Source organism: Ursus arctos, chromosome X (assembly GCF_023065955.2).
Source record: "Ursus arctos isolate Adak ecotype North America chromosome X, UrsArc2.0, whole genome shotgun sequence".
Taxonomy (NCBI): domain Eukaryota; kingdom Metazoa; phylum Chordata; class Mammalia; order Carnivora; family Ursidae; genus Ursus; species Ursus arctos.
In genome coordinates, this window is record NC_079873.1 from 62,129,996 (window position 1) to 62,202,084 (window position 72,089).

Below are 72,089 nucleotides of genomic sequence, written 5' to 3' on the forward strand. Positions count from 1 at the left end.
GTCATTACAAATTCTTCTGCCCATTTTTAAATTGGATTATTTTCTCTTTCTTTCTTTCTTTTTCTTTTTTCTTTTTGGTGTTGAGTTCTGTAAGTTCTTTTTATATTTTCGATAGTAAGCTGTTATTAGATACATCATTTATATATCATCTTCTATTCAGCAGATTGTGTTTTTGTTTTAATGGTTTCCTTTGTTGTGGAAAAGCTTTTTATTTTGGTATAGTCCCAATAGTTTAATCTGGAATTCATTTCCCCTGACAGAGGAGACATATCTAGAAAAAATGTTTCTATGGCTGATGTCAAAGCGATTATTGCCTATGTTTTCTTTTATCCATTTAGTAACCCTATGACTTTTGATTGGAACATTTAAGCCATTTACATTCAAAGTAATTATTGATAGGTATGTACTTATTGCCATTTTGTTACTTGTTTTATGATTGAGTTGTAGTTCTTCTCTGTTCCACTCTTGTCTTGCTCTCTTCCCTTGTGCTTTAATGACTTTCTTTAGTGATATGATTTCTTTCCCTTTTCTTTATTTTATTTTTTTTTGCATTTCTATTCATGCTTTTGATTTGTGGTTACCATTAGGTTATATGTAACATCTTATGCATATAGCAGTCTATATTAGTTTGATGGTCAATTAAGTTTGAACCCATTCTAAAAGCACTAAATCTCTTTACTGCCCCTACCATGTTTTATGTATATGATGTCGTACTTTACATCTTTTTATATTGTGAATCCCTTGAGTTATTTTTATAGATATGATTTATTTTACTGCTTTTGTGCTTTAATGTCTATTCTGGTTTTATAATTGATTAATCTACTATTCTTAGTATTTTGGAAAGTAACTGTGAAAATTTTTACTTTTCCGATTTTCTTACTCTTGATTATGGCCTTTTTTTTCCCACTGAAAGAATTATCTTTAAAAGTTTTTTTAAGCCTAATTTAGTGGTGATAAACTCCTCTAACTTTTATTTGTCTGGGAAACTCTTTATCTGTCCTTCTATTCTGAATGATAGCTTGATAGCTTTGCTAGATAGAGCATTCTTGGTTGCAGGTTTTTCCTTTCAATGCTTTGACTATATCATGCCACTGTCTTCTGGCCTGCAAATATTCTGCTAAAAAATCAGCTGATAGCCTTGTGGGGATTCCTTTGTATGTAACTGTTTTCTCTTGCTGCTCTTAAAATTCTCTCTTTATCACTACTTTTTGCCATGTAATTACTATGTATCTTCGTGTGGTCCTCCTTGGATTGATTTTGTTGGGGTCTCTCTGTGCCTCCTGCATCTGGATGTCTGTTTTCCCTCCCAGATTAAGGAATTATTCTGCTATCATTTCTTCAAATAAATTATCTGCTCCTTTTTTTCTCTCTTCCTTTTCTGGTATCTCTATAATGCAAATGTTATTATATTTGATATCACTGACTTCCCTTAACCTATTATAATTTATTATTATTATTTTTTGCTGTTCAGTTTGATTGCTTTTCATTATTCTGTCTTCCTTCTCATTGATCCATTCTTGTGCATTTTCTAGTCTATTATTTATTCCCTCAAATTTATTGTTAATTTCTGTTATTGTCTCTGATTGTTTCTTTTTTATATTTTCTATTTCTGTTGAATGTCTCACTGAGATCCTCTATGCTTTTCTCAAGTCCTTTATGACCACTATTTTGAATTCTCTGTCAGGTATATTGTTTTTGTTTCATTTAGCTTTTTGGCTTTTTCCCTTTTTTTTCATTTGGGACATATTTTTCTATCTCCTCATTTTGTCTAACTTTTTTTGTTTCTATGTATTTTGAAAATCAGCCATGTCTCCAGATCTTGAAACTATTGGCCTTGGGAAGAAGAGGTCTTATAGTGCCCCGTAGTGCCATGTCCCCTGTGCACCCAAACCAGGTGCTTCACTGGTGTCTCCTATGTGTGTTGCATGTGCCCTACTGTTTGGTTAAGTTGTGTTTGCCTTCAGTTCAGTCAGCTGCAATGGCCCTTGTTGCTGTTGCAATAACAGTTTGTTCCCTGTGTTCAGTCTGGGGCAGTCTGGGGCATCTTGGGCTTATATTTGCATCAGATCAGAAGTCTGCCCTCAGCCCATTTGCTGAGGCTTGGATTGCATTAAACTGCAGGTTGCTATTGCTATGTTGTCTCCTGAGAGGCTTTTCTTGGTGGGTAGGTCCTGCTGTCAGACCAGATGTCTGCCCCAGTCACCTGCTGAGTTTTCAGTGACCTCGAACTACAGGGTTCTCTCTTTATGCTTCCTTCTGTGAGGTTTTTGTTTGTGGGCAGGGCCAACAGTCAGTTCAGATATCTGCTCCCAGACTACTACTGGGGCTGCAGTTGAACTGGTGTGGGATGTTATCTTCCCCTCTTTCCAGAGTGGGCAAGTATCACTTTGGAGTGGTGACAGTTACTACTGGGACTTAAAGAATGAGAACTGGCCAGCCACTTTGGAGGAACTCCTGCCAAGTGGGTTGGGTTGGATGGGGCAAGTCTGTAGGAGACAATGGATGTGGTGACCTTGGTGTTAGCAAGCTTTGTGGCAAGTGTTTATACTGATTCCTGCAAGTATCTGGATATCTAGGTTGGAGTGTGGGTTACAGAAATGGTGCCTGCCAGCTTTTCTGTTCTTGGATAAATTTCTTAAAGATCCTTGTCCCCCCAGTGTGAGTTCTCAGATTAGTAAAGAAATCTCCTTTTATATACCCAGGTGTTTTTCAACTTGCTGCTTCTATGCTGTATCTTGCCAGAGTTGTTATATTGTTTTTTTAAAAGTAGGGATTCATTTTCCTATCACTCTCCAGCTTTTCCAGAGCTGAGCCTGCTGATTTTTAAAGTACCTGAAGTCAAGCCCCACTGATTGTAACAACTCATGAAGTTAAGTCTCACTGGTTTACAAAGCCAAATGTTTTGTGGACTTGTCTTCCCATTGTAGGTCCTTCATGTCTCAGGTGCCTGGTTTGGGGTCTGTCCCTTTCCCTTCTTTGAAATTATGGTATCCCTCCCATTTGTGTTTAGTCTCATGAGAAGTTTGGTTCTCAACTGGGTCTCTGACTCTCCTACTATATTTGATGCAGTCTTTTCTCTATAGTTAGCTGTGGGGAGTCTGTTCTGCCAGTTTTGGGTCATTTTTTGGGTTAGCTGCACTGATGTGACTGTTATTTACTTGTATTCATGGGATGAGGTGAACTTAGGATCCTTCCACTCTGCCATCTTCCCAAGCTCTCCCCCATTTTGCTCCTTTAGTGTCAGACAAAGGCAATCTAACCCAGGTTGTGCACATGAAGAAGAATAGAACAAGTGAGCTTCTTTTCCTACCTCTAGTGCAGTGGTGCTTACTAAAAAGGGCCCACAATTTTACATTGTTCTGAAATCCAATCTCACCTTTCAAGCTTCTGAATTTTTCACTATTGGAGTTACTAAAGGGTTAGTAAAGTTAGATATTGAGACATATATTTATCTCCAAAGACCACTTAAAAGTCAATTAAAAATGAAAAATCAGGGGCACTTGGGTGGCTCAGTTGGTTGGGCATCTGCCTTCAGCTCAGGTTGTGATTCCAGGGTCCTGGGATCGAGCTCCATATTGGGCTCCCTGTTTGGCAGGGAGCCTGTTTCTCCCTCTACCCTTTGTCCCTACTTGTGTGCTCTCTCTCTTTCAAATAAATAAATAAATAATATCTTTAAAAAAAAAAGAAAAATCATATTATTAGAGTGAAAGCCAGGAGATTTTGACAACCAAGAAAATCAAAGTTTACAGTCTGAGACGAGTATACAAAACCATTTATGTTTATTCTGGAGAATAAAATACAAAGCATTGCCTTAATATTTGAAATTATTTTTTGAGATACTGAGCTTATATTGGCTGAACAAAATAAAAAAGCCAAGTGTATAATGAAAATGAGCTTGAATAGCTGAGTTTTCAAAGGACTGTTAGAAACCAAAGGAATGTATGTGAAGACTGTGGCATGGTAATGCCACAGAGTATTATATAACATTAGAAATTATAAACATTTAAGTCTTTCTAATGTCAATATTCGAGGATAGTATAAGGTATTCTTAAGACATTTTTCCAAATAAAATCATGGGCTTTAGTTCATGGTTCCTATATTCATGTATTTAAAACATTAAGCGTATAGTTTATTTAAACCTGTTTCATAAAATAAATAAATCATTGAAACAAACCCCTCACTTCTCCTTATTTTGAAGGTAGAAAATGGTCTTAGCAGGATAGCATAACAAATTAAGAAATTAAGTTCTGGAGTCAGACTGCCTAGATTTGAACCCTAGTTCTGATCCTTACTAGCTGTCTGACAATGGGCAAGTTACTTAATTTCTTTGTGCCTCAGTTTTTAAATCAGCAAAATAGGAATAAAAATGGTATCACAGGGCAATTATAAGCATTAAATGAGGTGATACAGATAAAGCACTTAGAATAAAAGTTCATTAATTGTGAGGTACCATGGTTTAAAGGCATAGTTTTCAACCTCAAGGAATTGATAATTCCATAAAGTGATGATTCCACTTTGGGAGAAAATACTTACACGTATGAAAAAAATGGAAAATAATTAAGTTTTGAACAGTTACATATAAGATATAAACATAAATGATGTAAAGAATAACAACAAATTTGTGGTTAGCTTGTAGGTATGCTTCTGTGCGGGAGAAAGTGGGACTGCTAGCAGAAGTGAGAACATAGGAAAACACCTAGAAGTTGGAATAAGTAAGACACACGATTCTTTTATATGCATTAGAATTTAACTATGCCCATATTTTGTTCTAAATCTTTCCATCAAAATCCTAGAGGAGAACATTGGCAGCAACCTCTTTGACATCGGCCACAGCAACTTTTTTCATGACACATCTCCAAAGGCAAGAGAAACAAAAGATAAAATGAACTTGTGGGGCTTCATCAAGATAAAAATCTTCTGCACAGCCAAGGAAACCGTCAAAAAAACTGAGAGGCAGCCCACGGAATGGGAGAAGATATTTGCAAATGACACTACAGATAAAAGACTGGTATCTAAGATCTACAAAGAACTTCTCAAACTCAATACACAAGAAACAAATAATCAAATCAAAACATGGGCAGAAGATAGGAACGGACACTTTTCCAATGAAGACATACAAATGGCTAACAGACACATGAAAAAATGTTCAAAATCATTAGCCATCAGGGAAATTCAAATCAAAACCACACTGAGATACCACCTTATGCCAGTTAGAATGGCAAAAATTGACAAGAAAAGAAACAACAGTTGTTGGAGAGGATGTGGAGAAAGGGGATCCCTCTTACACTGTTGGTGGGAATGCAAGTTGGTACAGCCACTTTGGAAAACAGTGTGGAGGTCCCTTAAAAATTTTTAAATAGAGCTACCCTATGATCCAGCAATTGCACTACTGGGAATTTACCCCAAAGATACAGACGTAGTGAAGAGAAGGGCCATATGCACCCCAATGTTCATAGCAGCATTGTCCACAATAACTAAATCGTGGAAGGAGCCGAGATGCCCTTCAACAGATGACTGGATTAAGAAGATGTGGTCCATATATACAATGGAATATTACTCAGCTATCAGAAAGAACAATTACCCATTTGCAGCAACATGGATGGGACTGGAAGAGATTATGCTAAGTGAAATAAGTCAAGCAGAGAAAGACAATTATCATATGGTTTCTCTCATCCATGGAACATAAGAACTAGGAAGATCAGTAGGAGAAGAAAGGGATAAAGAAAGGGGGGTAATCAGAAGGGGGAATGAAGCATGAGAGACTATGGACAATGAGAAACAAACTGAGGGCTTCAGAGGGGAGGGGGGTGGGGGAATGGGATAGACCGGTGATGGGTAGTAAGGAGGGCACGTATTGCATGGTGCACTGGGTGTTATACACAACTAATGAATCATCGAGCCTTACATCGGAAACCAGGGATGTACTGTATGGTGACTAACATCATAAAAATATTATTAATAAAAAAAGTAAAAAAAATCTTTCAAAATTTAGAATCCATGTTGTAAATATGATTCAGTATATTTAAGTAACAAAACCGTCTATAAGAGCTTTAAAATTATTTAAAGGTAAAACTTTAACATATGTTTGTGTGTTATGATCACATTTGAGGTTCAAAAATGCCTTGTGAAAAAGGCAAGACAAGTATTATTATTACCATTTTACAAATGAGGAGGCTGAAGATCAGAATTTACGTCACTTGCTGAAAGTTACACCACTAGTAAGAGAGACCAGATTAGTAACCAGGTCTTCCAGCTTCTAATTTAGTGCTCTTCTCTCACGCTATAGTTACTGAATAGCAGAAAGCTTAGAACATGAGAAATGAGGACTGAATGTTTTGATAGATACTATGTTTGATCTTCACCTCAAATAAGGAAAAAATGGTATAGGATAAAAGTGTAGATACTGCCAAGTCTCAGGTATATTAAAAAGTAAATGGGCACCAGTTAGTTATACTATGCCTCGGAGGTTCCTCTTTCTTTTTGTTTTGAGTGTTTTCTTAAGGGGTTACAACATTAGAAGTGATAAAATAGAAATAACACGCACATGGCAGATTCAGATAGAATCCTTTCATAGCTTTTTCTTCACCATTATCATTTATTTCTTCTGAGGTAAGTTGCCTTTTGAAACACAGAATAAAGAAACAGACCACACTTCAGCAAAAGCTTGCCCATGAATATTATATTTCAGCCATAAACAAGTTGTTGTGTTTTAAGAACAAAGCTTCCACTGTAACATAAAACCCACTGTAAACATCTCCTTGATAGTCCTGTCAACATGCCAATAGAGAAGAAAAAGTATAAAATAATAATAAAACTTGTATTTAACTTCCACTCATAAATGCATATCATAGAGCAAAATCTCTGACATAGTTATATAAATATAAGTACTTCTTAAAACAGCTTGTAATATCAACATTCAAATTTTTCAGAAATCCACTGTAGCCTGTTTTGATCCCAATAATAAGCATGTAGAAAAGTAGAACCCTTTCCCTCTTCTTTAGATAAATTTTAAATTACTTCTGTTCATATACGGGAGTGCCAGTTGTCTGGTTTTGAAGGAAGAATTGTATGTCATGTAGGGAGAGAATGCCCTGTAAGAACTTCATTAAGCAACAAAAACACCACCATTATCTTTGAGGGCCTGGGTCAGGAGCAGAAGATAATTGGACGCAAACTCCCTTTTGACCAAGTTCATATTTCTAGTTTCCAGACTGCACATCGCATGGAGTCTTTGCATGGGTTGCATGGATACTAGGGTGTTCTAGCACTTGCATATTCTGTTTTGGAAGAAATGGCCCTACCTTGCCTAGTCAGTCAATACTACAAAGGAAGAGAGTGACAGGACATTTTATGTAGCTCCTGGGTCATTCCAGTTCTCATCTGATGGCATGCATGCAAAGGAATATGTTAGGATGATTGGGGACTAATTGCTAATTTTGTATCTTCAAAGGCTAGTTCTTATCCTTTGTGAAGCTTTTATTTGAGGGAAAAAACTTTGGTCTCAGATCCATTTTTTACAATGCCAAGACAAGAATATTCTTCACCTTTCAGTAAATGATCAAAAAACCACTTATGATTTAGTTAATAGTTGTGGACTGAATTTTTAACACTTAAAATATCTTCAGGACCTGTAGCAGCGTGGATTCATAAATGAGATATGTTTATAGGCATACATTCAGTTAAGTATTTGTAAATTATTAATGGAAATACTCATTTTTATTGTAGACAATTTGAGGTAATACTTGTTTGGAAAACTCTTTTCATTGATTTTAATGGGTTTAAATTATTCTTTACATGTTTCTTCTCCTTTTTCTGGCAAAGAGGCCTTTTTCTTGGGTACGTAAGTCACACTGGACAAGGAATGCTTTCTAAATGTAGAGAGTCTTCTCCTAAAGTTCCCCCCTGAAAAGAAATATAGGAGAGGGTCAAAGCAACAATTTGATGCAGCCAGAGACAAGGTTATGACCACTGACTTTTGCATTCTAAGAACAGAATCACAGGCTTTAGTTTCATTGTGTAAAAAATGAAGGTGAATGGTGCGTTGAATATGATATGGCATGAAGCTGATCAAAAAGGCGGCTGTCACAACTATGATCATTCCTATAGCTTTTTTACGGCTTGATAGATTTTTCTTCATTGAATTTTTAAGTAAGGTTAAAATGATCATTGTGTAACAGACAATTATAACAACAAAAGGAATAATAAATCCGACTAACAATGACACATAATGCAAGACCAAAACATGATGTTTAGCCTGATTGTTCTGTGGAGGCTCAAAGCACTTGGTATTATTTTTCTCATCTTTGTAAGATGTGGACATTAAAAATGGAGAACTGGCCAGAATCACAAAAATCCAAATGCCAACGCACACAAACCTGGCTTTCTTCTGTGTGACCAAATTAATGTTCTGGACTGGAAAAACAATTGCAATACACCGGAAAAAGCTCATGGCTGTCATAAAGAAGATACTACAATAGAGGTTGACATACAAGGCATAGGTGCTGAGGCGGCACAAAAAGTCACCAAAAAACCAAATGCCTTTGTGAACATAATAGACTACGCGGAGAGGCAGCGTACACACGCAGAGCAGATCTGCTACTGCCAAATTAATCATGTATACTTGGAAAGCTGACTTCTCATGATATGTTTTTATGAGGACATAGAGCACAAAGCTATTGCCAAAGAAGCCCACAACGGAGATCATAGAGTACAAGGTGGAATACACTTGATTGCGGAAGTCATCAATAGTGTCACTGCACGTGTTATTATTGGCAGAAGATGCTGTCAGATTCCCGACTCCATCCATGTTTCTCTAGGAATGTCTGCTTGATGCCTACAATATATATATACATATATATATATATATAAATTCTTGTCAATTTTTATCAGACAATAAATTACAGGAAGTACTAAGATTTCACTTTATATTGTCATTATATATACTTTTTGCCCATGGCAGGAAGCACAGGTGGTGGGGCAATAAAGAGGGATTCAGCTGCACCTTGCCTCCAGGAGAAAGGTTTGCATCCTACAGGCATCAAGAAAACTCTTTTCCCCTCCTTTTCCACCCAAGTTTGCCTAATGGACTTCCTCTTAATCTTCAAAACCTAGCTAAAATAGCTCTGCTTTTTCTTTAAGTCATATTACTCTAGTACTATTCTGTAAATCTTCCTTTTAATTGAGTTTTTCTTTCGATAAAAGCTTTAAGGATAGTCGTTTTTCATAAATATAAATATCCACCTGTCTATCATCTATCTATCTATCATCATCATCATCATCATCTATCTATTGGAAGAGCATTGAATTCTCTTGGAGAATAAAATCTAGGTGAAAATACTTGGTTGCTTGAAGAAGAGGGCTTCCTACATAACATCTGCTGGTTGATGCTCATCTAATTGTTTTAATGAAGGAAAAACATTCTGAAGAGGTAAAACACATTTTTAAAAAAATCTGCACCAAAGTTAAGGCTCTGAGGAAAAATGTAGCATAACTAGTTAAAAGATACTTTCTGGGTAAGGATATTGTAGCTGTTTATTCTTGTTCTCTTCCTAGACTCACTCTCAAAGCCATACTATTCAACCATACATGGTCGTTTCTTGTATACCAAGAGGTTGTTATTGGTCTAGCTTAGTTAAGCTACATCAAGATAGTTAATTAAGGCAGTAAACAAGCTCTGATCAGATAGATTTAGGGATGAGGCAATGTGGAAATAATGATTTCTAGTGTTCCCCCAGGATTTTTTATTCTTTAAGAAAGTGAGAGCAACTCATCAATATAGAATATGGTGGATAATTTTTTGTGTGTGGATAATCTTTGCTTGAAGTCTGATTTCTTGGCCTTTTACACAGCTCTTTCTCCCCAGTAAAAGATAGAGTTGGGTTTGTAAGGTGGAAAACTACTTGGACATGCAAGAACTCCCAGCAATGGAACAAACAGCTATGGTGGTGCTTGTAGGTGGGATATAACTTCCAGGTTTACTACTGATAACAACTTGGCTAGTTGTTTCATTTTTTCCTTTAATTAAAAAATGTCATGATTTTTCGCCAAGAACTGTTGGTATATGACAAAAAATTGAGGATGAATCATTCTGAGGGTGGATATCTAAGATCAAAGAGAAAAATGAGTTGACTCTTCCCAACTTCTGCATTATTTCTCAGTTTGCTTTCCAGTTACTTGCCTCTTTCACCATTGGTTCCCCGAACTTAGGTGCAATTGTGGAAAGGAGAGAAACTGCCTAAACTAAATGAAGTCTTTTTCTGTTAGGCCTGATACTAGGTTTTCCAAATTGGTCAGAGTTATGATGAGGCACTAGATGGCGCTGTGGAGATTTTTGATTCTAACCTTTGTTTTAAGAACTACACTTGAGGGGGGGCACCTGGGTGGCACAGTGGTTAAGCTCAGGGCGTGATCCTGGCGTTATGGGATCGAGCCCCACATCAGTGCCTGCTTCTTCCTTTCCCACTCCCCCTGCTTGTGTTCCCTCTCTCGCTGGCTGTCTCTATCTCTGTCAAATAAATAAATAAATAAATCTTAAAAAAAAAAACGAACTACACTTGAAAGGTATTAGACAATTACCATCTGTCTTTCTTACCACCATCAATCCTCATTACATCCTTCTAAAAAAACTCTAGAAAAGTTTTCCATATATTGGAGCTTCTTCCAATTCTATCAGATTCTGTTCTAAAACCTTCAATGGTCCCTGAGGACTTTCAGAATAAAATCCAAACTTCTTGGCCTGATAATTTAAGGCTCTCTATAGTATAGTTGCAACTAAATTTTCCTAGCTTCTCTCTCACTTTTTTCCTTTGCACACCCTATAGTCAATGAAACAACTATTTTACTATGCTAGGGATATGTACTACATGTTTTCTCACCTGACTGTCTTTTTTCATGCTGTTTCTTTTTCCTGAAATACTCTTTCCTCCATCTAGGTATATGCAAAAACTACCCACCCTTTAGCTCAAATTACACTCTTTTTGGGTGTAAAGACTTTCAGACTTTCCTCATCCCCCTTCCAAAGTAATTTCTATCATTTCCCCTTCTAGGGAACTCTAAATTTCTCTTTCAGATCAATAATTTGTATTCATATGTTATCTTCCCTTCCAGACCATCTGGTTGATATATAAGAAGGCATGTCACACAGGGCTAAGACATATATACTTTGACCATAAGTGCTCAATAAATGCTAATTGAGTGAATGAATAAATGAATGATGAACAAGTTTGTCATTTTAAAGTATTATTTATCATTCAAAACCACTTACAGTTATCTTTGCATTCCAGTATCATTTAAAATCTTTTCAACCTCAGAACCTAAAGTAAAGTTGCTTCCTAAGGTATTAAGGAAGTAGCTAAATCATAATGCTAACTGTAAGATTAAAAAACATACATATCTTGACACAGAATAATAATCTATTTGTTTTTCTGTTAAATATTATAAATTTGACATTCCCAGATCTTTGAATGAACGGTGCCAAGTAAAACTGATAAATAAATTAATGCACAACAGATGGTCATTAGTCCCACGAATAAACTTTTCAGTCCTTACAGATCAAAATAAGCTTTGCTAGTAATGTTGGTATTTAGGTTCAATGGTTTATTTATAACTAAGTCAAGTCAATGACTTATATTAGGTCATAAAAAGAAAATTGTAAAACTTTCAAAAAGTAATGAATCTTAGAGGGGTAGAGATCATTTAGTCTAAGCCACTCATTTCACAAACTACAGCTTTGCTTGTCTTAAACAGCATTTAATTTTTTTTTATAGAATTTACTGTGATCCCCAAATAATAAGACCCACACCATATGGATTCAGAGATACCTAAAGTCCTATCCCTACCTTCAAGCGGCTTATAGTCTGGTGGGGGAGAGGAGTGATAAGTCAGAAGTATGGAAAGATTATGATACAGTATGGTAAGAACTATCTTAGAACAAAGCAAATGGGCTATTAATTGGTTAATATAAACAAGCAATAAACACGCATAAAATTAACTTTTTGTGCAGATGACAAAGGAATTTACTTTGTTAAGATAATTTGCAAGTTGAAGAAACAAGACTGATTTAGAAAATGGAACCATACCTCTTTCTGACACTGCAGTGCCTTTCAAGAATGCTCCTAGTTAGTGGTCAGTGCTTCTTATGATGTAATTTCAGATGAAGCCTAAGATGAAATCACAAGATTGAAGAGGAAGTCAATGACCTTAGAAGCAGTCCAGAAGGGTCATGGGAACTTATTGGCCTTAAGTACAGATCCAGGGTGTGTCATGGGACATCACAGCTTTACTGAGAGATTTAGGGCTAGTTATTGGATTCTATGCTTCCTTCTTTCTCCTACATTCATTTTTACATCCCCGGGGGATAGGGGTGGAACTTGCAATGCGGACCAGGGCTGATCACAGATTTTTGTTGCTGTGTGCAGGAAGCTTCTGTATCTAAAGATGAATCCAATATTATAAAAATACCTCTCTCTCTATGAAACCATGATATTTCCCCTATTTTCTCTTCTAAACAGTTTGTTATTAAGTTCAAAGAGGAAATAATTTGGAAGTTCATATCCAAGGATCTAACTTGATAGGAAGAAGAGTTAGAACATTAAAAATATCAAATATATCTGTCTGGAATGGCTTGGGGACAGTTTTCCTTGAAGGAATGATGAATTAGAAGACCTTGGACCCTTCTTCCTAAAATTTCATAATATCAGTTATTGTTTATATCACTGATATGTTATATATTATATACCTTCAGAAATCAACTATTTTGTAGTTTATATTATTAACTTTTCATGAGTATATGCTTCTTCTCTTCAATTAAACTATATCAGAAAATTTAACAAAGTGTAACGAATCTCCAAGAAACGAATAAAGAAGGGCTTTTGTGAAATGGTAGCAAACTGAACACCCCCCCCCCCCCCGCCTCCAAGTTTGTATTCCCCTATGGCAATTTTCATCCCTGTCTGCAGGGACCACACAGGCTGGCCACTTCCCATTTATCTGTGGCCTAAGTACCTAAAAATAAATACCTTCCAGTTTATTCTTAGCAAGTATAAACACACCAGACCTTTCTAAAGGAACTCTGCTGAAAACAAGAAAAAAAGAAAAAAAAAAGGAAACCAAAAGGAAAATAAAGGAAATTAAAAATATGAAACATAGGCAAGTTTTAAAAGTAGGAAAACGAACCTACAGCTTTAATATTGCTGTTTGAGTCCACTCTGTATTCAGATAATCATTTTTTAGATCTTCTCCAATTTATTTTCCCTTTTTGAATTTTCCTCCTTCTTCCGGTAAGGAATTGATACAGGTAACTTACTACTAGTCTGGGTGAAGTATGAGCTGCAGGTGGGGAACTAGTCAAACTGAGTTGGCTTTTATATCTTTTTAGTCAGTCAATAAACTTTTTTTTGTTTTTTGTTTTAGCTTGTCCTAGGTCTCTGTAATCAATAAAGGTATACTGACTATTGACTGAAAAAAATCTCTGAACCTAAAATTATATGATTTCATTCATCTATGGAGAAAATTAACTTTGCTCTGTCACAATTTTATGTTTAGACAAAGCTTATATTTTTTCCTTGTGTTGAAAGAGAAAGAAAGTTTGTGAATTTCTAAGACCAATCTATGAGAAGTGTAATATTACCAGGCTAATGTACTAGTTATCCATATCCATGGTAGCTGTACAATTATAGTTTAGTTCACTGTACATGCCCAAGTGATTACATGTCACATTGTCTGGGCAGCAGTGTTTCCTCAAGTTTGGGATTCTGAGGTATCTTCTATTATTATTATTATTTTTTAAAAATTCTGAGCTTTGCATATAACAGGCACTCCATACTTTCACTCTTTGCCTTTCTTTTTTTCCAGTTTCCTAGAGGACTCTTGTCTCTGACAGCAGCTTCTGCCAAAATTGGATTCCACCATTCTTATCGGGTGATTGCGTGGGTAGACATCAGGCAAAAAAGTAAAAGTGTGGATATATGATTTTTGATTTTAATTATTTAATTCAGGATTTACTCAGATCTTTTATTTGGATCACCTTAAGTCCATGAGTGTGTGTGTGTGTGTGTGTGTGTGTGGCCTCCATTGAACCTATAACCTGGTCAAGCTCCAGTGAATGAGGGAAATAAGAGACTCAGAGATAATCTGAGAATACAAGGTCCCAATTCCTATACCATGCTCTTTATTGTTGCTGCATTAGAACTACCTATGAGTAAGAATGACTTATACATTTTGTGCTCCCTAAGTGTGGTCTGGGTAGAGCTGGTGATCTGCTTACCCAGGCTGCTGTCTTCTACTAAATGAAGATGGTAATAGTGCTTCTTCTTTTATTTCTAGTCAAACAAAAAGCCATTCTTGTTCCTTTCAATCCAATTTAGTACATATCTCCGTTGAAGTCCTGCAGTGTTTTGTTTGTATTTTGCTTGACAATTTTCATTTATTGTTTTGAGTCATAGTCATCTCTCTGGTTTTTCAATGTAGACTTCTTCACTATTCCCACCCCAATTCCACGGGACTTAAAGAGCAATAACCAAGTCTTATTCTTCCTATATTTCATGTTGTAGACAGTTTAATGTGTTTTAAATATTGGTTGATTTGAATTAATCAATTTTCTATATACTTTCAGTAGTGTCTTATCAAAATCAGAGGGAATCCTTGCATGGAGCAAAACAATGAACATGGTGGAAAGTTTGTAAGACTGATAGACACAAGACCTGGATCATACCTCAGGCTATGGTGGATGATTAATTGTGCGACCTTGAGTAAATTACTTCCTCCCTGTGATCTCTTCACTTATCTGCAATTCAATAGGTTTATATTAGATATCTCTGAATTTCCTTTCAGTTTGCCATTCTGTAAATCTGTTAAGGGCAGGGTATCATTTTCCTTGGTTTAGTTTAATCTTAGAACAAACCAACAACAACAAAAGAGCAAGTAGGATGAGAGATCTATGACTTTAGTGAAGAGGACTTGATTTTTTAATAATGTTATTAATAATGCAAATAATGTTTGCAAGCTTGATTTAAGTCTAGTAGGTGTTCCCTGCATTTTAGGTGAATATCTGAGAGAAATACTCAATTCCTCTTTGATCATATTAACTTCTCAGGATTTGGTCAGGCCCTCTAAAGGCAACACAGAAGTTCTAGCTTTGATGGTGGCTTCTAAACTAAGTGCTAATCTTATGATGTGAAGTCGTCCCACTTTCTAGGACATCTTTCTCACTGGCCTTACCCCTTTTGTTATACAATAACAAGTTACAACATCTCTTGTTCTGGCAGTATTATCACCATTCTTTAGGTCTTCTAACAGAGAAACTTTTAAAGTCATCTTTGTTGTTTCCTTTTTGTCATCTTTTGTATGAGATGCCCATCATGCCTGATCATACGATGTTAGGGTTCCAGGACCAACAATATATCCATCCATATCTTGGCTAATACATGAAATCTATCCTGCAAAGTATCTAAAAGCCTTAATTTCTGTTAAAGTGACTTTATCTGATACTGAATTTTCCTCTTTTTCCTCTTTATTTCTTTTCATTACTGCTACTACCTCTCCATTTGTGGCTCTCATTACCTCATACATAGATGACATAATTACCTGCTTTTTACATGCACCTTGTATTTTAGCCATGCTGAACTGTTTGTAATTTCTGGACATGTTTCTCATACCCCATTAATTTCAGGCTCCTTTGTCTCAAAATCATCTTACACACTACTACACTGGTCATTCTTTCTTTAAAAAAAATTTTAAATTATTTTTCGCACTGGTCATTCTTTAACCTTCTGTTGCACTCGTTTTTTTGGCTGCTCAAGAGACTACAATGACTATAATAAAATCCTAACCCTATATTTCAGGCAACCTCCTTCACAATCTAACTTTAGTTTCCTATCCAACCTTCTGTCTTACAGAGAAAGGTAACAATGACAGAAGCCAAAGAAGTATTACTAGTTGGTGAAAGAAAAAATCCACTAGTAAGTACTAAGGAGAGTCTGGGGCTCCCAGAAGGAGAGCTCTGAAATAATCTGTGGCATCTTTTTGGATGTACGGTTTTCTCAAACTAAGATATGCTGTAGAATGAAAGTGACAGCTTAATTATTGGAATAGTGACTCTTGGCAAAACTTGGGTCAGGGACAAGGTTACCCTGACATGCTAGTTTAAAATTCTGATTGTTTTGACAGGCATAGTCCTTGAGTGTAGTATAGGGACCCACCAAAGTAAGCCAATATTCTTGCTCTTCAGGTCACTGATTTTTTCTCCCTGAGAAAAATGCCTTATGGTACCAAGTGATTTTTTTCTCCCTGAGAAAAATGCATTATGGTACCAAGGTTTAACTTGTTCTTAATGTTATCCTGTCATCATTTACAAGTATCCATGGTTTTTACCCAACTCCTTCCCCCAAGGCCCACCATCAGCCCTGCCCTACTTGAACTATCTTTTGAGCAATGAAACCTCTATTTTGACCTTGTTATTTAGCCAATCTAAATAAATCATAAAGATTTTTTCCTTATAAGTAATATCTTGAGAGGTAGTCAAGTATACTTGATGTTTCTAATAACCCTAATCAGGGAGAAACCAGGGCCAACTTTGATCAACAGAATGACAAGTGGGAGTTTGTTTGTGTTCTGGCATTTGGACTCTAAAATGATCTTAGGAGATGACCTTAATTCTGAAATTTGGCTCCCAAAAGACTGTGAGAAAATTTTTGAAAACACGCAAACAAGAATAGCTGTATTAATCTAAATTTGGGGGATTTTACACTATTGATTGCATTTTGTTGGAATAAAGCAAAATACAGATTTTTTAAAAGATTTTATTTGACAGAGAGAGACAGCAAGAGAGGGAACACAAGCAGGGGGAGTGGGAGAGGGAGAAGTAGGCTTCCTGCTGAGCAGAAAGCCCAATGCGGGGCTCGATCCCAGGACCCCGGGATCATGACCTGAGCCAAAGGCAGATGCTTAACGACTGAGACACCCAGGCGCCCCAAATACAAATCTTTTTACTTGGGAAAAGGACTCACTTATTTGGGTTATTAAGTGCCCAAGGAACCAAAATAGTCTGCATTAGGAGAAAGATATACATTCTATAAGGAACAAGAAGATAATGTGGAAATTTACACTGAGCCTACTTTGTTTTCCAAAATATAGGAAGACAGTGAAATAATTCAAAATTAGAGGAAAAAGAACATGGTTGATCTTAAGATAAGTTGGTTTTAAAAAATGTATGTTTTTGAGAAAAGTAGATATGAGTTTTGGTGTTGAGGGGTTCTTCAGTTTATATCAGGGAGAAGCAAGAGGACTACAGTTGTTTAAAATACCCAAAACTCCACAGTGAGGTTATAAACTCACTTTATTTTAAAGTTTAGAATTTGAGGGGTGCCTGGGTAGCTCAAGTCATGATCCCAGGATCCTGTGATCAAGCCCCGCATTGGGCTCCTTGCTCAGCAGGCAGCCTGCTTCTCCCTCTCCCTCTGCCTGCCACTCCCCCTGCTTGTGCTCTCTCTTTGTGTCAAATAAATAAATAAAATCTAAAAAAAATAAAGTTTACAATTTGAAAAAATGTCCAAATAGAAAATATTTATATTTAAGAATAATCTTAAGGAAGAATGTGGTCATTGATTTTAAATGTTTCCAAAAGATGAAAGAGAAAGTTCATAAAATGGTGACTGGATTTGGTAATTAGGAGGCCAGTGGTGACCTTAGAGAATACATTTACAATAGAATATTAAGTTTAGAACAAAAATACAAGAGTTAAAACTTTTAATGAGACTTTTTGGTCTCTATTTAGATAATCATTATCAATAAAAAGCGAAAAAGGACGAAAGAAGATATATTAGTTTTCTGTTGTTGTATAACAAATTATCATAAACTTAAAACAACACCCACTTATTTTCTCTTAGTTACCATGGTTCGGGAGTTCAGGTATGAGTTATCTGGGTCCTCTGCTTAGGGTCTCACACAGCTGCAATCAAGTTGTTAGCCAGAATTCTGACCTCACTGGAAGCTAAGGATCCTTTTCCAAGATCATTGGTTGTTGGCGGAATTCATTTCTTGTTACTGTATGATTGAGGCCCTGTTTTCTTGCTGACTGTTGTCCAGGAACCACTCTCAGCTCCTAGAGTTCACCCTCAGGCCCATGACACATAATCCCCTTCATTTACAACATGGTTATTTGATTTGCTTTCTTCCAGGATATCAGGAGAGTCATCGCTCTCTTCAAATCTTTCTGAATTCTTTCCATGAACTTTAGGCCTTTTATGGGTTGGGGAGCTGGTCTTCTTTTGAAGGGCTTCCCTGATTAAGTAGTGGTACCCAGGATAACTTCTTGTTTGGTTAACTGAAAACCAACTGATTGGTACACTAACACATGAATGAAATTTCTCATATTCATAGTCCCATCCACACTCAAGGGAGGTGATTATATAGGGTTTGTTCACAAGGAAGGAAGAATCCTGGAGCCATCTTTGACTTCCACCTACCAAAGAAGAAATGTCTGGAGGGAATTTCTAGGGAGGAAAGTGTGGCCCAAAGGCAAGCTAGAAAAATCTGCAAAAGAGTGGTAGCCATAGAAGTGTGGATTTATACATAGAAATGCAAGGATAATTGGTTAAAGTTCTTTAAGTGGGTGCTCATTTCATCTCAGACAATTTTTTTTTCCTGGCATGGTGGGAGTGAAACAGTAGTAGTCCGCATATAAATGGTCTAACAGAAAAAGATGATCAGAAATCTTTGCCTAGAGTCCAGGTGAAGTCCCCTGACTAACTTATAGGAAAAGCTAACTGAAGGTTTCCAGATAAAGGCAAGAGTTTTCAGTATGGAAAGAAGCTCTTATAGAAAGGCACGAAATGCCATTAAATAAGTATTCAATGGGGAAATAGATCATCCAGTTGCTCAATATTGGGTAGCCTTTAGTGTGGAGGAAAAAACTATACATTATTTCCATAAATATTACAGAACAGTAATGCAGTTACATTCTTCTCAGGAATATATACATTTTTTTTTAAAGATTTATTTATTTATTTATTTGACAGAGATAGAGACAGCCAGCGAGAGAGGGAACACAAGCAGGGGGAGTGGGAGAGGAAGAAGCAGGCTCCCAGCGGAGGAGCCTGATGTGGGGCTCGATCCCAGAACGCCGGGATCACGCCCTGAGCTGAAGGCAGACGCTTAACCGCTATGCCACCCAGGCGCCCCCAGGAATATATACATTTTTGAGACTTTGGCAAGTACATCCCCAGGTATCAACTCTTAGTGAATAGAGTGAATTGGAAGTGGTCTATGACTATGTAAGTACATGGCAGATTAAAAGTTAACTAAATTTAATTTAATTGAACAAAACTCTTCCTGTTTTAATTATTTGATTAATGGCTTATTGTTTGTCATGAATAGAAAAAAATGAATTGTCTGCTGAGTCGTGTCTAAATTACCTCAAACTATTAAATATTCAGCTAAACTTACTGAGGTTAAACAGAAATTTTTGAAGGATAGGGCTAGAAACTGAATCTCTAAGTTTAACTTTTATATCTACAAAGATCAGTAAAAATACAAGATCAGTTTGTAGTAAATACTAAAAGAGGAGCAGGAATATGACAGCAGAGTAAGAGGCCCACAAACACAACTAGATAGCTCTCAAATCATCCTAAATACTACAGAAATTGACCTGAAGATGGACAAAAAAACTCACAAAGAAAAGGGAGAGGAAACTGAATTGAAGAAGGCAGGAAGTGCTGAGACGTGATTTAGGGAAGAAACAGATTGCAGGTGTTGTGGAAGAGAAGGAGCCATGGTCCTTGGAGAAGAGCAAGAGAGAGGAGCACACAAGGAAATGCATGAGGAAAATGTTTCCCCAAAGTCATTGGTGCGGAAAACAAGAGGGGCTGAATTTCATGAGTTCTTACAACCAGTAGGTTTGCTTAAAGCCTAGAATTTAAAAGGTCAGCAGGCTTGGCTGGGATAGAACCCAGAAGGCACTGCACTGTTCCAGGAGAGAAGACAGGCAAAAAACCTGGGGGGGGGGGCAGGCAGACAGGGTGGAAACAGCAATCTAAAGAGCATAAAGAGTACTTGGGGCACACAGTGGGGAGATTATTTGCTCTTCTCAGAGCACATCACTGAGAGGCAGCATTCATGGTGATGTATCTCAGGGAAAAAGGAGCTGGCTGGCAACATTTCCCTCCCCCACCCCTCAGCATAAACACAATGGCACCTACAGGAAATAGCACAGCATCGACACTGGCTGCCTAAATTGCTTATACCAGCCCCACTCCCCTGTGCTCTGGTGGAACTGCCCTTCTTCGTCATGCTTTCCTCAGTCCTAGTGTGGCAGACCCCTCCACTAGAAGATCAGCACTAATCCCTGTGCACACCATTTTCCAGACCAGAGAGTTTTGTAAGACTTCAGTTCCAGTACAGGTGGTGACAAGTCTCATTTCACAAGCAGACCGGAGCACACCTAGCTAAAATTTTCCACAAAGGCCAGGGACCAAACACTGCCCACAGCAGTCAAGAAAAACCTGCAGATGACAGTCTCAAAGGATAGAGAAGCCAGAACAGAACAGCAGAGAACACGCAACACACACTGGAGGCATTTCCTGAAGCACCAGGCCCTGGGCCCTACATGATCTCTTCTTCATAAGGCCATTACTTTAAGGAACAGGAGATATAACTGGTTTTTCTAACATAGAGAAGAAAACAGAGACTGGGACGAAATGTGAAGACAGAGGAATTTGTCCCAAAAGAAAAAAACGAGATAAGGCCACTGCCAGAGATCTAAGTGAAACAAATATAAGTAACATGTCTGATGGAGAACTTAAAGCAATGATCATAAGGATACTCATTGGGCTTGAGAAAAGACTAGAAGACATCAGGGAGACCTTTACCATAGAGATAAGGGAGTTAAAAAAGATCAAACTGATGAAGAGTACAACAAATGAGATTGGAAACAAGCTTCATGGAATGAACAGCAGGCTAGAATAGGCAGAGAAACAATTAATGACATAGACAAAGTAATGGAAAGAAATGAAGCTGAACAAAGGAAAAAGAAGAATTATGCAAAATGAAAATAAGCTTAGGGAATTCAGTGACTCTGTCAAATATAATAACATTTGTATTATAGGAATCCCAGAAGAAGAAAGAGAAAAGGGGGAAGAAAATTTATTTGAAGAAATAGCAACTGAAAAACTGTCCTAATCTGGGGAAGGAAAGAGACATCCAGATCCAAGAGACAAAGAGAACTCCCATCAGAGTCAACAAAGTAAGTTAACACCAAGACATATTGTAGTTAAATTTGAAAAGTGATAAGGAAAAAATCTTAAAAGCAGCAAGACAAAAGAATTCCTTAACTTACAAGGAAAGACCCATAAGGCTAGCTGGAGATCTATCAACAGAAACTTGGCAAGCCAGGAGAAAGTGGCATGATATATTCAAAGTACTGAATGGGAAAAATCTGCAGCCAGGACTCCTCTGTCCAACAAGTCTATCATTCAGAACAGAAGGAGAGATAAAGAGTTTCCCAGGCAAACAAAACCTAAAGAAGTTTTTGAGCACTAAACCAGCCCAGCAAGAAATATTAAAGGGGGATCTTTGGTGGAAAGGAGAGACAAAAAGTGATGGTATAAAGGCAGGAAACTCAAAAGCAGTAAAAATGAATATTTCTATAAAAATCAGTCAAGAAATTCACAGAAAAAGGATATGAAATATAATAACATACACCAAAAATGTGACAAGGAGAAGAAAAAAGAATGGGTTCAAACTTGAATGACCATCAACTTAATATGGACTGCTATGTGCATAAGAGGTTATATACACCTATAATGGTAAGCATATATCAAAAACCACTAAAAAATATGCAAAGAATAAAGAGAAAGAAATCCAAATTTATCACTAAAGAAAATCAGGAAACATGAAAGAGAGAAAGACAAGAAATGATCATAGAAAATCTCTAGAAACAAGAATAAAAAAATAAAATGGCAGTAAATACCTATCTATCAGTAATTACTTTGATGTAAATGGGCTAAACATGCCAATCAAAAGACATAGGGTGTCAGAATGGATAAAAAATAAGACCCAAGTGTATGCTGCCAACAAAAGACTCATTTTAGACCTAAAGACACTTGCAGACTGAAAGGGAATTGAGAAACTGTCGTGCAAATGGATGTCAAAAGAAAGCAGGAGTAGCAATACTTATATCAGACAAAATAGATTTCAAAACAAAGACTGTAACGAGACAATGAAGGGCACTATATAATAATCAAAGGGACAATCCAACAAGAAGATACAACAATTGTAAATACTTATGCACCCAGTATGGGAACATCTGAACATATAAAACAATAACAAACATTAAGGAACTCATTGATAATAATATAATAATAGTATAGGACCCTAACACCCCACTTACATCAATAGGCAGGTCATGTAAGCAGAAAATCAACAAGAAAACAATGGCTTTAAATGACACATTGGACCTGATGGACTAAATAGATATATCCAAAACATTCCATCCTAAAAGTGCAGAATACACATTCTTTTCAAGTACACACAGAACATTCCCCATAATACATCACATATTAGCCCAAAACACAAGCCTCAACAAATTAAAAAATATCAAACTCATACCATACATCTTTTCTGACAAGAATGCTATGAAACTAGAAGTTGACCACAAGAAAAAGTGTGGAAAGACCATAACTACATGTAGGTTAAACAACATGCTACTAAACAATGAATGGATCAACCAGGAAATCAAAGAAGAAATTAAAAGTACATGAAAACAAATGAAAATGAAGAGCACAATGATCCAAAACTTTTTGGATGCAGCAAAAGCAGTTCTAAGTGGGAAGTTTGTAGCAATATAGGCCTACCTACAGAAGCAAGAAAAATCTCAAATAAACAATCAGCCTTACACCTAAAGGAGCTAGAAAAAGAACAACACACAAAGCCTAAAACCAGTACAAGGAAGGAAATAATAAAGACTAGAGCAGAAATACATGATATGGAAACTAAAGGAACAATAGAACAGATTAATGAAACAGGAGCTGGTTCTTTGAAACAATAAAATTGATGAACTTCTACCCAGACTTATCAAGAAAAAAAGAGAAAGGATTCAAATAAAATCAGAATGGGAGGAGAAATAACAATCAACAAGACAGAAATACAATCAGAATGTTATGAAAACTATATGCCAACAAATGAGATAACCTGGAAGAAATAAATAAATTCCTAGAAACAAAAAAATTACCAAAACTGAAACAGGAAAAATAGAAAAACTTAGAGACTGAAAATCAGCAAAGAAATTGAATCAGTAATAACTCCCAAGAAACAAAACTCCAGGAGCAGATGGCTTCACAGGTGAATTCTACCAAACATGTAAAGAAGAGTGAATACCTATTCTTCTCAAACTATTCCAAAAAATGGAGAATAAAAGAGAACCACCAAATTCATTCTATGAAGCCAGCATTACCCTGATACCAAAACCAGATAATGACACCACTGAAAAGAGAACTAAATGATGAGAATGAAAATGATGAACATAGGCACAAAAATCCTCAATGAAATACTAGCAAACTAAATCCAAGAATACATTAAAAAAATAATTCACCATGATCAAGTGGGATTTATTCCTGGGTTGTAAGGGTGGTTTAATATTTCCATATCTATCAACATGATACCTCACATTAAGAACATACCTCAGCATAATAAAGGCCATATATGAAAAACCCTCAGCTAATACCGTCTTCAGTGGGGAACAACTGAGAGCTTTTCCTCTAAGCTCAGGAACAAGACAGAGATATCCCCTCTCACCACTTAAATTCAACATAGTAATGGAAGTCCTAGCCATAGCAATCAGAAAACAAAAAGAAATAAAAGGCATTGCAATTGGCAAGGAAGAAGTAAATCTTTCACTATTTGTGGATGACATGATACTCTATATGGAAAACTTGAAAGACTCAACAAAGAAACTGCTAGATCTCATAAATGAATTCAGTAAAGTCACAGGATACAAAATCAATGTACAGAAATCTGTTTCATTTCTATACAGCAATAATGAAGCAGCTAAAAGAGAAATTAAGGAATCAATTTCATTTATGATTGCACTGAAAACTATAAGATACCTAAGAATAAATCTAACCAAAGAGGTGAAAGATCTGTACTCTGAAAACTGCAAAACACTGATGAAAGAAATTGAAGATGACACAAGGAAATGGAAGACATTTCATGCTCATGGATGAGAAAAGAAATACTATTCAAATGTCTATACTACTCAAAGCAATCTACACATTTAAACTAATCCCTATCAAAATACCAACAGCATTTCTGGGATGCCTGGGTGGCTCAGTTGGTTAAGCGCCTGACTCTTGATTTAGGCTCTGGTCGTGATCTCAGGGTTGTGGGATCGAGTGCAGAATTGGGCTCCACATTCAGTGGGGAGTCTGCTTGAGATTCTCTCCCCCTCCCTCTCCCCCGGCTCATGCTCTCTCTTTCTAAAATAAATAAATAAATCTTTAAAAAAAAATGCCAGTAGCATTTTTTACAGAACTAGAACTAGAACAAACAATTTGTATGGAACCACAAAAAACCCCGAATAGCCAAAGCAACCTTGAAAAAGAAAAGCAAAGCCAGAAGCATGACAATTCCAGACTTCAAGTTATATTACAAAGCTGTAGTAATCAAAACAGAATGGTACTGGCACAAAAATAGACAAAGAGGCCAATAGAACAGAATGGAAAACCCAGAAGGAAACCCACAATTATATGGTCAATTAATCTTGGAGAAAGCAGCAAAGAATATCCAATGGAGAAAAGACAGTCTCTTCAACAAATGGTGTTGGGGAAAATGGACAGCAACATGCAAAAGAATGCAACTGGACCACTTTATTATACCATACACACAGATAAATTCAAAATGGATGAAAAACCTAACTGTGAGACCTGAAACCATAAAAATCTTAGAAGATAACAGAAGCAGTAACTTCTTTCACATTGGTCATTGTACCCTCTTTGTATATATGTCTCCTCAGGCAATGGAAACAAAATCATAAATAAACTATTGGGACTACATCAAAATAAAAATCTTCTGTACAGCAAAGGAAATAATCAAAAAAACTAAAAGGCAATGTGTGGAATGGGAGAAGATATTTGCAAATGACATATCTGATAGTAAAACTCAACACCTCCAGAATGAATAATCCAATTAACAAGTGGGCAGAAGATATGAATAGACGTTTTTCCAAAGAAGACATACACATGTCCAACAGGTACATGAAAAAATGCTGAACATCACTTATCAACAGGAAAATGCAAATCAAATTACGTTACAACAAGATGTCACTTCACACTTGTCAGAATGGCTAAGATCAAGAACACAAGAAACAACAGATGTTGGTGAGGATGTGGAGAATGGAGAACCTTCTTGCTCTGTCAGTGGGAATGCAAACTATTTCAGCCACTGTAGAAAATAGTGAGGAGGTTCCTCAAAAAGTGAAAAATAGAAATACTCTATGATCCAGTAATCTCACTAAAAGGTATTTACCCAAAGGATGCAAAAATACTAATTCAAAGGGAAACATGAACCTTGATGTTTATAGCAGCATTATCTACAATAGCCAAATTATGTAAACAAAAAATTTGTGGAAACAGCCCAAGTGTCTATTGATCGATGAATGGATAAGAAAGATGAGGTATCTATAATCAATGGATTATTATTCAGCCATAAAAAATGAAATATTGACATTTGCAAGTACATGATAGAGCTAGAGAGTATTATGCTAAGTGAAATAAGTCAGAGAAAGACAAATACCATATGATTTCACTCATGTGTGGAATTTAAGAAACTAAACAAATGAGCAAAGGGAAAAAAGTGAGAGGCAAACCAAGAAACAGACTCTTAACTATAGAGAACAAACTAATGGTTACCAGAGGGGAGTTTGGTGGGAGGATGGGTTAAATACGTGAGGGAGATTAAGGAATGCACTTGTGATGTCACCAGATGTGTGGGGGTATTGAATCACTGTATTGTATGCTTGGAACTAATATTACACTGTATGTTAATAACTTAAAAAAATTAAATAAGAAAATATAGTAAGTGCTAGGCGTATTAAGAGGAAATTAAACTGACTTTCTAAAGAGAAGAACCCACTAGACTGATTTAAAACTTTAAATTCTATCCTTCATAACATAATAATAAAGCAGAAAAATGTGGTATATCTATAGAACTTACTACTTTATGCCTAATACTATATTCAATTTATTAAAAATATATTCTATACCTCTATTATTTCTATTTATGTACTTGGCTCAGCTCTTCTCACCTGAAGCTTTTAGGGCAGGTAATATGACTTTCTCATCTTTGTTTTCTCAGCAAGCTTAGTCCAGACCTTGGACATGGTAAGCCCTCAAAGGTGTTAATGATTAGTATTGAATTGGCAGGAATATGTTTGAGAATGATATTTGATCTGTGTTGTTCTGAGACTAATATAAGCCATATTTCACAGGTTTGGCATTGGCCCACCACTGTTACTGATATCCTCAATAATAGGCAAGGAAACATAATTATTATTTTATGCAGATGTTACCAATTCATAGGTAGGAGTTAGAATTTTGAATTACTTTGAAAAATATATAAATATATATTTATATATATATATTATATAAAAATATATAAAAAAATATAACATTTATGTGTTAGAAGATGTAACTAAGGTGAATGCCTAGTAAGTTTGTGTAGCTTTCTTCTCTTTCTCTTTCTCTCTCTCTTTCTCTCTTTCTTTCTTTCTTTCTTTCTTTCTTTCTTTCTTTCTTTCTTTCTTTCCTTTTTTCTTTCAAGGTTTTTTTTTTTAATTCAGGTTAGTTAACATATAGTGTATATTAATTTCAGAAGTGAAGTAGAATTTAGTGATTCATCACTTACATATAACATCCAGTGCTCATCACAACAAGTGTCCTCCTTAATACCCACCACCCATTTAACCCATACCTCCGTGCCCACCTCCCCTCCAGTACCCCCCCCCCCCAGTTTGTTCTCTATAGTTGAGAGTCTGTTTTATGGCTTGCCTCTCTCTTATTTTTTTTCTATGTTCATCTGTTTCATTTCTTAAATTCCATATATGAGTGAAATCATATGGTATTTGTCTTATTTCACTTAGCATATTTCACTTAGCATAATACACTCTTTAGCTCCATCCATGATGTTTCAAATGGCAAAATTTCATTCTTTTTTATGGCTGAGTAATATATTCCATAGATAGATATAGATATAGATATAGATATAGATATAGATATATATCCCCAAGAGTTGTTTATCCATTCACCAGTTGTTGGATACTTGGGCTCTTTCCATAATTTGGCTATTGTTGATAATGGTGCTATAAACAGTGAGGTCCTTTCTAATCAGTATTTTGTATCCTTTGGGTAAATACCTAGAAGCGCAATTGCTGGATCATAGGGTAGTTCTCGTTTTGACTTTATGAGGAACCTCCACACTCTTCTTCACACTGGCTGAAACAGTTTGCATTCCAAACAACAGTGTAGGAGGGTTCACCTGTCTCTGTATCCTTGCTAACATCTGTTGTTTCCTGTGTTGTCATTTTTAGCCATTCTGACAGGTGTTAAGTGGTATCTCATTGTAGTTTTGATTTGTATTTCCCTGATGATGAGTGATGTTGAGCATCTTTTCATGTGTCTGATGGCCATCTAAATCTTCTTCAGAAAAATGTCTATTCATGTCTTCTGCCCATTTCTTAACTGGATTGTTTTTTGGGTGTTTGATAAGAACCTTATAGATTTTGGATACTAACCTTTTATCAGATATGTCATTTGCAAATATCTTCTCCCATTCCAAAGGTTGACTTTTAGTTTTGTTGATGGTTCCCTTTGCTGTGCAGAAGCTTTTTATCTTGATGAAGTCTGAATAGTTCATTTTTGCCTTTGTTTCCCTTGCTTCAGGAGAAATATCTAGTAAAAAGTTGCTACAGCTGATGTCAAAGAGGTTACTGCCTATGTTCTCCTCTAAGATTTTGGTGGTGTCCTATCTCACATTTAGGTCTTTCATCCATTTTGAATTTATTTGTGTGTATGGTGTAAGAAAGTGGTCCCATTTCATTCTTTTGCATGTTGCTGTCATTTTTCCCAACATTGTTTGTTGAAGAGACTGTCTTTTTTTCCATTGGAAGTTCTTTCCTGCTTTGTCAAAGATTACTTTACCATAGAGTTGAAGGTCCATTTCTGGGTTCTCTATTCTGTTCCATGGATCTATGTGTCTGTTTTTGTGCCAGTACCATACTGTCTTGATGACTGCAGCTTTGTAATATAACATGAAGTCTGGAATTGTCATACCTCCAGCTTTGCTCTTCTTTTTCAAGATTGCTTTGGCTATTCAGGGTCTTTTGTGGTTCCATAGAAATTAAGAATTGTTCCAGCTCTGTAAAAATGATGGTGGTATTTTGTAAGAGATTTCATTAAATGTGTAGATTGCTTTGAATAGTATAGACATTTAAACAATATTTGTTCTTCCAATCCATGAGCATGGGTTGTTTTTCCATTTCTTTGTGTTATGAAAGAAGTTGAAGATAAACACACAAAAAATGGAACTTTCATAGTGTTCTAGAGTTTTCAGGTACAGGTCTTTTACCTCTTTGGTTAGATTTATTCCTAGATATCTCATAGTTTTTGTTGCAATTGTAAATGGGATTGATTCCTTGATTTCTCTTTCTGTCACTTCGTTATTGCTGTGTAGAAATTCAAGAGTTTTCTGTATGTTGATTTTGTATCCTATGACTTTGCTGAATTTGTTATCAGTTGTAACAATTTTTTGGTGGAGTCTTTCAGATTTTCTACATAGAGTATCATGTCATCTGAGAATAATGAAAGTTTGCCTCCTTCCTTGTCAATTTGGATGCCTTTTATTTCTTTTTGTTGTCTGACTGCTGAGGCTAGGTCTTCCAGTACTATGTTAACTAATAAAGGTGGGAGTGGACATCCATGTCTTGTTCCTGACTATAGAGTAAAAGATCTCAGTTTTTTCCCCATTAAGGATGGTAATTAGCTGTGGGTCTTTCATATATGGCCTTTATAATGTTGATGTATGTTCCCTCTAGCCCTACTTTATTGAGGAATTCTATCAAGAATGAACGCTGTACTTTGTCTAATGCTTTTTCTGTATCTATTGAGAGGATCATATGTTTCTTATCCTTTCTTTTATTAATGTGGTGTATCACATGGATTGATTTGCAGATATTGAACCATGCTGGCAGCCCAGGAATAAATCCCACTTGATTGTGGTGAATAATTCTTTTAATGTACTGTTGGATTCAATTTGCTAGTATTTTGTTGAGAATTTTTGCATCCATGTTCATCACGATACTGACCTGTAATTCTCCTTTTTAGTGGGTCTTTGGTTTTGAAATCAAGGTAATGCTGGCCTCATAGGAGATTGGAAGTTTTCCTTTTCTATTTTTTGGAACAGTTTGAGAATAGGTATTAACTCTTCTTTAAATATTTGGTAGAATTTCCCTGGGAAACCATCTGGCTCTGGACTTTTGTTTTTTTGGGAGAGTTTTGATTACTGATTCAATTTCTTTGTTGGTTATTGGTATGTTCAAATTTCCTATTTATTCGTGTTTCAGTGTTGGTAGTTAATGTTTCTAGGAATTTATTCATTTCTTCCTCATTGCCCATTCTGTTGGCATATATTTTTTCATAATATTCTCTTATAATTGTTTGTATTTCCTTGGTGTTGGTTGTGATCTCTCCTCTCTTATTCATGATTTTATTTATTTAGGTCATTTCTCTTTTCTTTTTGATAAGCCTGGCTAGGGGTTTATCAATTTTATTAATCCTTAGGAAGAACCACCAGCTTCTGGTTTCATTGTTGTGTTCTACCGTTTATTGTTTGTTTGTTTGTTTCTATATAATTTATTTCTGCTCTAATCTTTGTTATTCCCTTCTTCTGTTGGTTTAAGGCTTCTTTTTTAGTTCTTTTCATATTTTTTATTCTTTTTCCAGGTCTTTTAGGTGTATAGTTAGGTTGTGTATTTGAGATTTTTCTTGCTTCTTGAGGTAGGTCTGTATAGCTATATATTTCCCTCTTAGGAATGCTTTAGCTGCATCTCAAAGGCTTTGTACCATCGTGTTTTCATTTTTTCCATGTATTTTTTTAATTTGTTCTTTAATATTCTAGTTGACCCATTCATTCTTTAGTAGGATGTTCCTTAGTCTCCATGTATCTGTGGTCTTTCCAAATATTTTATTGTGGTTGACTTCAAGTTTCATAGCACTGTGGTTGGAAAATATGCATTGTATAATCTCAATCTTTTTTACTTGTTGAGGCCTGATTTGTGACCCAGTATGTGATCTCTTCCGAAGAATGTCCTGTGTGCACTTAAAAAGAATGTGTTCTGCTACTTTAGGATGAGTATCTGTTAAATCCATCTGGTCCAGTGTGTCACTCAAAGTCATTGTTTCCTTGTTGATTTTCTGCTAGATAATCTGTATTGCTGTAAGTGGAGTGTTCAAGTCCCCTACTCTTATTGTTTTGTTATCAGTAAATTCCTTTATGTTTGTTATTAATTGTTTTACATATTTGGGTTCTCCCAAGTTGAGGGCATAAATACTTACAATTGTAAGATCTTATTGGATGGACCCCTTCATTTTGTTATAGCTCCCTCTTCATCTCTTATTATAGTTTTGATTAAAATGTATTTTGTCAGATAAGTATTGCTACTATGGTTTTCTTTTGGTGTCCATTTGCAAGATAAATGTTTCTCCATCCCCTTACCACCTGCAAGTGTCTTTGGGTCTAAAATGAGTCTCTTGTAGGCAGCATATAAAAGGGTCTTGTGTTTTTTTTTTTTCCAAATCCATTTTAACACTCCATGCCTTTTGATTGGAGCATTTAGTCCATTTTCATTCAGAGTGATTACTGAGAGATATGGATTTAGTGCCATTTTATTGCTTGTTTTGTTGTTTCTGGAGATTTTCTCTTTTCTTTTAGAGTCTTCTTTGTTTTTGGTCTTTCTTTCCCATTCAAAGAATCCCCTTTAGTATTTCTTGTAGGGCTGGGTTAGTGGTCTTGAACTCCTTTAGTTTTTGTTGTTGTTGTTGTTGTTGCTTGTTTGTTTTTGTCTGGGAAACTATCTTCTTTGTATTCTGCTTGATAGCCTTGCTGAATAGAGTATTCTTGGCTGCATATTTTTCGCATTCAGCACATTGAATATATCATTCCCTTCTCTTCTGGCCTGGTCGGTTTCTGTTGAGAGATCTGCTGCTAACCTTACTTGTTTTCCCTTGTAAGTTAGGGACTACATTTGTCTTGCTGGTGTTAGGGTTTTTTATCTCTATATTTTACAAATTTAACTGCAATATATCTTGGTTTGGCCTGCTTTTGTTGATTTTGAGGGGAATTCTCTGTGCCTCCTGGAGTTGGATGTCTGTTTACTTCCCTAGATTAGAGAAGTTTTCAGCTCTAATTTCCTCAAATAAAACTTTTGCCCCCTTTTTCCTGTTTTCTTCTTGTCGGACTCCTATGATATGAATGTTATTGTGTTTGATGGATTCACTGAGTTCCCTATGTCTACATTCATGATCCAATTATTTTTCTTTCCCTCTTCTTTTCAGCTTCATTATTTTCCATAATTTTATCTTCTATATCACTTTTTCATTCCTCTGCTTCTTCCATCCTTATGCTTATTACATCCAGTCAGTTTTATATCTCAGATATAGGAATTTTTATTTCTGCCTAAGTTTTAGGTCTTTTATCTCTGTGGTAAGGGACTCCCTGGTGTCTTCTACGCTTTTCTCAAGCCCAGCTAGTATCCTTATGATTGTCACTTTAAATTCTGGATCAGGTGTATTACTTATATCTGTTTTGATTTGATTCCTTGCCATGACCTATTTGTGTTCTTTCTTTTGGGATGAATTCCTCCATCTTGGCATTTTGTCTAGGTCTCTGTCTTCCTCTCTGTGCTGGGAAAACCTGTTATGTTTCCTCCTCCTGAGCGTAATGGCTTTGAAAAGAAGACGTCTTATACTGTCCCAGGGCTGGCACTTCAGGAAATATCTCTGGTGTATGGCGTGTACACTCTGCTGCTGTATTTTGGCTGCTCTTTCCCTCAGGTCAGTCATCTGAAGAATTTCTCCTTGAAATTCTTTGTGTTTGGACCTTGGCCAGAGTGTGGTGAGTTTTAAGTAGGTGTGCTCTGCTCTACTTGTTAAAAGACACCTGATTTTATTTCCACTAGAGCTGAAGCTTTGCAGAACTCTATGGTCAGTAGACATGCTGCATTCAAGGGGTTTGTGGTGGTCTTCTGATGGAGTGGTCCACTGCTCTGGTTCACAGGTGCACTTGCCTAGCAAAGTAGTACCTGCAACGTTCAGGGAATTAGGGCTTGATGCAAGTGGTTTTGGCCACTACTGTTGGCACTATGCTGTGTATTGAAGTTAGTTTATGCTGAGGGGCAGAGGAGAGAAATGGCATGAGCCCCTCCCTCATTCTGGAGAGGGGTGTTCACACTTGCCAACGTCTGGGAAGCTCTCCCAGATGAGTGTACAGTCTTCTTCCCTCATGTATCCCAGGCATCCCTCAGATCCATGCCTTCACCCTGTCTGTGTCTGGGCTGTCTGCCTGCACATGTGTTTTATCCCAGGTGGGCAGGCTGAGTTTTAAAACTCCAAGCTTTAGGGACTTAACATCACGGGGACCCACACTGGTCCACTGGGGGAGGGTGTCACCATGCTGGGAGTGATGCACATTTGTCCCAGAAGGGCAGTGACACCAAAGTGCAGGGGCCCGGAATTTGGAATAAAGCACAGTGAAGAGCCAGTGTCCAGGTTAACTGCCCTCAGTAGGTGTCTCTGCACCTATGCTAAGAGGCAGAGGAGGATAGTGTCTCCTGCTGGCTCTCTTGTCCCCAGAGAGGCAATGCCACCTCTCCCAGATGCACTGCAAGAAGGGGGAACTGTCTCTTTCAGTGTGTTCCAGGGGATTCTCAGATCATGTCATCTGCTATGGTCTATCTGCCCTCCTTCTCCACAGGAGCAGTGCTGTGCCCTTGGGGCTCCACATGAGCTGTGTGATGGACCTCTAAAACTCTAGTCCTTGAACCTTACTGGTTGTAAAAACTCACGAAATTCAGCCCCTGTTGTATTCCCAGTTAATGGCTTTAGGGAATTGTTTTCCTTGTGCAATCCACCCCCCTCTCTTTCTCTCTCTCTCCCCCTCTCTCTGTGACCAGGGCTCCTTCCCCTCTACAGCACCTGTGATCCATTTCTTCCCCAAATCACGTCTCTGCACCTCCTACCTTCCACAATGTGGCCTCTTCTCTCCCTCTAGTTTTGCAGTTTTCTTTGTCAGTCCTCAGATTGATTTCTTGGGTGTTCAGAATGATTTGATATTTATCCAGTTGTGTTCAAGGGATGAGGCAAGACTAGTGTCCTCCTGCTCCTCCACCATCTTAGCTCTTGCCCCTAAGTTTGTGTAGTTTCTTAAATATGAGTCAGGAAATGTACTGTTTTATTGAAATTCGGGCTAAAAAGAAAGAAGGGAAGGAAGGAAGGTAGGAAGTAAAGAAGGATGGATGAATGGACTAGGTATATGTGTGGAAAGCAAGCTTTAATTTGTTCATAAATGAGCAATGAGGAAGTAGCTCTCACTAACATCATCTTGGTCGTACATTCTCCTTCCTCAGAATCTCCTTTTTAAAAAAGATTTTATTTATTTATTTGAGGGAGAGAGAGAGACATGAGAAGGGGGGAGAAGGAGAAGTAGGCTCCCCACTAAACAGGGACCCCAACTCGGGACTTGATCCCAGAACCCCAGGATCATGACCTGAGCTGAAGGCAGATGCTTAACCGACTGAGCCACCCAGGCGCCCCTCAGAATCTCCTGATTGCCTATAGGAGCAAATATAAATTTCTTCCCACTAGTCTGTACTAAACTGCTTCTTAAAGTCTCTTCTATTACTGTAAATCTGTTAGCATAATATCAAACTTGCTTTTCTAAGGTGTATTTAATTATTTGAAAAATTCTACCAGTGATACCTGGCACTTTTTACAATATGAAATGATAGGACAAAAAGTAACTTAGCAGTGTCCTAGTGTTCGGGCTTTCATGAGGATTTGAGACCAGACATGATCACAGGGTGAGCCATATGAGAAGGGACAATAGCTACGTTCTCACACAATGTTAGGTGAAGCCAGGTCACTGTAATCAAGTCAATAAAAAAGGAAGTACGTGTCATGATACCGAAAACAGTTTTTATTTTTTATTTTTTTTATTTTTTATTTTTTTTTAAAGATTTTATTTATTTATTTGACAGAGATAGAGACAGCCAGCGAGAGAGGGAACACAAGCAGGGGGAGTGGGAGAGGAAGAAGCAGGCCCATAGCAGAAGAGCCTGATGTGGGGCTCGATCCCAGATCACCGGGATCACGCCCTGAGCTGAAGGCAGACGCTTAACCGCTGTGCCACCCAGGCGCCCCTAAACAGAGGTACTCCATTGACTGAAGCTTCCAGAATTGGCATTAAAATCTCTGTTTGTGATTGAATGACTTAGTTTTATAGAATGTTAGAGGTGGAATAGCATTTAGAAGGCATCTAATCCAACCCCAGTCCCTGTATGACCCAGAAAGATAAAATGATTGCCAAAAGTAACACACAGAATCAGTGGCAAAGTCAGGATGCCTGACTCACAGTCCATTGCTATTTTCAATACACAGCACTGTTGAGTTTCAGATAATACAAGATCTATCACTAAACACTGATATAAGACAAACTCATATACTGGTACAAATCAAGACAGTTGAACAAACTGCTGTTGTGCAGAAAACTGCACAAAAGCCAAGGATTGATCCATCTTGGTCCTCTCTTTGGTTATAATATAGGACTACTTTTTAGTGAGTATTAGAAGTTACAACTCTCTTTCTGATTTTCTTGTTTCTCTTCTGTTCAGTCTGTCCTTATCACTTATGCCAGATTATGCATCTTAAAACACAGTTCTAGTCATATCACTTCCCTTTCAAAGGTCTCCAGTGACTTATTAAGTTAAGCTTGATGCACCATTTAAGACCACAATAATAGTCTATCTTAACCTTATAGCATCACTCTCCATTGTTTATTATATGTATATCATATAAATGTGAACTTATGACCAGCTTCATCCCTTATTTGGTCTCTTTTCCGTTGCTTAGGCTATTTTGTCTTCTGATATGCTCTTTTTCCTCATTGCTATCAGATGTAATTCTAACCATTTTTAAGACCATCTCTTACATCATCTCTCCCTTAAAAAAATTTCCTGATCCTCTGTACTACTGTGATATGTTAGTCATATTTAAAGGGTTGTATTCACTGCTTACTATATGCCAATTCTGTGCTAGACCTTTAGAAAATAAGATACAGGGGCACCTGGGTGGTGCAGTTGTTAAGCGTCTGCCTTCGGCTCAGGGCGTGATCCTGGCATTCTGGGATCGAGCCCCGCATCAGGCTTCCCTGCTGGGAGCCTGCTTCTTTCTCTCCCACTCCCCCTGCTTGTGTTCCTCTCTCGCTGGCTGTCTCTCTCTGTCAAACAAATAAATAAAATCTTAAAAAAAAAAAAAAATACAAGTCCTGCCCATTAAAGGTTTACACTCCACTAGAGGGAGACACAGATGTGTTAACAAATTAATTCACCGCACCATCACAGCTGCAGTAATAGAAGTATATAAAGGACACAGAATGGGAATATAAATGGTGCATGTATGTTAGTAAAGGCTTCATAAAATATAGAAGAGTATGGCACGTAGGGAGAGCATTTTAGGCAGGGGAAGAAAGTAGAATTAGCAAAGGCTTGGAGATAAGAAATAGCCTGACATGTGTAGGGAAAAATAAGTGTGATAGGGATGAAATATAAGATAAAGGTGTGTGCAGGTGTGCATGTTTGGGTGTATGTATCTGTACGTTATTGGACTATGGGGTTTAAAAGTGAGAAAACAGGTTGGAAAGAAATGCAGAAACTAGATCATTAAATATATTGCATACTATTCTAGAGAATTCAAATTTATCTTCTAGGGAATAGGGAGCTATTAGAGGGTGCAGAGTGAGAAAAAATACTGACCTGTAAAGGAAAGGGGAAGTGGAGCAAAAAAGACAAAGGTTGGTCATCCTGAGAGGTTTAATTTTCTTGGTAAAATAAAAAAAAATAATATCGTCTGGTGAGAAAAAGAGGGCTTCACTTGGGTTCAGGTCTTCTGAAAGTTGGAGAAGGTTTGAATGGTAGCTCTGGGAAATGGGAGAGAACTATGACTGTGAAGAGACTGAAGGCCCAGGAGAAATTAGAGACTGTGGGTTTTTAATGACCCCAGTCTGCACAATTCTGTGATTTATCCCAGCCTGGGTTTAAGAGAGAAAAAAATATATAAATGCTTATATTGATATAAGATTGGAGTAATAGAGCAAATTTATGGAAGGACAATAGGGTAAGGAAGTTGAATGATGCTACTAAAAGAGTGGTTAACAGTGAAACTATGAAGAAGAAGATTTACTGAAATTTAAGAAGTGGTGTAGTGGCAATAAGGAAGATGAAGTTACAAAGATGATAGAAGGATTTGGGGGTAGAGAGAGAGACCACAAGCCAAATGCAGAGTTATTCAGTGAGCTAGGGAAAAATAACCAGGAGGTCAATAGATGGTGATATTAATAAGGAAGATTAAAGGGTGGCATAGGTGAATGGCTTTTGTGTTATGGTAGAAGAGTAATGGTTTAACGTGGTACCAGGAAGCCAGGAGACATCCAACAGTCTCTCTAGGTCTCGCGGTAGATAGGATGTAGAAAAATAAGTAGCTTTCTTTTGATGGGGAGGATCGAGTTTCACATAAGGCAATGAGATGGTGGGAGAATTATTTGAAGAGATTTAGGATAGAGGGGAACTTACAATGAAAAAAGAGGTTCTAGAGGACACAGTGAGGAAAGGGTTAGTAGAAAGGTTAGAAGTGGAAAGAAGAATTAGGGGGGAGGAAGTACAATACATCTTCCATGTAAACAACCAACTTAGTAAACTGACTTCAAATTTCTTGACTTCCGTATCTAGAGCATCCATTCACATTCCACCTTGCCTACTCATTCCATGGCCACACTTGGAGCCTCATTTATTATCACACAACTGAAATCTTAAACTCCAGTGTACCACACTCTGAACACAGACTCCGAGACTTTCAGTTCTCTAACACCCTTATTGCCACTACACCACTTTTAAATTTCAGTAAATCTTCCAGTCCCTTGGTCACTCCCTTTTCTCCCAATATGTTAAAACTTCTTCATAGTCTCTTAACTGCCTGTAAGATTGCTCTTCTTGGATCTTATGCTTTTCCCTGAATTTTAACATGCTTAAAGACAAGTATATCATGTTCCCTCCCAAATCAACTGTTTCAACTGACTTCTCTGTTTCTTTTTTTTTTTCATTGACATTAAACGTCTTCCAGTTACTTTGGCAAATATGATCAAGGTAGTCATATTTGATCTTGCCTGACCTCATTCCTCATGTGTGAACCCAAAGTTCTGTTGATTCTTATTTTGCAGTATCTCCTGGCCTTCTCCCACCAACAGGTCAGGGTCCTTATCTCGTCATGCCTTGTCTACCTGAAGATACTCAAACTATGTATCTTCTTTCACCCTTACATAGTCGAAGAGGTAAGCTTGGTAAATTTCTACTTATACTTCAAGATTCAGGTTGAAGTTGTTATTCTTTACAAATGTTCCCTAGTTTGTGGTTCTATTATCTCATTTATTACAGTGCTGTAATCACTCTTTTTGATTACTTGTCTGTCATATCCATTAACACAGTGGCTTTATTAATGACAGCGAGTCTGCTTCACTCAGTTTTGCTCTCTTCCCCTCATAATTGAGCAACTTTGGAAGAATAACTGTGTGGTATTGGGTGCCTTTGAGTAATACAGTGCCTTAATTCCCCAAAGTGTGTGTCTGGGGAGGTGAAGGGAGAAGTAAGTTTTTGGTGTGGAAACACAGGCTCTGTTATGCAGGAATCTAGATAATGACATAAAGTAGAAGTGAAATATGGACTTCACTAGCAGTGTGAAGTCTTTTAAAAAGAAACCTGAAAAATCAAAAAGAGTATAGGGGACCATGACCTGTGGATGAACACTACAAATCACTGGAGAAGAAAGTGAAGGGGATGGGGCAGATGAATCCACACATTTAGGAAGGGGCAGAAGGCAAAGAGCTTAAAACAAAAAAAACCAAAACCTTATATCAAAAACTAATGATGTACTATATGTTAGATAATTGAATTTAAATTTTAAAAAAGCAAACATAGTTTGTTAGGGCTAAAGGAGAGTTCAAAAATGGTCTAGGTCAGAGACTGATGAGAACCCAAAGATTCAAGGATGTGTCTGACTATAAGGTTTGGGTGAAACTGATGATGAGTGTTTTTTGAATTCAGCCAACAGGAGAGACTGAAAGATTAAATCAGTATTTGGATGTAGTTTTATGATTGTATTAAGCTTGATGCCTCCCCCAAGACTTCCTTTACCTTTCTAGTAAATGCTAGCATGCACCGGATGGTCTGCATGCGTTGGAGGACTGCCAACAAGGATGGGGTGATGAGGGCGGGGCCAAAGCCAAAGAGGAAGTGGGGGAGGTTGGGACTTGGGGCTCAGTCTTCTGAGGCAGATACTTCTGCTGAGCAGTGGCAAGATGCAGGAAGCTTAATTTTCATGAAAGTACAGCTCAGCGGGGCCCTACTTTTTTTTGGCCAATTCCCCAGTGCCCTTTTTGCTATTCTCCATGTATCCTAGTATTGTCAAATGGAAAAAGTTAGTTGTGCTGTTTATCCTATAAAGGTAAGCTCAAGGAGGTGAGAGACAATTTTTCCCCAGCTTTATTGAGGTATAATTGAGAAATAAAATCATAAGATATTTAAAATGTACAACGTGGTGACTATATGTAAATATGTATATACACACACACACATATGTACGTATATGTATACACACACACACATACACACACACATACACATTGTGAAGAGATTCTCCCCATCAAGTTAGTAAACTGGGACAATGTGTTGTTAATCTTCTGGTACAGCAAGTGTTTGTTGAATGGATGCATAATAAATAGGAGAATCAGCAAATATATGTGTTTTATAAACTGTAAAGCACTATACAAATGTAAATTTTCATGACTCTCTTTCCTACTCGTACTAGGCTCAGCTCAGGTTCCACTTCCTGACACCTACTTTGACCACTCCATTCTACACTCATATCTCTCTTCTTTCGATTTGTGTTATGGTTATTGCCTGTACCAGTCAGTATTCTACTGTAGCTTGTAATGTGTAGGGATCTTGTCTCCCTAGGTACATTGTAAACTTCTATAGGGTGAGAGAAAAAAAGTCCAGCTTTTTTTTTCTTAAGTTCTGTGATCCCAAAACCTAGCCTACCATAATGTTTTGCACATAGAAAATGTGCAATAAATGTTTATTGAGTGATTGGTCATTAATTGGAGCAAAGCTACATATCCTTTATGGGGTTTTAATCTATAAACAACCAGGCTTGTACTAATGATTCCAGAGGCTTTCTTCCATGGCGATAAACAGTTTTGGGGAGGGTAGTAGAAAGACTTGCCTGTCACCACAATAGCCTTACTGTCACAGTAAGTAGCTTTTTAACTTGGCATTTCCATGAAAATGCTTAGCAACATTCTCACTGGTAATAGAAACTACAGGGGAGTCAATACTGCATTGTTGACACCTCTAAGATGTTTTTTCTTAGATAGCTAATTTATCCTTAAGGGGAGAATATTGTACCAATCAAATTGGGCCACTGTTGCCAGACTGCTGGATTCCAAACCAAGGACAGTGTTAAGCCCAGAAAGAACCTGGACTGTGGCATTCAGAGCTAATGACATAGTATGTCCCTTTACATAATACTGTAACACAAATGTTTATCCTGTATAATCAGAATAAAGTGATGCATAAGAATAGACCTGAAGGAAAATGCAAGTTACAAAATAGCAATAGAGGTATTGAGGAATGCATGGGGTTGGAGGGACTGCACAATGGGAAGATAGTTCTACCCCTAGTCTGGGTGGTAGAAATATGTTACAGACAGCTTACATGCTTTTGAACTTTTTGTAAAGCACTAACTAGAGGGCCTACTTTCTTACAGGCATACCTGTTGAGTCTCTGCTTAATTACCAGCAACTTGGAATCCCCCTAAGTTCTGAGGCCATTGCTCACGGCTGACTCTGAGGCCTGCTTCTAACTTCTTGGAATTTAGATGCCTGGATTTTAGAAGCAGGATCTTTGTTCTCTAGGAGGCTGCTTTTTATTGAAAGACTTTGTCTTAAATCAAAATCCAAATTCAGATTAAACATAATAGGTAACCAATTTGAAATGAAAAGAAGCTTTTTACATTTTCTGAGGCCTGAACTTCCTAGGAACTTTGCAATGAATACATAGAGGTATCAAAGATGTCCGAGTGTTGTTACTGTTAGCTTAATTCCACTTATGTTAAATCCATGACAACACAAGGACAACTGTATGTAAAAACAAAGACTGTTAATCTGAAATAGATGAGAAATCTCAGTAAGTTAGATATCTCAAAATGTGAGTCCAAACTGGATTTTTCTTTCCTTTTTAAAAGAGGGATTGATAGAAAATAGAAGAAAGCCTGACTGTTCCAGGGGATTCTAAGTCTAGTTCTCAGCTCCTTTTCCTTTTCCATTAGCTACATTTAAGTAGACACTCAAATGTCTGGGATGTATTGATTCTACAAACACTGCAAATGTGGTAATGACATTCTATTCATCAAAAGGAAAATCAACTCTGTTTAAGTGCTCAAGGGTCTATGTTCACTTTTCTGTTTTGTCTCTTTCCCCCTATTTCTTCCAGGGCCCCTCTCTAACTAACATTTAAAGATTTTTCTTTATATTTTCTCTCCTAAATACTGAAGAAAAACTGGTGGGACATAAAGAAAAGAGGAATTACGATGGGAGGGAGTGGAATGGGACAGAATGAGGAAGCAGGATAGATGAGTTTTGTAGTGCACAACTTGTTTAAACAGTGGTCTTTTCTACCAACCTACGAAGAGTTACCAGTAGAAAGCAAAAGTAATTCTAATTAGCACCGAATTTGTAACATGAATTAATGGACCAAAGACGTCTGGATTTATCAAATCAGGGTAAATGGCTTGCTCTGTTGCCTTTTCTGTAAGGATGAGGATACACCACCACCTGCTATGAGTACATTAGACTTCTTAGCAGTTGTATTTCCTCAATGCAAATCAGCAAATTGGCCTTCACATTGAAGTTTGCACAGGTATGGTAGAAGTAGTGGTAACCAGAGAGTTGGCTCCTACTGACATCCTACAAGTAGGATGAGATTGCCGATGCTCACTTAGCATGAGGTCACTGTTTAGAAGTGTAGTATTGGAAGCAGAAAGTAACCGGCCCTACTCCCTCCACATGGAATCAATTTTGTTATGTGTCTTATTCTCCTGGGATGGAATTTAAACAAAATACTTTTAGATGGTGGTTTGTATTTTCAAGTTGCTTTCATATTTATCATTTTAGCAGATCTGAAAAATATCTCTATAAGCTCGTTATTACATTGGATACATGAGGAAACCAAGAAATACTCTATTCAATAACTTGCTAGAGAACACACAGCTGATTAAAAGGCAAATCCAGGATGAACTCCCAGTTATGCTGGCCCAGTTTCCTTCCCATTGAAATCCACACAGCAAGGTAGTTTAAAGATGCCACTATTATGTTGCAGAGTTTATGACAGAGTCCAATTTGAAAGATAACTTGAAGCAAACTATCTCCATGCTTATTTATATTAGAATGACTTAATATTTATTGGGTGCTCATGGTATGTATGAGGAACTATGCTGGTTATTGTTGGGAAGAGGAAGTTTAAAAGAATAAATAACCTGATACCTTCTCTGAAGACTCTTGGTATATTTGGAGGAGAAGAATTTTATTTCGATGGCTCTTATTTATCAGGACTCTCTTCTTTCACTTGACCAAAACTATATGAACTGCACAAGTTTCAGTCTTCGGTCATCTCAGATTTGCTTTCTCTAAGATGAGCCAATCTTATGGCCTTGGCTGTCGCACTCCCCAGATTTAACTTTGGCCTCTACCACTTACTCATCACTCATATTCAGGGCCATTGTCTACAACATCATAAGACATCATTTCTTGGAAATTTTGCCATCTCCTTAAACTCAATAGGTCAAAAACAGAGCTCATCATGTCCTACACTCCCCACTTCCATCTCCAAGTTACCTAATTCTATGAATAGTAGTAGCACCCCTGCCCAGATCCCACAGGTTCAAAATTTCAGGGATAGCTCTGAATTTTCTATGCTGTCTATATCTAATCACTCACCAACTTCCATCTATTATTCCTCTTAAATGTCTCCTTGAGTTTTTCTCCATTCCATTTCCACTGCCACCAACCTAGCCTATAGCTGCATTAATTTCTACTCTTTAAGTGAGCTTTTCCAGCTCCAGTTTTATCAAATGTAGTCAGGCCTATGAAACTCTGCCAGATTCATCTACTAAAAACACTTTTCCATCATATTCTCATTTATTCAAAGTTTGTTGATATGATCTCCTGTTAAAAAGTGCCTGGAATTCAATGTCTGATAATCTGGTCTTACATTTCTATCCAAATTTATTTTCTGTTACTCCTCAACTCAATCCCCTCACCCTATCCAGATTAGGCTCTTTGGTGTAGCTTGTAGGTGTCAAAATCACCCCAGGTGCCAAATTCATTCTTGATACAATATATTTCTGATATTTCTGTGACTAGAATTGAATTCAAACAACATATATTGACCACTTACTTTGTGCACAGAAAGTCTGCTTAGCATGGTCCCATATCCTAGATATTCTTTTAGGGCTATCTCATTTTACCTCCTCTATGAAGCCTTCTCCATTCAGCCCAGCCCACTGCTCTCTTACTTCCATAAACTCCTTTATCATTAAAAGCATAACGTTGTAGGATGCCTGTGTGTCTGTCAGTTAAGCGTCTGCCTTAGGCTCGGTCATGATCCCGGGGTCCTGGGATGGAGCCCCGCATCAGGCTCCTTGCTCAGTGGGGAGCCTATTTCTCCCTCTGCATGCCACTCCCCCTGCTTGTGCTCTCTCTCTCTCTCTGACAAATAAATAAATAAAATCTTTAAAATAAAACAAACAAACAAAAAACCCCCAAACCCCACCTAACATTGGTTTATTGGCTCATATTTTTATGTTCTATAGGTCTTGTATACCCACCAAAATTGTAAATTCCCCAAGGGCAGGAACTATATCTTACCTTTGTGCCACACAACATATTGAGCTTAACTGACACTTGTTTAACTGGATGACAACAGATTTGAGATATTTTAACAAGAACATAAGAAATAACAAAATGGATCAAAGTAGAGGTCCATGCAGAGCTATGTTATTTAAGAGATTATGATAGTTAGCTTTCACGGCATCAAATCCTCAAGATTAGATATGTTTTTTAAGGATCAGTGCCATCCCTTTAATCCCTTATTATCAGTGATCCTGCAAAGGCAACTTTATTATTTTCTGCACCATAGAAGAATCTTGATTTTACCCCAGATAAGTACTTCCTAAGCACATCAAAAGTTTGATTAATGATAAGAGAGAAAAAGTAGTAAAAAATGAAATTGATGACTCTGGGCTAGGAAGACACCAAAATTCTGAATTTGGACTGGACTCAATCTGAAAACTTTCTTTAACCTCTTCTGTTTGGGTTCACTGACTCCCAGGGTGATTTATGTAATTTGCAGGGACTGATTAGCTAGTGCAGTCATTTAAATATTATGGGGACCTGGGGAGCAGTTTTTATTAAGGGGTATTAAAGATATAAATGTGGTACCTGAGGTCATTTATATGCTATGTAAACAGAGATCACTTTTAGTTCTAACTGGGCAATTAATAGTAAAACAACAATAGAAAATATTTTTGAATGATTGCAATAGATACCGTAAACTTAAAATTGTCTAGAAGCATATTTCACTAATATATTTGAAACACACTGCAGTCCTAAGTCCTGCTTTACTTACATTTTGTTTTAGAATAATCAGCTGATAAATTTATGATGTCATGGCCTCTTTCTAGCCTTCAAAACAATCAGAGCCCTGAAAGGCAGAATCATTAAATTTAAGGGTTTTTTTTTTCTTTTATTTGTTTATCCTTGAAAACAGCTTCTTTGCTGCTAAATAGAATTATGCTCCTGGCCAAAGATTTTGATTGAAATGTATGAAGTGGGTTGGCTCTGTGTAAACCTGGTCTATGTCAGATATGTCTAAGTTACTAAATAGATCACGCAACTTCCTTATATTCATTTATAGTTGTTAGACCTTTCTATTTGCAGTGGCTAGTTGGAACTTGTAAATTTCTAGTTGTATGGTGTTCGTTAGAAAATTTGTTAATGCCTCTGAGTCTGTTTCCTTGTTTGCAAAACAGGGACAGTAACACTCAGCCTGTCTAAAGTGCAGGATGTTGAGAGGTTCAAGTGGGATAATGAATATGAAACTACTTTGTAAATATACCAGGTCATTCTTCAGTATTGGTTTGACTTTTGTCAGTCACTATTTTCTTTCCATAATGAAAGAAACTGCCACTACAGATTAGAGAAACCCTGCTGAGCCCTTAAAATAGGATTCTAAACTGTGTCTTCTATTTCTAACTTAATTACAAAGGTGCTGGAGGATTGGGTAGTAACCCCTCTCTATTTTGCCACATTGAGCTGTTAGCAGAAGCACTGAGCAATACTTGTTGACAGACTGATTAGTTATCAGATATCTGGCCAATAAATAAAGCAGAAAGAATTTATAGTAGCAGCTTAATTTAAAGCAGGCAAGGCGGATTAGTTATCCCCAAACTCCTGGGAATTTGCAAAAATCTGCCAACAGCAGAATTTTACTACAGGCTGTTTTAGTCATAGCATTGAAATATCAAATCTTACCTTCTACCTTCAAGATTGACAGTTTGGGGTCATTTTGCATTTATCCTCAGAAGCAAGCTCCAAGTCTTCATTAAACCCAATCGACTCGTCCCTTGGAGAGCTAACCTTCTTGGTGAGCTGCACAGTGAATCTGAATACCCTGAAGGGTCCTGAAAGCACACTCCATTGACGGGGCGTCTGTTCTTTAGACAAGCTTCTTTGAAAAGATGGGTTGCTGCGATTTTCAAGAAGAAAGAGGGCAGGGCACATATGTTAGCCAATGTATACAGACTCTTCTTCCTCTTTCAGATTAGTCCTCAAACTGTAAAGCACGCCTAAATTTGGCTTCTCTGGTGCAAAAGTCGGGGAGGGGAAGGCAGAGGGAAGGAAGAAGGCTAGAAACTGGAGACTTGCAAGTTGTTATGTATATAAATAAGCTTTTATGCCTCGCTCCAGCAACAGAATCCTCAGGAAATCTTGTAGCTGCTCTGAGATGGGAAGCAGGAAGGAGTATACTCTGTCCAGCTTAGTTCTCTCTAATTTTTATGACTTGGGGGTGGTGGTTAGAGTATTTTTAGGCAGAGAAAGATAATCTTGCCAGCATATGCTAATCTAACTGCCATTATGTGGAATCTGGTTTTAGGCAAGATAAATTTCATCTCTCTCTCCCTGCTTCCCTCTCCCCCTTTCTCTCTTTCTTTCTGCCTCTCTTTCCTTTATTATATTTGTGCCTCTATCCACACTCTAAAGAGCCTTTTTATTTTTGGTGCCTTATGTTTTGGAAAATGATTGTCTTAGTTTGAGTTTCATTTCATGAAATCCCCACAACAGACATTACCTCCACTAGATTAAAGGTAATTTTTTTTTCTGTCACACTGAGAATGACCTGGCTTTGAACACTTTCCCTTTTACTGCCTCAGCGCCCGGCCCATGAGTTTAAAACAATCCTGGATTATCATTTCTGGAGAGGTCAGGGTACAGTAACAGAATTTCAGATGAGTTTGAATGAAACCTATTGAAAAGAATAACATGGACCACCTAGGACAGATTGTACAGATCACTGAAGTCAATATCCCTACATTATTCTGTGCTGTCCAATATGGTAGCCACTAGCCACATGTGGTTATTTAAACCAAACTATAAATTAATATAATAAAATACAAAATTCTGTCCTTCAATCACACTAGCCAACTTCCAGATACTCATAGCCATATGTGGTTAGTGGCTATTGCATCGAACAGCATGGCTTTAAAATAGATTTTAATCATAATCAATGGTGAAAAACTGGGAGCTTCTCCCATAAAGTCAGGAACAAGATAAGGATGTCCACTCTCACCACTTTTATTCAACATAGTACCGGAAGTCCTAGCCACAGCAATCAGACAAGAAAAAGAAATAATGGAGGAGATCATGCTAAGTGAAATAAGTCAAGCAGAGAAAGACAATTATCATATGGTTTCACTCATTTATGGAACATAGGAAATAGGAAGTTCGGTAGGAGAAGGAAGGGAAGAATGAAGGGGGGTAAACAGAAGGGGGAATGAACCATGAGAGACTGTGGACTCTGAGAAACAAACTGAGGGCTTCAGAGGGGAGAGGGGTGGGGGATTGGGATAGGCCAGTGATGGTTATTAAGGAGGGCACATCTTGCATGGTGCACTGGGTGTTATACGCAAATAATGAATCATGGAACATTGCATCAAAAACTGGGGATGTACTGTATGGTGACTAATGTAACAAAATAAAAATTATTAAAAAAATTAAAATAAAATAAAATAAATACCCATGGCCAGAGTCCAAAAAAATGATAATAATATTAGCTCTCTCTATTTTATAGAATTTAAAAATTAAGTAAAATGAGAGACATACAAACTAAATTTTAAACCAAAGACTGTAACAAGGGATGAGGAATGGCATTATCATAAAGAAAGGGTCTATACATCAAGAAGATCTAACAATTGTAGTACTTATGCCCTCAACTTGGGAGCACCCAAATATATACATCAATTAATAATAAATATATAGAAACTCATTGTTAATAATACAATAATAGTAGGGGATATTAACACCACACTTAGAGCAATGGATAGATCATCTAAGCAAATTATCAACAAGGAAAAAATGGCTTTGAATGACACAGTGGGCCAGATGAACGTAACAGATATATTCAGAACAGTTTATCCTAAAGCAGAGGAATACACATTCTTTTTGAGTGCACATAGAACATGCTCCAGAACAGATCACAATTTAGGCCTCGACAAGTACAAAAAGATTGAGGTCATGCCATGCATATTTTCAGACCACAGCACTATGATCCTTGAAGTACACCACAAGAAAAAAATCAGGAAGGACCACAAATACACGCACGTGAAAGAACATCCTACTAAAGAATGAATGGGTTAACCAGGAAATTAAAGAAGAAATAAAAAAATGCATGGAAGCAAATGAAAATGAAAACATGACAGTCTCAAACCCTTATACTGCAGCAAAGGCAGTCCTAAGAGGGGAAATATATTCCAATACAGCCCTACCTCAAGAAGCAAGAAAAGTCTCAAATACACAACCTAAGCTTACATCTAAAGGAGCTAGAAAGGGAACAGCAAATAAAGCCTAAAGACAGGAGCATAATGGAAATGATAAAGATTAGAGCAGAAATAAATGATATAGAAAAAACAACAGAAAAACAGTAGAACAGATAAATGAAACTAAGAGCTTGTTCTTTGAAAGAATTAACAAACTTGATAAACCTCTAGCCAGACTTGTCAAAAAGAAAAGAGAAAGAACCCAAATAAATAAAATCATGAATGAAAGAGAGGGAACACAACCAACAGCACAGAAATACAAATAATCAGAAAATAATATTATAAAAATTATATGCCAACAAACCAGACAGTCTGGGAGAAATGAACAAATTACTACTAGAAACATACAAACTACCAAAACTGAAACAGGAAGAAATAGAAAATTTGAACAGCTGCATAACCAGGAAAGAAATTGAATCAAGAATCAAGAATCTCCAAAGAAACAAAAGTCCAGGACCTGATGGTTTCCCAGGGGAATTCTACCAGACATTTGAAGAAGAGTTAATGCCTATACTTCTCAAAGTGTTTCAAAAAAACAGAAATGGAAGGAAGATTTCCAATCTCCTATGAGGCCAGCATTACCTTGATCCCCAAACCAGACAAAGACCACACTAAAAAGGAGAATTACAGGCCAATATCCCTGATGAACGTGGATGCAAACATTCTCAATAAGATACTGGCAAATCAAATTCAGCAGTATTTTTAAAAAGTCATTCACTGTGATCAAGTGGGATTTATTACTGGGCTGCAAGGATGGTTCAATATTCTCAAATCAGTCAATGTGATACACCACATTAATAAAAGAAAGGATAAGAATCATGATCCTCTCAATGGATGCAGAAAAAGTATTTGGCAAAATACAGCATCCATTCTTGATAAAAGTCCTCAACAAAGCAGTATAGATGGAACACAGCTCAACATCATAAAAGCCATATATGAAAGACCCACAGCTAATATCATCCTTAATGGGGAAAAACTGAGAGCTTTCCCCCTAAGATCAGAAACAGGACAGGGACATCCACTTTCACCATTACTATTTAAGATGTACTGGAAGTCCTAGCCACAGTAATCAGACAACAAAAACAATAAAATGTATCCAAATCAGCAAGGAAGAAGTCACACTTGGACTATTTGCAGATGACATGATACTCTATGTAGAAAACCTGAAAGACTCCAACAAAAAATTGCTGGAACTAATAAATGAATTCAGTAAAGTTAGAGGATATAAAATCAATGTACAAAAATCTGTTGCATTTCTATACACAATTAATGAAACAGCAGAAAAAGAAATCAAGGAATCGATCCCATTTACTATTGCACCAAAACCTATGAGATACCTAGGAATAAATCTAACCGAGGAGGTAAAATATTTGTACTCTGAAAACTATAGAACAGTTATGAGAGAAATTGAGGAAGACACAAAGAAGTGGAAAAACATTTCATGCTCATGGATTGGAAGAACAAATATTGTTAAAGTGTCCATACTACCCAAAGCAATCTACACATTTAATGCAATCCCCATCAAAATACCATTAGCATTTTTCACAGAGCTAGAACAAACAAACAATCCTTAAGTTTGTATGGAACCACGAAAGACCCCAAATAGCCAAAACAATCCTGAAAAAGAAAAGCAAAGCTGGAAGCATCATGATTCTGGACTTTAAGTTATTTTACAAAGCTGTAGTGATCAAGACAGTATGGTACTGGCACAAAAACAGACACACAGGTCAATGGAACAGAACAGAAAACCCAGAAATGGATCCACAACTATATTGTCAACTAATCTTTGACAAAGCAGCAAAGAATATCCAATGGAAAAAAGACAGTCTCTTCAACATATGGTATTGGAGAAACTGGAAAGCACCATGCAGAAGAATGAAACTGGACCACTTTCTTACACCATGCACAAAAATAAATTCAAAATGGATAAGAGACCCAACTATGAGACAGGAAACCATTAAAATCATAGAGAACAAAGGCAGCAACCTCTTTGACATTGGTTGTAGGAACATCTTAGTAGGTAGGTCTCCCGAGGCAAGGGAAACAAATGCAAAAACAAACTATTGGAATTTCATCAAAATAAAAGCTTCTGCACAATGATGGAAACCATCAACAAAACTAAAAGCCTATGGAATAAGAGAAGATATTTGCAAATGACACATCTGATGATAAAGGGTCCAAAATCTATGAAGAATTTATCAAACTCTATGTCCCCAAACTGAATAATCCATTTAAAAATGGGCAGAAGATATGAATAGACATTTTTCCGAAGAAGATATACAGATGGCTAACAAACATATGAAAAGATGCTCAACATCACTCATCATCAGGGAAACACAAATCAAAACCATGATAAGATACCACCTCACACCTGTTGACATGGCTAAAATTAAAGATTTTATTTTTTTTTATTTTATTCGACAGAGATAGAGACAGCCAGCGAGAGAGGGAACACAAGCAGGGGGAGTGGGAAAGGAAGAAGCAGGCTCCTAGCGGAGGAGCCTGATGTGGGGCTCGATCCCAGAACGCTGGGATCACGCCCTGAGCCGAAGGCAGACGCCTAACCGCTGTGCCACCCAGGCGCCCCGACATGGCTAAAATTAATAACAAGGAAACAATAGATGTTGGGGTGATACAGAGAAAGGGGAACTCTCTTACACTGTTGGTGAGAATGCAACCTGGTGCAGCCACTCTTGAAAAGAATATGGATGTTCCTCAAAAAGTTGATAATAGAAGCACCTTATGATCCAGCAATTGCACAACTAGGTATTTACCCAAAGGATACAAAAATACTGATTCAAAGGGGTACATGCACCCTGATGTTTATAACAGCATTATCAACAATAGCCAAACTATGGAAAGAGTCTGTGTCCATCGACTGATGAACAGATAAAGGAGAGGTGATTATATATATATATATATATATATATATATATATATATATATATATAGGAATTGATGCCATTTATATTATATATATATAATGTAATATTACACTGTCATCAAAAAGAATGAAATCTTGCCATTTTCAAGACATGAATGGAGCTAGAGTGTATTATGTTAAGCAAAATTAATCATTCAGAGAAAGACAGATGCCATATAATTTTACTCATATGTAGAATTTAGGAAACAAAACAGATGAGCATATGTGAAGGGGAAAAGAGAGAGAGAGGGAGAGAAGCAAACCATAAGAGACTCAATGGTAGAGAACAAAGTGAGGGTTGATGGAGGGGAGGTGGGTGGGGGATGGGCTAAATGGGCGTTGGGTATTAAAGAGGGCACTTGTTATGGTGACCACTGGGTATTATATGTAAGTGATGAATCACTTAATTCTATTTCTGAAACCAGTATTACACTATATGTTAACTAATAAGAATTTAAATAATTTGGAAGACAAAATTTAAAATGAAGGCCATATAAAGGCTTTATAAACTATAAGGTAATATGCAGATAAAATTATTCCATTAACTATTTCTCCTTCATCTTCTGCACAGTGCTATTTCTCACCTGAAATATTGCATGAGTTCTCATAAATGAAAAATTTTTTGAGAAATTTGGGTAACTTTGGCATAATTTTGGACCACTGTAGGGTGTTATAATCCAAGGGCAGGGAATTAGTGCCATTGAGGATCTAGTTGCAAAAGCCCACTTTTATATCTGGAGGTAAGTTTGCCACAATGACACTATCTGCCAGTCATATTTGTGTGTGTTTGCTGTGTGTATGGGCCAATGAAGTATTATTTGTAAAACTAAGTTACTGGAGATCTCTGAAGGTGAAGTGAAAACAGTCATTTGACTTGAAAATGGAGTCCCAAGCCCTGGGCTTATTGTGGCTACATCACTTGTGGTGTGACCTGGAAGAGAGCAAGTCATTTGAATTTTCTGAGCCTCAGTCTTCCCGTTCATAACTAACAACAATAAAGGATTAATAATTGCCACTATGTCACTTCACTGGGAATCAGAGAGAGCTAATGCATGTGAAAGCACTTGTGAATAAATAGCCATACACACAACCTCATTGTTATTTCCAAGTTTCAGGGGAAATCCTCCAGGGACATGCTTAGAAGCTGCCTTTGGTATATTTCCTTTATTTCAGCAGGGACCAATCAATTCTCTAGCCAAGAAAAGCAAGTGACTTAAACATTTGACTTGAGGGTCTAGGCCTTAACCTAGCTTCACCTCTGTTACTAGGACACCTTCACTTTCAAAAAATTCAAACAGAACTAGACCAGGGAAAATTTTGAAGCAGGTAAATCATATTTTTAGTGATTCCTCTTATCCCTTTCAGAACCCCTCCTTTGGAGGATGTGGTGGGTAGCAGAAGTAACTATATTCTGAGAGGTTGCGTGCACTAGTAGTTAATAGTGTAGACTTTGGAGACAGATCTGGGCTGAGTGTTGGTCCCATCATTTATTTTTTGTGATCTTGGATAAATTATCCAACCTCTATGCTCCTTAGATTCCTGGTCTGTAAAATGGGGCCAATAATTACACTACCTCATGGGGTTGTTACAAGGCTTAAGTGCAAACGTGCCTGACACAAATAATGTTTCCAATAAATATAGCTTTATTTTTATTCAAAGTATGGGTTTTTTGCTCACTCGAGTTATTATATTTTAAACTTACCCACCAGGAAGTAGACACTGTCCTAAAGAATGACTTCTGGTTTGGAATGTTAAGAACTTTCCCACATCTTAGCTTGCTGGTTTGGTGTTTTGGTGGTTTGTACAAGTGAGCCAAACCTAAGTAAATACTAGGAACAAATTTGAATACAAAATAAAATCTTGATTTTTTTTCAGTGATATTTCCACAGCTTTTCCAATTTACAATTTTTTGTAATTTTTTTTTTAGGATTTTATTTATTTATTTGAGAGAGAGAGTGAGTGAGGGAGAGAGAGTGCATGAGCAGGGGGGAGGGGAAAAGGAAGAGGGAGAAGTAGGCTCCCCACTGAGCAGGGAGCCCAACGTGGGACTCGATTCCAGGACCTCAGGATCATGACCTGACCTGAAGGCAGATGCTTAACTGACCGAGCCACCCAGGTGCCCCTGTAATTTTTTTTTTTACTGTTGCTTTCAGGTGATCAAAAGTGCTTTACTTGATATTGATTATATCCTAATAAATATGTACATCCCAGTTTAGTCCAGAAGGCTCCTCACTACTGAATAGTTGGTACCTAGATTGGCTAGTCAAAGCTTTGACCTTGACTAAAACAAAATAACAAAAATGAATATTTTTTTTCCTGTTCTTAAAAGAAAACAAAAGATAGTATTTGTCTCATGGGGTTAAGCTGAATCCCTGGAAGTATAATAGATATGGCTATGGAACAAAAGGATTAGTTTGTTTAATTTCATGATTTTTGATTTGGAACATACTTTTATGGATCAACCTCAAATTTACTTTGTCAGTTTACAGGTTGCCTTTGGTTCCATGAAACTGTACATAACAATTAATTTTTCACCCATAAAGAAAAATTGTGGGAAAGGAAAGGGGACAAATGTGTGGTTTCTTGTTGGTTGAACATTTTTTGTACAGAAGGAAAATACACTTAATAGGATGAGGAGTAAATGTTTATCTGGTGCTCAGGGACATAAACTGATTACTTTTGTTACATCTCTTAACATAGTGTTTGAACTGTTGTTTTTCAGTTTCTTACTGTTGATCAAATGAAGTTTGTGAAAGCACTTTAAAAATAGGAATTCATCGTCAAATTCTGAGATCCTTTTTTTGTTATTAGCTTAGTGTTGGAGGAGAAATGCTCTTGTTAGAGAATGTTGAACTTTCTTATTTGCATAAAGATATTATCAGTGTCTTCCCTCCTCTGAAATGGTTCTCGTGCCCACTTGATTTCTAAATGAAGCACTTTTTTTTTCTCTTTGGACTTTTCATGAATATTGTTTGCTTATTCTTATTGTCAATAAAATTTCTACATGCACAACACAATCAGATGATAACTATATTGAGGTCAAATTCAATTTGCAAATAGATTAAAGAATTATTGACTTCTTTTTAAAATTAAAAAGAAAATTATTTGTGGTGCCTGGGTGGCTCAGTCATTTAAGTGTCTGCCTTCAGCTCAAGTCATGATCCCAGGGTCCAGGGTCCTGGGATTGAGCCCCGTGTTGGGCTCCCTGCTCAGCATGGAGTGTGCTTCTCGGTCGGCCTGCTGCTCCCTTTGCTTGTGCTCTCTTTCTGTGTTAACTAAATAAAACCTTAATTTTTAAAATTTGAGTATGGTTGACACACAATGTTGCTTTAGTTTCAAGTGTAGAATATAGTGATTTGAATTTTCTATGTTATGCTATGCTCACCACAAGTGTAGCTACCATCTGTCAGCACATAATGCTATTATAATATCACTGACCATATTCCCTGTGATGTGCCTTTTATTCTTGTGGCTTATTCATTCCTAACTGAAAACCTGTTTATTCTACTCTTCTTTACCCATTTTGCCCATCCCCTCTGGTAGCCCTTCCCTCTGGTAACCATCATTTGGTTCTCTGTATTTACATGTCTGATTCTGTTTTTTGTTTTTGTATCTGATGACTATTCAGTCTCCAGGCTGTCTTGAATACAATATCGTTTAAACAAACAAACAAGCAGTAATCAGAAGTAGTAAAAATGGTACCTGTAAGGCTCTGTGTTTTTGTTCCTGAGATAAAGAAGACTCATCATTTTGCTCATTTTGGTTTTATAACTGTCAGTCCTTCTCTTCCTTCCTGTTTTAAGCAGGAAGTGCTGATAGCATTATATATAAATAAGCACTCCATGTTGCGTAACTGTTGCCTCCTTTCAGACTTTTAAGAGTGTATCAGATAGTTTTGCTGTACTTATTGGGTACTTAGAACAGCAAGTCAGAACATTTTAAACAAAGGAGAAAGGGGCTAGAAACCTAAAAATCTCTTCACACTGCATTTTTCTTGGGGGCATGGTTTGTCTATCACACATATGAAATTGACCCAGAAGTTTTTAGTCCAAAAGGATTAGCCCTGAGGAAAATTAGGAAATAAATGAAGTGAGCACTTCTTGACTTCTTTTTTTATTTAAAGATCTCTTTTCTCTTTTTAGATTTTAAATTTTTACTGAAGTATAGTTGACATACAGTATTCTATTAGTTTCAGGTATACAACATATTGATTTAACAGTCTTCTACATTCTTAAATGTTCACCACAAATGTGGTTACTATCTGTCATCATGTAAGGTTATTACAATATGATTAACTGTATTCCATATGTTGTATTTTTCTTCCCTGTGAATTTTTTATTTTAAAACTGAAAGTTTGTACCTTTTAATACTCTCCCCCCTTTCCCTTTTTTATCTCTTTAGCTTTCTAGGCATACAGTGCTTCTCTTCTTATGCTGAGTTCCAAAGGTTTGAAGGAAAGTGGATCGGAGAAATTGCTGCTAACATTTCAGTGTAAAGAAATAGAAATTGTTCTTTTTTTCTGAAGTGACTATTTTATTTTAGTTATATGAAATTACAAATATCACTAAACAAAAATAAAAAGCCAATTAAGGAAATCATCCATGATCTCACCCTTCCAAATTAACCCACTCTTAATATTTACGTGTTATACCCTTTTATGCTTTTTTCTTTATGTATACACACAGATACATTAATCAAAATAGGATTACATTATACATATTGTTTATCAACCTGTTTCTTTCAGTTATTGATTTCTTTAAATTTTTTTATTTGAGTATAGTTGACACGCAATGTTGCATTAGTTTCAGGTGTACAGCATAGTAATTCATCTTCTCTATACATTATGCTATGCTCCCCAGGTGTAGCTACCATGGGTCGTCATACAATGCTATTACAGTATCATTGACTATATTCCCTATGGTATGCCTTTTATTCCCATGACTTACTCATTCCATAATTGGAAACCTGTATCTCCCACTCACTTTCACCTATTTTGCCCTAACCCCCTCTTCTCTGGCAACTGTCAACATTGTTCTCTGTATTTACATGTCTGATTCTGCTTTTTGTTTGTTTGCTTATTTATTTGTTTTGTTTTTTAGGTTCCACATATGAGTGAAATCATATGATATTTGTCTTTCTCTGACATTTCACTTAGCGTAATACCTTCTAGGTCCTTCCATGTTTTTGCAAATGTCATGATATCATCTTTTTTATGGCTACAGAACATTACATTGTGTATGTATACCATATCTTCCTTATCTGTTTGTCTAACAATGGACTCCTTCAACCTGTTATTTTTATTTAACAATTATTTTTTTCCTATGACACCAAATACAACCTCTCTCTTTTCTCTCTATTTGAGTTTCTTTTCATTAATTTTTTTTTTTTGGTGTTTTCTAGGTCACCTACAGAGCATTTTTCTTGCTGTGATCTATTGAAAGTCACCCCTCTCCATACAAAGGTTTCTTAAAAAATGAAAACATAAAAACAAATAATTAAAAAATTTTCATGTTGTATGTGCTTGATCGAGGAGCCAGTGGGGCAAAACTACCATTTGTGGGATTATGACTGAATGCTTCTAAGTTAGAATACCACCCAGGAGGCATTATATGGCAGTGTTAACAGCTTAGGTTGGCCTCAGATAGCTAGACGCTCCACCTCCAATGTTGCTCAGTGTACCTCACAGTGCACCAGGACAGGATCTGGTGCAGAAAGCTGCTCTCCCCTGAATGAATGTAGCTCAGGAAGTGGGGCCACCCCCTCACCAGTCACACAGCACATGTTGGTGGGAAAAAGCTAAAATTTTTTAAAATTAAAATTATATGTTGGGGAAGATTGCCGGGAAGAAGACAGAGTAGGAGGACCCTACCCTCACCTTATCCCATGGACATGACTAGATAACATTCACATAAGTATAAATAGCCCAGAAAATAACCTGAAGATTGGCAGAACAAACTCCACAACCTAATGTAGTAAAGAGGTCACATTGAAGAAGGTAGGAAGGGTGCACATGGGATGTGGAGCTAAACAGACTTACTGGATTGTCTGTGAGAGGCAGGAACCTACAGGGGCAGAAATGGAAGAGAAATAGACTATCACACTGGGGAGCCCACATGGGGAAAAAGAATCCCCATAACATTTGGCTTTGAAAACCAGAGGGGCTGAATTGTTCCTACAATGAGCAGTTCTTTAAACCTGGAATTTAAAAAAATCAGCCAACTTGGTTCTGGGAGAGCTGGTAATGCAAGAGGAAACTGAGTCCCCACACTTAAAAAGACAGCACAGCCAAGAGCCCCCCCAGAGATACAGCACAGAAGCAGCAATTTGAAAAACACCTAGGTCATACAGGAGAGAGAGTTGTTTACTAATCTCAGATCATGTTCTGGAGGGACAGAGATCTTTGAGAGACTTCCAGGAACAAAGGACCTGGCAGGTGCTATTTCCCTCACCCAACCTCTAGCATAAACACATGGCCACCTACAGGAACCAGCATGGTACCAATACTCACTAACTTGCTAGCACCACACATCCTGCTCCCCTTTCAGTGAATCCACCCTCTCCAGGCAGACCTGACTCAGTACTGGCACTGCAGGTCCTCCCCCCCACCAGAAGACTGGGCAAACCTTGTTAACATCACACCTCCTACCTTCATGAGCTTTGTGGATCCAACCCCTCTAACTCAACCAGCCTTGGTTGCAACGGTGGCAGGTCCCCCTCACAGAGGACTGACACCCAATCCTTGCTAATGCTGCAACTTCCAACCTTGCAAACATTGGAATTTTGCCCCCTCCAATAAACTTGTGATCAGGGCACATCCAAAGCAATGCCACAAGTCTGGAAATGTGCAAGCAGCCCTGACAGGGACAAATACTACTCCAAAGTGACTCCTGTCTCAGGGAGAAGGAAAGACAACCACACACGCCAGGAAGACTGTGGCTCCAACAGTGGGCTGGGGGTAAACAGATGGTCTGACTTCAGGCTCTGCCCGCCAAAAAAAGCTTCCCAGGGGGCAACACAGGGAAAGGGCCCTGCAGTTTGGTGCTACTGCATCTCTGAAAAATCCTTGGTCAAACTCAAATCAAGTCCAAGGCAGCCCCAAACTGGTCCACTAACAACACAGGGACCAAACACAGCCCACAACAGGCAAAGAGAGTCATTGCAAACACTTGGACTGAGGAAAAAGTAACTCAGCCACAATAGCAGGGCACATGCAAAACACATAGTAGACACCCCTGAAGCACCAGATGAGCACTGTACTGCAGGGCAGTACAGGACCTCTTCATAAGGCCACTACTTACAAGAGCAGGACAGGTAGCTGACTTTCCTAACACAAGAAAGAGACACAGAGAGTTAGACAAAATGGGTAGCCAGAGGAATATGTCTCAAATGAAAGAACAGGACAAAATTACAGCCAAAGATCTAAGCAGAATGGAGAAAAGTAATATGTCTGATAGAGAATTTAAAGTAATGATCATAAAGATACTCACTAGACTTGAAAAAAGTATGCAGGACATCAGTGAGACCCTTTACAAAGAGACAAAAAGAACCAATCAGAGATCAAAAACACAATAATTGAAATTAAAAATACACTAGCTGGAATAAATAGTAGACTAGAGTAAGCAGAAAAGCAGGAAAATGAGACAGTAACCTGAAAAACAGAGTAATGATAAGTAAACCAGCTGAGCACATGAAAGAAAAAAATAATGCAAAATAAGAATAGATTTAGGAAGCCCAGCAACACCATTGAGCATAATATAACTTACCTTATAGGGATTGCAGAAGGACAAGAGAGAGAAAGGGGGAGGGGAGAAAATTTATTTGAAGACTCTGGGAAACAAACTGAGGGCTTCAGAGGGGAGGGGGGTGGGGGACTGGGATAGGCTGGTGATGGGTAGTAAGGAGGGCAAATGTTGCATGGTGGACTGGGTGTTATACGCAACTAATGAATCATGGAACATTGCATCAAAAACTGGGGATGTACTGTATGGTGACTAATATAACAAAATAAAAATTATTAAAAAAAGAAACTAAAAAAAACTTATTTGAAGAAATAATAGCCTGAAAACTTCTTGAACCTGGGAAAGGAAAAAGAAACCCACATCCAGGAGGCATAGAGATCCCCCACAAAATCAAACAAAGTAGGTCCACACCAAGACACACAGGAATTAAAATGGAAAAAAGTAGTAAGGAAGACAAAAGTTTAAAAGCAACAAGAGAAAAGAAAATACTTATACACAAGGGAAACCCAATAAGACTAGCAGCACATTTTTTTAAGGAGAAACTCTGCAGGCCACAAGGGAGTGGCATGATATACTCAAAGTGATGAAAGGGAAAAATCTGCATCCAAGAATACTCTATCTAGTAAGGCTATGATTCAAAGTAGAAGGAAAGAGAGTTTCCTAGACAAACAAAGGTTAAAGGAATTCATGACCACTAATCCAACCCTACAAGAAATGCTAAAGAGGACTCTATGAGTGGAAAGGAAAGACCAAATGTAAGAGTATGAATAGTAGGAAGCACAAAAGCAGAAAAATAAGTGTATCTATAAAAATCAGCCCAGGGACTCACAAAATAAAAGAATGTAAATATGATACCATATACCTAAAATATGTGGGGGAGAGGAGTAAAGAATGTGTTCAAATTTAAGCAAGCATCAACTTAACATTCACCGCTATATACACAAGATGTTATATACTAAGCTAACAGCAAACAAAAATCAAATACCTGTAATAGATATGCAAAAAAAAAGATAAAAGAATTCAAGTTTATCACTAAAGAAAGCCAACTAATCACAAGAGAAAGGAGCAAAGGAAGAAAGGAATAGAGAAGAACTAAACAAACATAAAATAAGTAACAAAATAGCAATAAATACATCTCTATCAAAAATTACTTTGAACGTAAATGGACTAAATGCTCTGATCAAAAGACATAGTTTGACAGAACAGGTAAAAAAGCAAGACCCATCTATATGCTGTCTATAACAGACTCATTTTAGACTGAAAGACACAGACAGATTGAAAGTGATGGGATGGAGAAGCATTTATCATGCAAATGGATGTGAAAAAAACATTTTTCACATCCATTTGCATGATAAATAAATATATTTATTTATAAATATAATTATAAAAATAATTATATCAGACAAAATAGGCTATAAAACATTTATCAAGCAAGTGGATGTGGAAAGAAAACCAGGGCCGTGATACTTATATCAGACAAAAGAAACTTTAAACAAATACTGTAACTAGAGACAAAGAAGGACACAAGAATCATAAAATGAACAACCCTACATGAAGATATAACAATTGAAAATATTTATGCTCCCAAGGTGGGAGTAACCAAATACATAAAACAGTTAATAACCCACATAAAGGAACAAACCCATAGTAATACAATAATAGTAGGGGACATTAGCACCCCACTTAACTCAATGGACAGATCATCTAAACAGAAAATCAATGTGGAAATGTGGCTTTGAATTAGACTAAATGGACTTAACAGACATATTCAGAACATTCTATCCTCAAACAGCAGAATACACATCCTTTTCAAGTGTATATGGAACATTCTCCAGAATAGATCACATATTAAGCCACAAACTAGTCTCAACAAATTAAAAAAGATTGAAGTCATACCAGGCATCTTTTCTGACCATGATACTATGAAATTAGAAATCAACCAAGGAAAAAAATCTGGGAAGACCACATATATGGATGTTAAATATCATGCTACTAAACAATAAATGGGTCAACCAAGAAGTAAGAAAGGAAATAAAAAAATATGTGGAGACATGGGTCACCTGGCTGGGTCATTCAGTAGAGCATGTGATTCTGGATCTCAGGGTTGTGGGCTTGAGCCCCATGTTGGGTGTAGACATTACTTGAAAGTAAAATCTTTAAAAAAAATACATGGAGACAAATGAAAATGAAAACACAGCGGTCCAAAAAACATTGGAATGCAGAAAAAAATGGTCCTGAGAGGGAAGCTTATAGCAATATGGGCCTACCTCAAGACAAGAAAAATCTCAAATAAATTACCTAACCTACACCTAACTGAGCTAGAAAAAGAAGAACAAACAAAACCCCAAACCAGTAGAAGGAAGAAATTAATCAAGATTAGAGTAGAAATAAATGATATAGAAATATTTAGAAAAACCAAGAAAACAAACAAACAAAAACAACAAATTAATGAAATCAGGGACTGGTTCCTTGAAAAGATTAACAAAATCAATAAACCTCTAGCCAGAGACATAAAGAGATAGAGAATTCAAATAAACAAATTCAAAAATGAAAGAGGAGAAATAACAACCAACACCGCAGAAATAAAAAGGATTGTAAGAGAATATTCAGACAAACTATATGCCATAATTTGGACAATCTAGAAGAAATGGATAAATTCCTAGGAACATATAACTTCCCAAAACTGAATTAGAAAGAAATAGAAAATTTGAACAGAACAATTACCAGTAATAATACTGAATCACTAATGAACAAAATCCCAACAAACAAAAGTCCTGGACTGGATGGCTCCACAGGTGATTTCTACCAAATATTTAAAGAAGAGTTAATACTTATTCTCCTCAAATTATCCCAAAAAAATAGAGGGGGAAGGAAAACTTCCAAGTTGATTCTATGAGGCCTGCATTACCCTGATACAAAAACAGATAAAGACACTACAAAAAAAGAGACTACAGACCAATATCTCTGATGAACACAGATGCAAAAATCCTCAACAAAATATCAGCAAGCTGAATCCAACAATATATTAAAAAAATTATTCACCACAATTAATGGGATTTTTTCCTGGGATGGAATAGTGTTTTAATACTTGCAAATCAATCATATGATAGATTGTATCAAGAAGATAATGGATAAAAATGATCATTTCAATAGATGCAGTAAAAGCATTCCACAAAGTGCAACATCCATATGAGATAAAAGCCCACAACAAGGTATGGTCACAGGGAACTACCTCCATGTAATAAAAGCCATATATGAAAAACCCACGGGTAGCATCATTCTCAATAGGGAAAAACTGAGAGCTTTTCCCCCAAGGTCAGAAACAAGACAAGGATGTCCACTCTCAGCAATTTTTAAAATTTTTTTGTGGAAGTAATTTTTAATGACATTATAGTCCAAAAAAATATCAAATTTAAATTTGAGTTTAAAAGAAGAGAAATTGCTGGGGTATTATAGTCTAAAAGATTTCTCTAAGCTTAAAAGATAACAATACACATTAAAAACTTGGAATCATTATTATCGTTAATATTAATATTATTTTAGTTTCAGATGTAGAATTTAGTAACTCATCACTTATGTACAACACTCAGTGCTCATCTCACTCAGCAAGTGCCCTCGTTAATACCCCCCATTTAATAACACCCATTTAACCCACCCCTCCACCCTCCATTCCTGCAACTCTCAGTTTGTTCTCCATAGTTAAGAGTCTGTTTTCTGGTTTGCCTCTCTTTTTTTACCCCTATGTTTATCTGCTTTGTTTCTTAAATTCCACATATAACTGAAATCATATGGTATTTATCTTTCTCTGACTGACTTATTTCACTTAGAATAACACATTCTAGTTCCATCCATGTTGTTGCAAATAGCGAGAGTTCATTCTTTTTGATGGCTGAGTAATATTCCATTGTGTGTGTCTGTGTGTGTGTGTGTGTGTGTGTGTGTGTGTGTGTGTGTCTCACCTTTCTTTATCCATTCAACACTTGATGGACATTTTGGCTCTTTCCATAACGTGGTATTGTTGACAATGCACCTATAAACATCAGGGTGCACATATCCCTTCAAATTCGTATTTTTGTATCCTTTTGGTGAATACCTAATAGTGCAATTGCTAGATCATAGGGTAGTTCTATTTTTAACTTTTCAAGGAACTTCTATATGTTTTCCAGAGTGCACCAGTTTGCATTCCCACCAACAGTGTAAGAGGTTTCCCCTCCTCCACATCCTCGCCAATGTCTGTTGTTACCTGTGTTGTTAATTTTAGCCATTCTGACAGGTGTCAGGTGATATCTCATTGAAGTTTTGATTTGTATTTCCCTGATGATCAATGATGTCAAGCATGTTTTCATGGGTCTGTCAGCCATTTGTATGCCTTCTTTGTAAAAAAAAAAAAAAGGCTACTCATATCCTCCGCCCATTTTTTAAAAAAAACTGGATTATTTGTTTTTTGGGTGTTGAGCTTCATAAGTTCTCTATATATTTTGAATACTAACCCTTTATCAGATACATCATTTATAAATATCTTCTCCCATTGCGAAGGTTGCCTTTTAGTTTTGTTGTTTCCTTTGCAGTGCAGAAGGTTTTTATCTTATTGAAGTCCCAATAGTTTGCTTTTGTGTTTGTTTCCCTTACCTCAAGAGACATATCTAATAAGAATTTGCTACAGTTGATTTCAAAGAGGTTGCTGCCTGTGTTCTCCTCTAGGACTTTAATGGTTCCTGTCTCACAGTTAGGTACTCCATGCATTTTGAATTCAGTTTTGTGTATAGTGTAAGAAAGTGGTCTACTTTCATTCTTGTGAATGTTATCCATTTTCCCCAACACCATTTGTCGAAGACACTGTCTTTTTTCTATTGAATATTCTTTCCTGCTTTGTTGAAGATTAATTGACCATATAGTTGTGGGTCCATTTCTGGGTTTTCTATTCTCTTCCATTGATATCTGTGTCTGATTTTGTGCCAATACCATGCTGTCTTGATGATTACAACCTTTATAATAAACTTGAAGTCTGGAATTGTGATGCCTCCAGCTTTGTTTTTCTTTTTCAAGGTTGCTTTGGGATTTGGGGTCTTCTATGGTTCCATACAAATTTTGTTATTGCTTGTTCTAGCTCTGTGCAAAATGCTGATGGTATTTTGATAGGGCTTGCATTAAATGTATAGTTTGCTTTAGGTAAGATAAATATTTTAACAATATTTGTTTTTCCAATCCATGAGCAAGGAATGTTTTTCCATTTCTTTCTGTCATCTTCAATATCTTTTATCACTGTTTTGTAGTTATCAGAGTACAGATCTTTTACCTCTTTAGTTATGTTTATTCGTAGGTATCTTATGGTTTTTGGTGTAATTGTAAATTGGATGAATTCCTTGATTTCTCTTCCTGCTGCTTCATTATTGGTGCCTAGAAATGCAACACGTTTCTGCATGTTGATTCTGTATCCTGTGGCTTTACTGAGTTTGTGTGTCAGTTCTACAAATTTTTGGTGGGGTCTTGTGGGTTTTCTATATAAAGTATCATGCAGATGCAAATAGCAAAGTTTGACTTCTTCGTTGCTGATTGGATGCCTTTCATTTCCTTTGCTGACTGATCGCTGAGGTTAACACTTCCAGTGCTCATAGTGATGAGAATGGACATCTCTATCTTGTTCCTGACTATAGAGGAAAAGCTCTCATTGTGAATGATATTGGATGTGGGTTTTTCCCATATGACCTTTATGATGTTGAGATATGTTCCCTCAATCCCTACATTGTTGAGGGTTTTTATCATAATGCATGTTGTACTTTGTCAAATGCTTTTTCTGTATCTACTGAGAGGTCATATGGTTTTTTTAAAATAGATTTTTATTTATTGAGTTGAGAGAGAGTGAATGAGAGAGAGAGAGAAAGTGTGTGAGAGAGAGAGAGAGACAGAGACACTTGGAGAGAGAGCATGAGCAGGGGTAGGAGCAGAAGGAAAGAGAGAAGCAGACTCCCCACTGAGCATGGAGCCGAATGCAGGGTTCAATCCCCGGACTCTGAGATAATGACCTGAGCCAAAGGCAGATGCTTAACCAACTGAGCCACCCAGGTGCCCTGAGAGGTCATATGGTTCTTATCCTTTCTTTTATCAGTGTGGTGTATCATGTTGATTGATTTGTGAATATTAAACTATACTTGCAGCCCAGCAATGAATTCTATTTGATCAAGGTGAATGATTCTTTTAAATATTGTTGAATTCAATTGGCTAGTATTTTGTTGACAATTTTGCATCCATGTTCTTCAAGGATATTGGCCTGTAATTCTCTTTTTTATTGGAGTCTCTGTCTGGTTTTGGTATCAGGGTAATGCTGGCCTCATAGAATGAATTTGGAAATTTTCCTCCCATTTCTACTTTTGGCAATAGTTTGAAAAGAATAGGTATTATCACTTCTTTAAATGTTTGGTAGAAGTCACCTGTAAAGACACCAGGCCCTGGACTTTTGTTTGTTAGGAGATTTTTGATTACTGATTCAGTTTCTTTGCTGGTTATCAGTCTGTTCAAGTTTTATATTTCTTCCTGATTCAGTTTTGGTAGTTTATATGTTTTTAGGAATTTATCTAGTTTTTCAGATTGAGTGGTTGGAATATAATTTTTAAAATAATTTTCACTTATAATTGTATTTCTGTGGTGTTGTTATTTCTCCTCTCACATTTGTGGTTTTATTCATTTTGGTCATTTCTCTTCTCTTTTTGAAATATTTGGCTAAGTGTTTATCAGTTTCATTAATTGTTACAAAGAATAAGCTGCAGGTTTCTTTGATCTTCATTGATCTGTTCTTTTTTTTCTTATTTTTTAGTTTCTATATCATTATTCCTGCTCTAGTCCTTACTTTTTCCTTCTGTTCCTTAAAAAATTTTTTATTATGTTATGTCAGTCACCACACAGTACATCCTTAGTTTTTGATGTAGTGTTCCATGATTCATTATTTGCATATAACACCCAGTGCTCCATGCAAAATGTGCCCTCCTTAATACCCATCGCATGGCTAGCCCAAACTCCCAAACCCCTCCCCTATAAAACCCTCAGTTTGTTTCCCAGAGTCCACAGTCTCTCATGGTTCATTTCCCCCTTCTGTTTACCCCCCCTTTCTTCTTCCCTTCCTTCTCCTACCGATCTTCCTGCTATTTCTTATGTTCCATAAATGAGTGAAACCATATGATAATTGTCTTTCTTTGCTTGACTTATTTCGCTTAGCATAATCTCCTCCAGTCCTGTCCATGTTGCTGCAAATGTTGGGTAATCGTTCTTTCTGATGGCTGAGTAATATTCCATTGTATATATGGACCACATCTTCTTAATCCAGTCATCTGTTGAAGGGCATCTCGGCTCCTTTCACAATTTAGCTATTGTGGACAATGCTGCTATGAACATTGGGGTGCATATGGCCCCGCTCTTCACTACATCTGTATCTTTGGGGTAAATACCCAGTAGTGCAATTGCTGGATCATAGGGAGCTCAATTTTTAACTTTTTTTTTAAAGATTTTATTTATTTATTCTACAGAGATAGAGACAGCCAGCGAGAGAGGGAACACAAGCAGGGGGAGTGGGAGAGGAAGAAGCAGGCTCATAGCGGAAGAGCCTGATGTGGGGCTCGATCCCATAACGCCGGGATCACGCCCTGAGCCGAAGGCAGATGCTTAACCGCTGTGCCACCCAGGCGCCCCTCAATTTTTAACTTTTGAAGGGACCTCCACACTGTTTTCCAGAGTGGCTGTACCAACTTGCATTCCCACCAACAATGTAGGACGGATCCCCTTTCTCCACATCCTCTCCAACATTTATTGTTTCCTGCCTTGTCCATTTTTGCCATTCTAACTGGTGTAAGGTGGTATCTCAATGTGGTTTTGATTTGAATTTTCCTGATAGCTACTGATGTTGAACATTTTTTCATGTGTCTGTTAGCCATTTCTATGTCTTCACTGGAAAAGTGTCTGTTCATATCTTCTGCCCATTTTTTGATTTGATTATTTGTTTCACATGTATTGAGTTTGAGAAGTTCTTTGTATCTTGGATACCAGTCTTTTATCTGTAGTGTCATTTGCAAATATCTTCTCCCATTCCATGGGCTGCCTCTTAGTTTTTTTGAGTGTTTCCTTGGCTGTGCAGAAGCTTTTAATCTTGATGAAGTCCCATAAATTCATTTTATCTTTTGCTTCACTTGCCTTCAGAGATGTGTCAAGAAAAAATTTGCTGTGGCTGATGTCAAAGAGGTTGTAGCCTATGTTCTCCTCTAGGATTTTGATGGATTCCTGTCTCACATAGAGGTCTTTTGACCATTTGGAGTTTATCTTTGCATATGGTGTGATAGAGTCGTCAAGTTTCATTCTTTTGCATGTAGCTGTCCAATTTTCCCAGCACCATTTATTGAAGAGACTGTCTTTTTTCCACTGGATGTTTTTTTCCTGCTTTGTCAAAGATTAGTTGCCCAAAGAGCCAAGGGTCCATTTCTGGGTTCTCTATTCTGTTCCATTGGTCTATGTGTCTCTTTTTGTGCCAGTACCATGCCGTCTTTGTGATCACAGCTTTGTAGTATAGCTTGAAGTCTGGCAACGTGATGCTCCCAGCTTTGTTTTTCCTTTTCAACAATTCCTTGGCTATTCGGGGCCTTTTCTGGTTCCACACAAATTTAAGGGCTGTTTGTTCCAGTTCTTTGAAAAATGTCATTGGTATTTTGATTGGGATGGCATTGAAAGTATAGATTGCTCTGGGTAGCTTAGGCATTTTAACTATGTTAATTCTTCCAATCCATGAGCATGGAATATTTTTCCATCTTTTTGTATCTTCTTCAATGTCTTTCAAGAGTGATTTGTAGTTTCTAGAATTTAGATCCTTTACATCTCTGGTTAAGTTAATTCCGAGATAATGTATGATTTTTGGTGCTATTGTAAATGGAATGGATTCCCTAATTTCTCTTTCTTCAGTCTCATTGTTCATGTATAGAAATGCAACTGATTTCTGAGCATTGATTTTGTATCCTGCCACATTACTGAATTGCTCTATAAGTTCTAGTAGTTTGGGGGTGGAGTCTTTTGGGTTTTCGATATAGAGTATCATGTCATCTGCGAAGAGACACACTTTGACTTCTTCTTTGCCAATTTGGATACCTTTTATCCCTTTTTGTGGTCTGATTGCTGTTGCAAGGACTTCTAGTACTATGTTGAATAATAATGGCTAGAGTGGGCATCCTTGTCGTGTTCCTGATCTTAAGAGAAAGGCTTTCAGCTTTTCCCCGTTGAGAATGATATTTGCTGTAGGCTTTTCGTAGATGGTTTTTATGAAATCGAGGAATGTACCCTCTATCCCTACACTCTGAAGGGTTTTAATCAGGAAAGGATGCTGTATTTTGTCAAATGCTTTTTCTTCATCAGTTGAGAGGATCATATGGTTCTTGACTCTTTTCTTGCTGATAATATCTATCACACTGATCGATTTGTGAATATTGAACCATGCTTGCATCCCAGGGATGAATCCCACTTGGTCTTGGTGGATAATCCTTTTAATGTACTATTGGATCCTATTAGCAAGGATCTTGTTGAGAATTTTGGCATCCATATTCATCAGGGATATTGTTCTGTAATTCTCCTTTTTGATGGGGTCTTTGCCTGGTTTGGGGATCAAGGTAATACTGGCCTCATAGAATGAGTTTGGTAGTTTTCCTTCTGTTTCTCTTTTTTGAAACAGCTTCGGGAGAATAGGTATTATTTCTTCTTTGAATGTTTGGTAGAATTCCCCAGGGAATCTGTCAGGCCCTGGACTCTAGTTTTTGGGGAGGTTTTTGATCACTGCTTCAATCTATTCATAATTAATCAGTGTGTTAAATAATCAATTTCTTCCTGTTTCACTCTTGGTAGTTTATAGGTTTCCAAGAAGGCATCCATTTCTTCCAGGTTGTTTAATTTATTGGCATAAAGCTGTTGATAAGAGTTTCTAATGATCCTTCCTATTTCATTGGTGTTGGTTGTGATCTCTCCCCTTTCATTCATAATTTTATTAATTTGTGTCCTTTCTCTATTCTTTTGAATAAGTCTGGCCAGTGGCTTATCGATCTTATTTATTCATCAAAGAACCAGCCTGTAGTTCTGTTGATCTGCTCTACTGTGATCCTGGTTTCTAATTCATTGATTTCTGCTCTAATCTTGGTCAACTGCTTCCTTGTGCGTGGATTAGGCCTGTCCCTCTGTTGCTGTTCCAGCTTCTTGAGGTAAGAATATAAAAACTGCATTTTAGATTTTTCTATTCTTTTGAGTGAGGCTTGGATGGCTATGTATTTTCCCTTTAGGACTGCCTTTGCAGTGTCACATAGGTTTTGGACCATTGTGTTTTCATTCTTATTGGTCTCCAGAAATTGTTTAAACTGATTTTTAATTTTCTGGTTTACCCAGTAATTTTGAAGCAGGATGGTTCTTAGTTTCCTCGTGTTTGAGTTTCTTCCAAATTTTTCCTTGTGATTGAGTTCCAGTTTCAAAACACTGTGGTCTGAGAATGTGCAGAGAATAAACTCAGTCTTTTGGTATTGGTTGAGACCTGTTTTGTGACCCAGTAAGTGTATGGTCTATTCTGGAGAAAGTTCTATGTGCATTTGAAAAGAATGAGTATTCTATGTTCTGGGGTGTAGCGTTCTGTATATATCTATTAGGTCTATCTGGTCCAGTGTGTCATTCAAGTCTCTTGTTTCTTTGTTGTTTTTCTGCTTAGGTGCTCTGTCTATTGCTGAGCGTGGAGTGTTGCGGTCCCCTACTGTTAACATATTATTATCTATATGTCTCTGTATTCTGATTAAGAGTTGTCTTGTGTATCTAGCTACTCCCCGGTTGGGGGCATAGATATTTATAATTGTCATATCCACTTGTTGGATACATGCTTTAAGAATAATATAGTGTCCAGTGTCCTTCTGTATCTCTAACTACAGTCTTTAGTTTATAATCTAATCTGTCTGATATGAGAATTGCTTCCCCAGCTTTCTTTTGAGGTCCATTGTCATGAAAACTGGTTCTCCATTCCTTCACTTTCAGTCTGGATGTATCTTTAGGTTCAAAATGAGCCTCTTGTAGACAGAATATGGATGGGTCATGCCTTTTTTTTATAATAATTTTTTATTATGTTATTTTAGTCACCATACAGTATATCCTTAGTTTTTGATGTAATGTTCCATGACTCATTATGTGCGTATAACCTCCAATGCACCATGCAATATTTGCCCTCCTTAATACCCATCACTGGCATATGTCTTTTTATCCAATCTGCAATCCGGTGGTGTTTATGGGAGCATTTAGGCCATTCACATTGAGAGTGATTATTGAGAGATATGATTTTAATGTTGTCATGTTGCCTGTGAAGTCCTTGTTTCTATAGATTGTCTCTGTAAATTTCTGTTTTGTATCACTCTTGGGGTCTTTTTACTTTTATAGAACCCCCCCTTAATATTTCTTGTTGGGCCAGCTTGTTATTCACATATTCTTTCAGTTTCTGCTGGTCTTGGAAGTTCCTTGTCTCTCCATCAGTTCTGAATGACAGCCTTGCTGGATAAAGGATCCTTGGCTGGATGTTCTTCTCACTTAGTGCTCTGAATATGTCTTGTCAGCTTCTTCTGCCTTGCCAGGTCTCTGTAAACAGGTCTGACATTATTTTGATTTTCCTCCCTCTGTAGGTGAGGATTCTCTTCCCCCTGGCTGCTTTCAAGATTGTGTCTTTGGCTCTAAGTTTTGTGAATTTTACTATTATGTGATGTGGTGTTTGTCTGTTGTCATTGATCTTGGGAGGGGTCCTCTCTGACTCTTGGACATGAATGCTTGTTTCCTTCACCAGATTAGGGAAGTTCTCAGCTACAATTTGTTAAAATATCTCTTCTAGACCTCTCTCTTTTTCCACCCCCTCAGGGATACTGATGAGTCTGACATTGGACGTTTCATTGAGTCGGTAATCTCCCGTAATCTACATTCTTGAGATTGGATTTATTTGAGCCAAGATCCCATTTTTTCCTTCTTTTCTATCATTCCATCTTCCAACTCACTAATTCGTTGTTCAGCCTCATTTACCCTGGCCGTCAGAGCATCCAGTTTAGACTGCATTTGACTCATAACATTCTTAATTTCTGCCATATTCACTCTCATTTCTGCCCTTAGAGATTCCATATTCTTGTTAATATTTTTGTTAATATTCTTTTCAAGCCTACACATCATCTTGACCATTGTTACTCTGAACTCCATTTCTGACAATTAGGTTATATCCATATCCATATCCATTAGTTCTGTGGCAGAGGCCACAGTCTCTGTGTCTTTTATTTGTTGGGGATTCCTCCCCTTGTCATTCTGATGAGGAGAGGTTGCGGGGATGTACAGAGTCCAAATTATTGACCAGGACTTAGGCAACATGCACTTGTTTTATAGGGACCTTAGGGATGTGGGCTTCTTGATTTTTTCAGCCTGCCTTCTGGGGGATGGCCCTGCCACGCTGATACTCAGGCAACCCTGTTTGGGTAGAGTTGCCCCGTCCTCTGTGAGAGGGGGTGGGGATGGGCACAATGCGAACCGGTTTTTCCAGGCTTTTGTTCTCTGGCAGCTTTCCCTGGCGGTTTTCTGTGACTCTTCTGAGTCAGAGCCACAGTGGCTGTATTCTAGCCTCTGTCTCAGAACAGAGAGATCGCAGTCTGCTCTCCACTGAGCTCTCCTGACCACTTTAACTCAGTTTCTGTTGGTGCTGCTAACAACCCTGCATTGTCCTGGGTTGTGTGCCCCACACCGTTCTCCCAGTCCTCGCTCCTGGCAGGCTCGTCTCTGTCCTTTGTGCTTCTAACACCTCTAGCTGCCCCTGGTTCCCACACACGCTGCCGAGCTCCCTGTTTCAGTGTGGTTCGCGTGTGCTCCAGAGCTCCGGTTTTCAGTCTGGTCGTGTGCGCGCTCCTGAGCTGCTGGTGTCAGTCTGCTTTCTCGGTGGGTACTGGTCCGCGAATCCAGCCCACTCCCCAGTGCAGGTGGCTACTGCTTCCCAGTGCCCAAGCGCAGCGGCTCCATCCCCCTACCGTTTATCTTCTGATATCTGTGCGCAGATTCTTGGCTCCCTGCTTGGTGCCTCAATACCTAGCGTCCCGGAGATGATTGTTTGTAGAGATGCAGATGTATCTTCCTACATCTCAGGCTGATTTCATGGGTGTTCAGGTTGATCTGGTAGATATCCAGCTCGATTCAGGGGACCAGCTGAAGAAAGGTCTCCTACTCCTCTGCCATCTTTTTTCTTCCTCCTGTACTTCCACTGGCTTTAGGCTTCATTTCTTGTTCTTTTTCTAGGTTCTATAGCTGTAATCTTAGGTTGTGTATTTCGAGATTTTTCTTGCTTCTTGAGGAAGGACTATATTGCTGTATACTTCCCTCATAGAACCATATTTGCTACATCCCAACAATTTTGGACCATCATGTTTTAATTTTCCATTGTTTCCATGTACATTTTAATTTCCTCTCTGACTTCCGTTGACCCATTCATTTTTTAGTAGGATGTTCTTCAATTTCCACGTAATTGTGGTCTTTCCAAATTTATTTTTGTGAGTGACCAAGTTTCATATCATTGTGGTCAGAAAAGTTGCATTGTGTGATCTCAATAGTTTTGTACTTGTTGAGTACTGATTCATGACCTAGTATGTGATCTATTTGGGAAAATGTCCCATGTGCACCTGAAAATAATGTGTATACTGCCACTTTAGAATGGAATGTACTGAATATATCTGAAGTCCATCTGTTCTAGTGTGTCATGCAAAGCCATTGTTTCCTTGTTGATTTTCTGCCTAGATGATGTGTCCATTGATGTAAGTGGAGTATTAAAGTCCCTTACTGTTATTGTGTTACAATAAATTCATTCCTTTACATTTATTATTAATTATTTTATATATTAGTGTGCTGCGAAGTTGGAGG

At 37.3% G+C, this 72,089-nt stretch overlaps 1 protein-coding gene across 1 annotated transcript; it reads right to left on the reverse strand.

The window, feature by feature from the left end:
* Nucleotides 1-6,575: 6,575 nt before the first annotated feature.
* On the reverse strand, nucleotides 6,576-45,442 carry CYSLTR1 (cysteinyl leukotriene receptor 1). The gene is made up of 3 exons (XM_026480127.4): nucleotides 44,950-45,442; nucleotides 12,078-12,158; nucleotides 6,576-8,833 (listed from the first exon to the last, which is right to left on the reverse strand). The coding sequence occupies exon 3, from the start codon at nucleotides 8,804-8,806 to the stop codon at nucleotides 7,784-7,786; it is 1,023 nt and encodes a 340-aa protein (XP_026335912.1). The 5' UTR covers nucleotides 8,807-8,833; nucleotides 12,078-12,158; nucleotides 44,950-45,442; the 3' UTR covers nucleotides 6,576-7,783.
* Between the last annotated feature and the right edge of the window lie 26,647 nt (nucleotides 45,443-72,089).

What these genes read in the sequence shown, in the direction of transcription:
- CYSLTR1 (XM_026480127.4), bottom strand. Translation starts at nt 8,806, where the DNA reads ATGGATGGAGTCGGGAATCTGACAGCATCTTCTGCCAATAATAACACG.